The sequence below is a fragment of the Cyanistes caeruleus genome, chromosome 1 (genome assembly GCF_971803275.1).
Source record: "Cyanistes caeruleus chromosome 1, bCyaCae1.hap1.1, whole genome shotgun sequence".
Taxonomy (NCBI): Eukaryota; Metazoa; Chordata; class Aves; order Passeriformes; family Paridae; genus Cyanistes; species Cyanistes caeruleus.
This window is the reverse complement of record NC_141701.1, coordinates 106,214,285-106,282,241: the sequence shown is the minus strand read 5'-3', so window position 1 is coordinate 106,282,241 and position 67,957 is coordinate 106,214,285. Positions and strand designations below refer to the sequence as shown.

The following is a 67,957-nucleotide window of genomic DNA, read 5'->3' as shown; positions in this document are numbered from 1 at the left end:
GCAAGGAAACTGTGGCCCACTAGTAATCCTGGGTTTTGCTGAAGAAATACTTCATGGGAAGGATGCTTTTAAAATTGCCACTTAATGGAAGGAGAAGAGGATTCCAAAGAGCAGAATGCAGAATGACTGTCAGAAAAACATGATGAAGTTTTAAAAGGTATTTTCTCTTTAGAGAAAACTGTCCAACCTCTTGAGGTGGTACTTGGAAAAATTCTACCTGCCTTTCAAACAGAAAGAACTTCAATGCCCACTAACAACTCACAAACTGCCTGTACCAGGTTTAAAGTAGTTTCATGTTAGCACACAATTCCTTTTTGCAGGCAGCATGGAACTTCCACATTCCACATTTCAGCTGTCATTATAAGCCTTATTATTCATTAATGCTAGCATTATTGCTAGCATTGTTAGAAAAACTGCAGAAAAAGTAATGCAAAATAAATTATGACCGTCTTACTTTCCAGTCATCTGTTAACTGTGGTTAGCACTGGGGAGATCTCAGCTAAAGGAATGTGTCCAATAGTGAACCCTGCACTTCAGGAAACATGTAGACCCACTGAAAGACAGGGACTTTTCCTAATCTCCTTTATCCCTTGATGTCATCCTTATTTTACATCAGCCATGGTATTTGCAAACCAGATTTCCCCCTCCATCAAGCACATACACACAGCAAAAAAACACCCTTGAAGTCTTCACAAGGAAGATGTAAAAAGTATCCTGGAGAAGAGTAATCAAAGGGAATGTAGTATCAGTTTTCAAATGGGCAAAAGGTTGCTACAAGAAGTGACAGAAGCACTGGATAAGGAGAGAAGGGCTAAAATTTCCGTCTGGGTCAGGTTAGATATTAGGGCCAATTTCTAAAGAAAGAATAGTTAAGCAACAGAATCTTTAAAGGACCTCTGGAGTCTCCATTGTTGGAGCCTCTTAAAAACAAATAAGATAAACATCTTCCAGAGGTGTTTTAATTATAAACTGATCTTGGCTTAAGTCAAGGGGATGATCTCTGAAGACCCCTTCCTGCCTTACCCATTATAATTATTATGTACCAGCAAATCCTTCAGTGAGTATTTATGAAAAAAATTCATCCCAAGTATCCCCTGACCCAGCTTTGAGCTGGAGACCACCCAGCTCCTAATATACTGAGGAAAATGCTACTTTTATCCTGAGATGCCATGCTGTTTATCATAAAGGCTCTGTAACTTGCAGATTATGAGTCTTCAACAATGAGCTGCATTGGCAACACCTTCAAATTTTGCCAATATCTGAAAAAGAAAGAAGGAAAAAAACCAAGGAAAGAGAAGGAACTCTGGAAGGAGAAGAGCAGAGACAAACCTGTAATATTTGCTTGGACCTTTCTTTCGAGCTGGGAGAGCAGAAGAGGAAAAGAAGGAAGAGGTAACACTGAGTTTGCAGTTGAAAATTAGCTCGGGTCTTAAAGAGGCACAGAAATTTCACTACTGAGTCTGCCATGAATTTACTTTTTGAGTACAGTGGATGCTCTAAAATGAGGTGATACCAAGGAAGGAAGAGAGCTGTGACAATAATTGATTAGCAGGATTGAGAATAGGTGATGTGCATGCAGAATGAGAATGAAGAGGAGCAGGCAATAAATGAGGAAGAAAAGTCAGAGGACAAAGAAGGAAAGAGGAAAGAAAAGTCATATTGGAAACTAACTTTAAATATGCAAGTGCAACAGAGGCCTAACTCCAACAAAAATTCTGTGCTTTTCAGTGTTTCATATGTTTTTAAAGGAGTGCTACAGGTTGGAAAAAAAAAAAAAAAATATTTAAGTGCTGTAGTGAATCTTGGCCCTGGAACCTGGATCCCCTAACCTGCTGTAGGTCAGAGACCCCAAAACCTCACACTCCCAAGGACATGTAAAAGCCAGTCAGCCATGGTTAAATTTCTCGTGTAATTCAAAAGATTGAGAAGGGATCTTTGTATGTACCTTATCTACCCCAGGATACAAGAAGTTGTTTTCTCTTGGAATCATATCCACTCTATTGCCCACGTTCAAGAGTGGGTCTGTCTGTCTCTTATGTGATGGATTTTTGCTGTTGTCTTCTTTTCAACTGACCCAAGGTTTCTTCTTCCTCAGGATTTCCACAAATAAGTCCCAAAGGTCTTGTGAAGAGCCTGGTTCTGGTCCTCATTGTCACTACTACCTGAATTAGAATTGTACAATGATAGAAAATGCTATGTTAGAAGGGCCCCATCAGGATCAATGAGTCCAATTCCCTGCCCTGCACAGGGCACCCCAAGAATCACACCATGTGCCTGAGAGCACTATCCAAACACTTCTTGAAATCAGACAAGGCTTGGTGCTGTGACCACTTCCCTGGGTTCCAGTGCCCAACTACCCTCTGAGTGCACAGCCTTTTCCTGATATCCAATCTAAATCTCTGACTCAGCTTCATGATGTTTCCTCAAGCCCTGTCCTGAGCATGAGGAGATGAGTGTCTCTCCCTCCTCTTCCTCTCACAAGGGAGTCGTAACTGCAGTGAGGTCTCCCCTCAGTCTCTGCCAGACTGAACGGACCAAGTGACCTCAGCCACTTCCCATACGGCTTCCCCTGAAGGCACTTCACCATCCTCATTGCCCTCCTTTGGATGGTCTTTAACAGTTTAATGTATTTTTTATATTATTGTGCACAAAACTGCACATAGTACTCAAGGTGTGTCCCTTTCCCAGCTGATGATGCTGTCCCTGATGCCCCCCAGGACAGGGCTGGCCCTCCTGGCTGCCAGGGCTCTGCTGACTCATGTTCAGCTTTCTGCAGCACTGTTCTCCAGCCTCTCATTCCCTGTGCACACAACCACAGTAGCCAAGGTGCAGAATTTGGCACTTTCCCTTGTCAAATTTCATAGAAGAACAACTGCACCCCTTATGCAAGAAGAAAAGGAAAGCCAAAGAAATTCGCACCCACCTTGCAAAAAGAAAGATTGCAACTGCACCTTCAAGTTTTTCTTACACTTCTCCTATCACTGCTCTACTCTTGGAGTTGCCCTATCCTTGTCCTTAAGTCCCTGTAATTTTAGCACTAAAGGATTTGGATTTTTTTTTTCTTGGGTTTAGCCCTCCTGTTTCTAAAAATCTCTCCAAATATGGCCTGAAAGAAGAAAGAGGAATTCAAACACAAGACCAGTCATATGTCTTTACTCCTCAGAGGTGGCAGGGCGATGGCAGACACATGCTTTGGACTTCAGCATTTCCATTAAAAGAGAATTATTCCCATTTCACTTGGGAATTCAGCTGACACAACCTGATCCTTTTGCAGAGACTGTATTCATCCTTTTCAGTGTGTGATTCCATTTCTTTTATTGTGTCCACTTAAATACAAAATCCAAAAATCAGGAAGATTAAAGAGGAAATTAAGTCCTTATGCTCATGATTTTTAGTCAGTTTCCTACCAAAAATATGTTTGGATATGCATATATGAATTTGTCTAATTATAGGAAATTATTTTTTACTATATAGCGAGTTTTAACTTAATGCAACATTATACTTTGAAATGGTGGGGTGTGGCTGTGTAATTCGATGGCTTCTGTATTAATGACAGTTAAATCAACACAATCAGTGGAAGGAAAAGGGAACAAAATGCTGAGACCATCATCATGCTTTCTCAGACCTGAAGGGCTGCAAATGTATGAAAATGACTGCCACAAAAGAAAACACATGCATCTTTATGCAAAACATGCAATCTACATAGCTTTGCCCTGAGTAAGGTGTTAGGTGTGGCATGCTTACCCGGTTCAGCAGCAGCAAGTCCCGAGCAGCTATTCAGTTACACAACTCTGGTGTGGAAAGAAAGCTCTAAGTGGGTGCAGACATCTGCTTTAATCTTTGCAAGGCTTCCTGAGCTTTATAAATTGGCTTTTGTGTAAATGAAAATCAGGCCGTGTATTTTCTGCCTGGTACTGTGTTGAGTGCATGTTCCAAAAGTATTTAAAGATTACTTCTTTGTTAAGATACAGAGCAAAATACTTTTGTTGTCTACCTGGAAGAAGTTAGAGGTAGTGCATGCGGATACAAGCTAATTCTTTTCTCTTGTTCAGGCTCATTTATTGCAGACAACAGTAATACTTGCTGAAAATTAGGGAGTAAAAAAATTTATATATTACTATTCATAATCCAAAAAGACATTTATGACTTGCCTGGATGCCATCCAACCAAACAAACAAAACCACTGAGATAAAAACAAATCAGGGAAAAGCTTAATCAACTTAAGAAGCATAAATTGATATCCGATGCAGGCCAGCACGCTTTCACTCACCATGTGGATTTTGCACCTGAGGACCCTGTAGAAAATCTGGGGAAACGTACCCGAGGCAGGCTGTGTTACATATTGGGTATGGGGGGAAAAAAAAGGGATATCGCTGCCTGAAAAACGTCGGAGGCATTTCAGTGAAATTGTGCAGCAGAGGCAGAAGAGGTTCCTGGGCAGAGAGCTGAGTTACAGGGGCTGGAGGTCAGACGAGAGGCGGCAGCGGGAAATCAGACAACACCAGAGGTGTCATGCGGGGCGCATGGAAAATACTAGGTTGACAAATCCCTCTTTTTCTTACTTCTATTTTTCCCTCTCAGTTTCCTCTCCCTCCCGGAGGTGCCGCCGGCAGAGGGCACAGGGCGCCCGCGGGACTGCGCTCCCCTCGGCGGACAGGACACAGGGCTGCTCGGCCAGGTCACCCCTGCCTCAGGGGGGTTAACCCAAAAACCAGTCGTTTCCGATGAGCAACAAACGGGCAGGAACATTCCTGTGTCTGTGTACCTTCAGAGTGTTAGGGCACGGGTGAGAAAGTCACCGATGCCTTTTTATTTTTAATTTTTTTTGTCCTTATCTAACAATAAAAGCAATGATGGAGCGGCAGTATATAATAAAGATTAGACATTCTCGTGAAGGAGTGTCTTAGGACCCCACATGGCCAAGAAGCTCAGTGATAAGTGCATTTGTCAGAAGAAAGATCTGGTTCCTGGAAGAGGAAATGAGTTTCTAATTCAGACCAAATGATTTTCAGCTGGAAATAAAAAGAGGAAACGATATCAGAAGTTGAAAATAAAAAGTTGGTTGATAGGTGATAAAGTATTTTAGTATTTCAGTTGAAATTGATGTAAATTTGTAAGTTAACGAAGAGTCATGGTTCGTTTGAGGACACAGTAAACAATTTTCAGTGAACACGACATTGCGCATTTACACAAACAAAATGTGTGGGTCATCTTGTTCTTCATTTAAATCAATCCTTTATATTCCTCCAAATTTGATTTTTGTATTTTCGTTTAATTCTGAATTCATTTTCCCCTATTTTTTCCAGTTCATCAGCCAACCAAAAACCACCAGCCTTTTTTTTAAGAGTCCTAAAGGCTGTGTGAAGAGTGACAGTGAAAAGCCACTTTGCCATTGCTGTTTATTTTGGTTATGTAACTGGAATAAATTATATTGCAAGTAAATTTATTTTTTATTTGACATAGCAACAACATCAAAAGTTATTCTATTTCCAGTCCCAAATATCAAAAAAAAAAAAAAAAGAAAAGGTATCCAAACAAGAATTATAAGCTGGTTCATTTATTAGTATCCTGAATTTTGAAACATTTTTTCCAACTTAGTTTCCTCCTGCCTTTTTTCTTTTTAATGGAAGGTGGGATTCTCATGAAATTCTCTTTCTCATGTTCATGCATTTAATAACAAAACAAGATAAAACAACACAAAATTCACAGTAAAATTACAAAGGAAAAATCAGAGGATGCCTTGGAGAGGAAAAGGTTGGTTTTCCGAATGCTGAATTGAAATGTTTTAGTCATAAAATTAGATTATGGGGAACAACCATTCCATATTAAAATTTAAAAGTAGTCTCATACCTTATAGCTCTACGTGTGGATATCCGATACATGCGGATCTGGGTGAAGCAAGAAGAACAACTAGTTTATAATGTCTTGTGTATATAAATAAAGAAATCCAGTAAAAACAGCTGAAACCACACTTGTGTAAAATGAATGAGCTCCCTGCTATGGTCCTTTCCATCACAGAGATGGAAAGAGTACCTACAGGATCAGATTTATGCCTGAACTTTTTCATGTTTAGGAATCACTGTTTTCTTTACTAGCCAAAGTGCAGACCATCACGTAATATCTTTGCAAAGGCTTGCTTTTTTTTTTAACTTGTGATTTCCTCACTAGCTTGAAATGTTTCTTTCAAAAGCTAATTTTCAAAGTGACTTCACATGGAGAAATCTATTTTAAGGCATTGGTTAATTCAACATCAGTGAAGTGTGGAGAGAAACAAAAATGAAGTCATTGTTAATTTTAAAATTATTTATGTCATATTCAATGGTAGGGGAAACTTTGCAGACCTCTCTTTCTTTTCTCAATTTTATTCCAACAGATTGGTGCACTTATTAATTCTTATGGCCTTCATTAGTTAAACAAAGATGATACACAGTTCTCTGTTTCCTTTTCTGGGGTCTTTTTTGTCTTCTCTAAATAATTTCCCCATCTGGATGCATGTTCAGCACTTGCCATGAATCCCAGATAAAGCAGAAATCCATTATTGCCGTCTCATTTGTTGTCTTTGTGTGTTTGGATAACTGGTTTAAGCCATAGTCGAGCAACTTATTTTATGTGGACATACTCCAGAACCAAAGCAGTAAACAGGGAATTAGCAGTGTATTCTAACTCAGAAATTAGAATAAGCTACATAACATATTTCCTGTGTTTAGGTATTCTTACACTGGTGCTTTTGAAATTTTTTTTTTCAGTTAGAATCTGGCATAGCTGAAATTTGGATGTATGATCTGGTTTTCCTTCAGGTTACGTGCTATGGAAACCTTCTTTCTAAGCTACAGTTGTCTTTAACCATACTGCAGTTTTGTTTACAGTCGCATTGCATGTGTGACTTTTAGTATTCTTTTTTGTGGTTTGCAATTTCTCATGTGATTTTAGGTTTTAAAATGTCTGCCCTATTCTCATGTTATCATGCAGTGCATAGTCAGTGCAAAGTTTTGTGCTTGGCACATGGGGCAATTCACCTCAAAATTACATGTTATTTGCTTAATTTGGTATTTCTATTTACACTAACTCTAAATACCTACTTGGATCTTATGATCAGCTTCCAATTTATTTCTACTGTTGCATCCGGACAATTGCTATTTATGTATTTCTGGATTTTCCAGTGTATCCATTCTGGTGAAAATGTCCACCTCATGGCAGCTGCACTGCGGATTCACATTTCCAGAATAATACCATTGTTAAAAATATTCTAAGCCATAAGTTTTTTGCGTGTGTGAAAGAGAGACTTGCACATTGCAGATCTTAGGTTCTAGGCTCTTAGATCACTCGGGGAATCCACAGCCTTGAGCGGCTCTAGGCACAAGCTGACACGGCGCTTCCTCAGCATCAATACTCTGCATGTTTATATGTTTGTGGGCAAGGTGGGGACAAACCAGTCCCAAACCTGATGCCTGCCTTGCTGCCTATACCAAAGCCCTGTAGAGGAAAACATTTTGCTTTTGCTGCTGGGGAAATTTTGCATGCAGAATGGCAGCAGCTGCTCAGGAGCAGGGTGGGAGTTCTTGGCAGCGGTAAAAGTGTGCTGATGCATCTTCATGTCATTTTAAATTCTGATTTCTTTTATGTCAGCTCGAGCCCATCCCTCAAATTTTGGACAGCAAAATTCAGTTTTGCATATATTGTTGTGATGGCAACTCTGCCTTTGAGACAGATATATAGACTATACTTCTATAAACAAGGCAAAAAAGAACTAAGCTCTGAAGAATAGGATCCACAACAAAACCACCTCCAAAACTCCACAAAGAAAGAAAAAAGTAAATTAACCTCTTCAGCTCATATGCATTCTCTTATTATTGAGTTAGCAAATGAAAAGGAAGTATCCATGTGTTCTCTAACAGTTTGGACAAGGTTGAAAGAACAGAAGAACAAAGGCATGATATTATGGCATGGAGCAAAAGAGGCTTTAAAATAATTCAGGAACAAATGTTAAAATGTTTAGGCTGGTCTCTGAAAAAAAACATAAACCTTTTAAAATAACAAACACTATAGCAAAGACTTTCTGAACAGGACTCAGAAAAGAGTTGCTAAAATTACTGTGAGCTGTACATCTACCTTTGTAATGACTTTGAAAGCTCAGCCTATAATATTCCTTGTTAGTCTTTTCCTTCATCAGGCTTTTCATAGAAAGGAAAACATTTTCTGTGACTGAAAACACAAGTAGTTGTCTGTCCAGAACCACTGGAAACCTTGCCAAGTTGTCTTAAGTGCTAGATAGGCTCTACAACACATACTAATTCATTTAAGAACAACTTGGAAGTGTTTAAAGCCTTGTAAAGGAAATTATGGGGGCACAAGAGTTAGGCTTTTATATATTCAGTCAAAAATGTACAAGATTCCTAGTGCATTGTAAAATGAAAGAGCAAGGAAGGCCAAAGTCTTTAACCATCCAAAACAATCTAATCATCCTCTGGAAATTCACTGTTTGAGGTGACTATATTAACTGAAAATGGAGAGATTAAATGAAGTCAGGCTGATAAATCCCCCGAGTGCTACTAACTTCTTTGTAATATCATTGGAGATGAGTAGTATGACTGGTGTCTCAAGTCTGAAAGCTATGACATTCAGAGGGAAGGTAATTGAAGCCTGCCACTCCAAAGCCCTCAGTACATGTTCAGATATAATCAATGCAAATCTTACAGCTAACAATTTGCATCAAGATAAAAAGTAATCCCTCCTTTGGCTGCCTTAGATCAATCAATAAGAGAGCACAGGAAGAAATAATAATTGATTTGTGATGATGTATCAACCATGTCTTTAAGATAAAAAGAAACTTCTCTCGCCCACACTCGACTTTTACACCGGAATGAAGACCAGTGAAGACCACAGAGTTCTTGTTTCAGAAAATCATGTGGAATTTTCAATAAAAAAACCCCTCATTGAAAGCAATCCAATTTAAGTGAACCCTATTAAGCACAGATACCTGTTTAAGCTTAGCAATTTACTCCACCTCTGTGAGAACTCAAAGAGAGGGTGGTTTCTGACGACACCAAATACCTATCTGATTTAGTATTTATACTTAAAATTATGTATGCATTGTCCCTAGAAACTGACTGCAAGACAGTGCATACTAGAAGCAAAGACATCATGAAGTTTACCATTTTAATGTAATTCCTTTCACATCATTTAAGATGCCTTAAGACAGATATCCAGGTAAAAAGCACAAAAATCATTCTAGTTTGAGGTGACAAAGCCATATTAATGAATCACCTTTTACAGTACAGATAACAGACTTCTGACACAGGTGACAGACACAGACTCTTTGGTATGTACTTTGTTTCTTCTATGACTCTCTCAGAACAGCTGACCAAAGTTAAGCATCTAAATAGAGAAGAGACACAGCTGTTCAAGGAACTGCTATCACCTCAGCCTTTTGAGGGATTATTTGTTCTAAATGTCATCAATTACAGATTCAGTTGCAAGCATTTTCCCTTTTTTAATTCATCTTACTCTTTGGGCTATTCTGATATTGTTGGTAATTTAAACAGACAAAGAGCAAGCTGAGTGCCCCTTGCATAGCTGAAGGACAACCATTCAGCCCACAACCATTTCTGCAACTACCCTTCTCCAAACACAGGGGAACACACACCTTTGAAGGGGGTACTCATGGAGTTTGTGAAAATATGACTCAAACTCTCTAGGAGTTCTCTAGGACACAGCACCCTAAAACAACTCAAAATTACTGCATATATTCCTGCTAGGAAATAAAAAACAATTCAAAATCAACCAAGAGGCAAAAATTATTGCTTGAGAGTGGTTGCTTGATTTTAATATACCAAATTAGTTAGTCAGTGCAGTTCATGCAATAGATCTATTTTCCATCCTAAAAAGCCTCAAAAATACTGGATTTTGATGGGTCTGTCTGTCAAATTATATTTTATATTAACAGAGCTAAAAATGCTACAGTGGTGATTATATCTAATAATCTCTGCATTGGGAGAAGTTATTATCCTGCTCTTCAAAAAAAACTCTCAGTCCAACTTTCCTGGAAGGCATTCCTATAGGTTTTTCTTGGTCCCTCTGGTTATTACTCTGGAGAACAGGGACCAGCTTCAGTACTGCCTGCAAAGGTCCCTATAGAGCCTCACTGACCAACCCTGATATCAATGACTAACTTTAATAAAGATCTTGAACGTTAGACCACTGGCAGCTTAATTTTTAGAGTTATTCTTAGTGATTGTTGTTAGTTTTTATATATTGAACTGTTAGTGTATAATCTAAATATTTTATGTGTATTTGAAATGATCTTGATTCAAAATATTATTACTCTGTTTTTGAAGCATACCATTAAATCATGCATTCATTGTGCTTCTGCACAGGAAGTTTAGAAAATAGCATCCTCCAAAGAATTTTTTTCCTGCACTGCTTATCTCCAATATGAATAATTTGGATAGAAATCTGTTTTCTAAATGTGATACACAAGGCAGCCTACATGACTATTCATCAGTCTCTTCGAAGTAACCCTACTGGGAGACAGTTCAGAACCTTCATTTTGTTTAATTCCCCAGTTTCTCTTTGTAAAATAGCAAATAAAAGCTCCAGTTACAGAGGTGTTTGTTGCACAGCCAACTTGCTCCCAAAGGTCTTGATTCTGCAAAGCACGAGGAGTTTTGCTGTTGCAGAGCCACTGCAACGCTTAAGCACTGATTTAACTTCACACAAGCAAGGCTGCCGATTTCAATTGGACCATTGGCATAACTGTGTCTTAAACCAGTGCACAGCCAATAGTTCTGATTCAGGAAAGTGCCAATGCACGTGCTTGGTGATACTTGTAATAAAGAAAGCCCCCTTAGCCTGAGGTTAAGCAAAAGACTTTCACAGCATTGAATATCCATGAGAGAATGCAGGTGTTTTGCTACCAAGATGCTGTAGAATCTAATACAGAGACAAAAGGCATCATACAGAGTTACCAACTCAGCAATCCATCCTAATTTTCATACATTCCAAACATTAATGAGATACATTAAAGCATGGTTGCAATTTAGCATAGGTAAAGGTAGATTTGAATTACCTGAGGCTGCTATCTCCTTGCTTACATTCGCAAACCAAGATGATGCTGCTGCTACTGTCCCTTGGAACCTCACAGCTCTTCCATCCCACTGAGCTTCTTTGCAAACCAGGGATCTTGTGACCTAGTTGCAAAAGACCCAGCAGCTGATCTCAATTTGGGGACAAGATAAACTCTGGGTTCACAACAAAAACTTTTGGAGCAACATGAGAATTTTGTCAGAAGCTGCTCTTGTAGGAAGCTTGGAAGCACCTCAAGAGATCATTTGATTGTCCTAAGGCAAGATTAGCTTTAATCACATCATTCCTGAGTAGTGCATGTTCAACCTGTTCTAGAGGACTTTGAATGATGGGTATTGCTCCTTGTACTCTCTAGGTAATCCTTTACTGTGTGTCACTATCTTTCCTTTTTGAATACCTTAGATAGAGTCTCAGGTAACTCTCTCTTGCTTTAATATATGCTATTATAATTGAAATAAAACCATTTTTATTTTTTTAAATAAAAAGCCTGCAGCATTTATAGAGAGGAATTTACTCCTCACTTCTTTACATTCTTCACTACTCCTGACTTAAGAGACCTAATTCTACTCTCTTCTTATACTGTGTTTCCGAGGTCTGTATTTACTATCCTGGGGACCCTGAGAATCCCATATTTCAGCCTTTCATTTGCCTTCTGCTGGCAAACCCAGGAATTTTTATGAATATGATTGCAAAGCATTTTGGAAAAGAAATAATTTGTGTAACTCCATGCAAACTACAATTGTATTTAACTACAGAACAACTATCACTTCATATGAATCCAAGACTTAGACCACCTTTTGTAGATGAGCAGCCCTAACAAATTTTGTGTGCTCTCAGAAACATCTGTGACTGGTTCCATTGCCTTCAGCAACTTGGTTAGAGAAAAAAATAAACAGAAGCAGAAAGATTTGGCTAAATAATAATGATATATCAAAACACCCAATATTTTAATGAAAGAAACTGAATATCCACACATTTGCACTTCTGTACAGTTTTTGTGATATATATATAATTTTAAGCTGTTTACAAATAACATTTAATGCTTCAAATATTACATAATGTTGATATTATATTTCTAGCAGAAATAAATATATTGCACTTAAAAAGAAACTTTTCATTAGATGTTGCTTCATAGTTTATGTTCACAACTTTTTTTTTTTTTTTCCATAAAAAGATTTCCCTCTACCCCCACCCCATACACACAAACACACACTTCGGTACATGGTGAATGTGCTCACGCAATGCATTATAAACAACAAAGTCAACACAGCAAACAGAAGAACTGTGGTACATTCTGTTAAAGAGGCTACATCCAGGTTTTTTACCTTCCTTATTTTTAAACCAAATCCTTCCTCATGTTTCTGAAGGTAAAGTTAAAAAAAAAAGAAAAAAAGAAAAGAAAAAAAAAAGAGAAGATTGTTTAAATGTGCTAAAGGTAAAATACAGCAAACTGTATTTTTTGTCCCTAAACTATCAAAAAAAGTTACTTCAGAGCTTATTTAATTCACTGCTTAGTTTTCTCTTAAAAAGATAAAATAAAGAAAAAGGAGTTGTCATTTGATAATCTAGAGATTATATGCAAGGACGTTTGATTATAAAGTAATACATAAATCCTCTGGCCAGCAAGTAGGTGGTTAGTAAAGAAACCACAGCTGCAGCAGAAAATGCTTTATAAAGAACAGTGAGAATAAAATCTCACTAAAACCAAAATTAATCTTGCAGTGAGTGTCATCCCCCTGCAGATGAGTATATCCACTGTGGCCACAACTTCCTCAAGACAAGAAGCCATAAGTGTTACACTGATCTCACTGTTGCTTTTACCCTTATCTAGGAGTAAATTACCACAATTTATATTGACTTACACTTTTGGAAATTATTCCAAGATTTTTTCAAAAATTTTCATTGATATTTCTGTTTGTGTGTAGTACACACATATAAAGAGGAGATATTACATAATCAGCTTGCAGCCAAAATGCTTTTCAGTTAAAAAAGGTTCCTTTTCAAGTGCCAGTTAGTGTTTGCTGGATGTTGGAAATGGCATGTTGATGCAGTGTCCCGGCCTTCATGGGTAAAACTAACTGTGAGAACTTCTGCAATTGCATTCTGAAGATTGTGGTACCAAGCATGTTAGCTACCATACAACTTACCATCCTCAGACTCATGAAGAAGCATTTCCACTAGGAACTCTATCTACCTGGTCTATGCTTGTTATTCAGTTTACACCCAGAAAAGTATGACTGAAACCCAGTGGCATTGATTTGCTATCTTTGACAGTGCCTCAGGCCATATAGAGCAATACTACAAACCAAAGAGATAAATTTAAAATGGGAGGTTTTATGTTTAGATTCCCAGGGCTCCAAAAGTAGAAGAAATAAAATTCAGACAAATACATCCAAATAAGTTTTGTTAATGTATGGGGCACTTTTGTTGGATTAAAGACTGCAGGGTGTTGACAATCTATGGATAAAATAGTAATCCAGGAAAAACACAAAAGTACTTGGAACACTTCCAAGGAAATCTTACCATTTTCTTTAAAAAGTATATTCATGCATGTTCTCTACACTCTTTATAAAAAAAGGCAAACAGCTCTCCCCCCCCAAAAAAAAACCCCAAACAAAATCAACATAAACCAGCTCCATTTTTCTGAGCCTAGATAAAAGCTCATAAAGGTGAAGAGCACTTCTCATGGGATATAAAATGTGAAATGTATTTGGAAAATAAATTCTAGATTATACTTGGCATTCCTAGCCCATCTACCAACAACAGATGTTCTGTCCTGAAAGTGATACAATTTTGACAGCATTACAGCAAATCCTTAAATAAATTACTGGGTTATTGTCAAAGTGATGGAGATAATTTAATATTTTCTATTTTATTGGATTTTTTTTTTGCAAAAGTGATTTCACTCATTAACCTAATAATTACAAATTTGCACTCATTTTCTTCCAGTTGTGGGTTCAGTGCTAAAGCTCATTTTTACTTGGGTTTTAATCTTTTCAGTACTGTTCTTGTATTTTTGCTGTTATTTAAGTCACTGTTCTAACTGTCGGACTTTATTTTTAGATGACAAAGTGGAATGAAATCCTGCCCCTGTTACAGTCAATAAATTTCCATTTGACTTCAGCTGGGCAGGAATTTTATTCCTGGAATCACTCCCATGCTTCCCTGGGCCCGTAGGAAGAGGAGAGGGACATGGAGCAGAAACCTTGTGAGGTGGCAAGACCTCTTTGGATGTCCTGTGGCCTCTGTGAACTTAATCCCTTTAACCTCAGCTCTATGCAACTAGTTTTTTAGGTAGACCTGTGAGGGCAAAGAAGAGGAAGTGAGGAATGGACAGACCAACTGATCTCATTCTGGGGGAAATCTCTCACAAGCTGCTTTCATTCCCTTGCTTGGGGCCTGCCTGTGATTCTGCATTAGTGGGGAGCCCAATGGGTTTCTGCTGCGAAGGAATTAAACCATCAGAGAGCATCACAAGGAAGGATGAGCCCACTGAGACAGACTTGGTGTAACTGGAAAAATCAAGCTGTGGATTTTGGCAGATAATTTTGCATCATCTGTAATACAAAATTCATTGGAGAGAATTTGGATGAGGAGTTTGCTTTTTCATGTTTCAATATCGAGACAGCCTACTGCCATGTTATTTCAGCTATGAATCACACTTCACTTGTAGTGGAAAGCACTTTTCTTTCATTTAATATTTTTTATAAATGAAGTTGTCAAAATCCAGTTTCAGTCTCCAGAAAGAGCCTGGAGAATTTTCTCTGAAACAGTATCAGGGGCATTTCTGCATGCCAAATGTTGGTGTTCCCAGAGCAGGGACTGGGACAGGGCTAAAAGATTGTTTATTTCTCTGAATTTGCTTCATGAAGGAAGGTCATGTATGAGCAGCCTTTATGTCACATATTGACCATGCCTAAATCAGCCCACCTGTTCCAAACTTGTTTCCAGAGTCATGTGAAAGTTGCCTACTCACTTGACTCTGATGGAAGTACCAGCAGCAAAACTACTGGCTTGAATTCTGAACCTAAACACATTCCCTGCAACTTCAGGTAAGTTAATGAATCTGCAGAAGGCGACAGATAAAAGAAATAGAATTTCCCCACAGGTTTTAGTGCTTGTCATCCTAGGGTCTTCATACTGCTTTAACAGAAGTCAAACAACTGAAGAGAAATCTTTCTTCCAAACCCTTTCTGTAATTACTGTCTCTGTATAGTCATGTGCACTTGAAGAATTACATTCTTGTAGGGTCAGTAGCACCTAATTTCATGAAAAATAGGGGGAGTTTATATCAAAACCAGTTATAAGTAGGCACAATCTTGCAACATGCACTTTTCCTGTGAATATGATAGCCTACAGCAAAATCTAATATTTGGGTACAGCAAGACAAATTCAGGGTCTGATTCTGAGCCATTTAAATATTGCAGAGCTTGCCCTGTTGTATTAATTTATGGAACTCCTTGTAGCAGGTCTGTATTATAAATAAATTTTAATTTTTATTTACATACAGAACACAGGAGCTGCAAATTGGCCCAGGTCATTTTTCATCAGCAGGTCCAACAGTGATTAATGGGGAATTAGGGTGATATTGCAGATAACTTGGTTGAAAAGGTGATTGAAATGGCCAACTTGAGAAGATTTTGAATTCAGCTGCTAGAAAATACGTAATGATGTTCTTTTTCTGTGGGACACAAGTGCCTTGCCTTGCACTTTGCAGGTATGGGAGTAGGTGACTCAGTGTACTGCACTGTGCTTTTTACCATATGACACCAACACAGAATGGTCAAAAGTAGAGGACAGTAGCAGGAAATAAGTCTGTTTTGTGTTCCAGCTCTACAGAGATCTGTAATATATGAGATTATATATGCTAGTTCTTTTTTGTCAGTAGATGTGTTATCATCTATAGCTTGGATGCAACTCGACACAGAAACTGTGTCAATTTATTATTTACAGCGGAATCCCAGCTCTTGCCACACAGAAAACCAACATCACACTGGTACTGTTTCTAGCAGTACAAAAGATTCATGCTAGCTCTCTACAGATAAGGTCATTATTTTCTTATGCCTCTATAGCTCCTCATTGCATCAGAGACAGCATATTAGAAAAACAGGACAGTACTTTGAACGAGAGCCCCAAATACTAACTGAAAAAATGTCAGACATTAATTTAAAAAAACAAATTTCATGTGAAATTCTGCACTGATATTTTCCCAAGGAAACACCAGTAGGACATGAAAAAGCTGGTAGTGCAACCCTCATTTTCCTGGCCAAGGAACTTGTACAGTAGCAGCCATGACCAAACCAAACAAAATTGGAACAAGTGGAAAGATACTCCAATGCTACTCATACCAGTCCACTAATTATAGTTCGATCCAGAGAGTCTATAGACTGATCTAGTCTGAAACTGTGTTAACTTGGTTAACACGTGCACTGGTGGAAACAAGCCTTCAGTGGCATGCACAGTAGCTAACAAGCACTGCTTTAAAATTTGAAATCTTGGGTTTCTAAGTTTAAGTAACAGATTTTTCCAAATCAAAATTTTTCTTCATTATACCTTAACCAACAGTTAAATTCCTCCTCCTCAGATATAGAACAAACTTCCTTTTAGGCTGAAGGACAGAATACATGATTACTACCACAGTCCTGTAACACAGTTCTTTTTTTTGGAACCGATAAGTGTTTTGTGAAAGTAACAAAGAAAGAAAGAAATACTTGTTAATAACGTTCTCTTTGTGATTATAGTAGCAACTAAGAAATACTGGTTTTGGTGAATATATGCCAGTCTTAAAAAGGACAGTGGTCTTCTCCACTTTGTCCTGTTTTCAGCAAATGTATGCTGAGATAGCCTAAAACATGCTCAAAGTTATAGCAATACATTTTTTCTGTTTAGATGCTCATCAGTCACAAGAAGAGATGAAGATGAGTAAGAGTATTGCCTTTTTTAGAATTCATCTAGCATATGAAAAAAGACCTATAGACAAATAGTTTGTACATTGCTGCTTAAAGATAATCTCTTTCCACCAGGTATAATGCACCTTTGGAACAAGCTGCACGCGACCAAAGATCCTGGGAACTTTGGGATCCATTTTGGCTGTGTTACACATAGATCTGTGAGCAGCTCCAAGCTGCATGCTCTCTTCTTGTGATCCCTCAAAAGAGGAATCAATATCCACAATGCATTTTCTTAGCTGGTTTGTTATGAGTTCAGCACTCCTGCCACAGACCTTTCGGGAAGGTCCCACGTATTTTTCATAGCAAACTTGCACATGTAAAATCTCGTGTTCCTCTTGTCTTACGTCACTCATACAAACGGTGTCATCACTGCGGAAGAGTGACGCAGTCCTTGGATGGCTGCATAAGGACCCTGCTGAAAATAATGGTGGTACCTGGGCATGTGGAAGGATGGGAAAGTGGGGCCGCTGCCCTGCATGGAGCTGGCTATAGCAGAGGGTGTAAGAGGCATTCCCAGGCGGCTGTACGGAGGCAGAGATCCTTGGATCGGATGAGGAATGGGTGTAGCTATGGATGCAGTGCTGGTACCCAGGGCGCTCAAAGACTGTGGATGCTGAAATCCTGGGAAACTGGTTGAAGAGGAAACCCAGGAACTGAGGGACAGGTTATCAGATGTTGTAAAGGCTGACCCTGCAAGCAAAGAGAAAGAATACCTAACATTGGCACTGCGACACACAAAGCTGGTAAAGTAGCAAAAAGGAAGAAAATGAGTCTCTCACAATGGTTTCAATGACCAGTTGTCATTGGAAATAATTCCCAAATACATCCATCTTTAAAATGTTATATTCTGTTTGCTGTCCTTTATGACTACATCTTAGACAAATTTTGATTTTCAGAAGCTGGTTGCAGTGGTTTCAACAGTAAAATCAGCTTTCCACATTAAACATTTTAGTTATTAAACACTGAAGCACCTTGTAATGCTGCCACTAAACACTGAAATATCTACTCTGACATGGAAGCTCACTGTATTACATCCGTATTTTGAAGAAATACTTGTAGATTTTTACTTTAGATCCTTAGAAGAACTGTTGTTTCAGGTTTTTTTCTAAAATTTTGGTGTGGCAAAAATGCAGAAAAATATAATTTGCGCTACAAGTTTTCCTTTTTTTTATCCCAGTGAAACCTGTCAACACTACATCTTTCCAGTCAACCTGATTCTTTCCATAATAAAGAACTAAAAATTCTAAAAACATATATGTCAAAGTATTTGTTGTTTTTCTAACTGTGTATAATACTCTAATAAACAACACCAGTGCTAATTCATAGTAGGAGGTGCAGAACTTGCTCTGAAGATAATTATCTACTTTTGATCAAATGAAAGTGTTCTTTTTGTCATTTTGTTTTGGGTTTGTTTAATCTGAAAAGTTTCAAAAACTATTTCCACAAATCTTCCAACTCTTTAAAATACCTTTCTTTCCTGAAGATTGAAGAATCATAAGAAAAAAAAGAAAAAAGAAAAATTGTTTCTTAAAATTAAAACTAATTCCTCTTCCTCTTTAAACAATAATTTAACTCTTGTCACTTATGTATATTCTTACTTGACCAACTCTCTTACTTTAGAAAATAAATCTGTTGGCAAGAGTATTTGATGTAATATTATTTAAATTCAGTATTTCAAAACATTCTGAGACAACAAATTTTGTAACAGGTACTAGTTTCATAAATCTTATTCAAGAAGGAAGGCTCATCCAAACTGTAGAATGAAAACATATGAAGACTTCTATCCATCAGTGAAAACTTATTAGAATTAAGTAAAGTAACCAATCATAGTCACATACTCAAACCAAAACTATTAGCAAAAAACAATAGAAATAAAAAGTGCATATTGGTGTTTTTGGGTTTTTTTTAAATCATAAATCTCTTATGGGATATATTCTCAAATCATGAAGTATTTTCCCTCTGTTTAATGAAACAAGTAAAACAGCCCAGTAACAGGAAAAAGAAATTGTGCCAATTTAGTAGTGGAAATTAACCAAATCCTGGTCCTACCACTGAACCAAATCCTAACTGCTGAGAAATTAAGATCCAAAGCCAAACTCTAAGGATGATGCATTACTCACAGACCAGAAAACCCTTGACAAATCAGAGGGTATCTGAACATTACTGCACTACAGGGAAAGCAGGGTACAAATCTGGATTTGCAGGAGGTTTGCATTTGACTCTGGTAGCTACTATGAATGTGTGTGGATGTAGGCACAGAGAAATTATGCAATAAAGAGTTTCCATTGAATTTATATATTTCCAATATGTCAATTCCTTTGGAATTAGACATCTTGTACTGTAGGTTGGCTGCTTCCATCTTTAGATGGCTGAAATTGGCTGAGCAGAGAGTGCTCTGAGAGGGTGCTGAAGTAATTACCAACTCTGTTGCTGCTATCTATTTCTTTGTTTTATGCAGAATAAGGTATGCCATTCTTTCTCATGAATGACTGTGAAATGATTGTACAGCTGGAACACTTCTCCTCTAAGAAAAGGCTTAGAAAATTTGGGATGTGGAGTCTTGAGAAGAGCAGACTTTTGGGACACCTAATTGCAGCCTGTCAGTGCTTAAAGTGGGCCTATGAGAAAGCCAGAAGCAAATTTTTTAGCATGGTCTGTCACAACAGGAGTACGGGCTTTAAAGTAAAAGTGGATAGATTTAGACTAGATAGAAGGAAGACATTTTTTACTATGAGGGTGTTGAAACATTGGCACAGGCTGCCCAGAGAGGGGCCAGATGTCCCATCCCAGGAAATATGCAAGGTCAAGTTGGATTGGGCTCTAAGCATCCTCATTGAAGATGTCCCTTCTCATTGAAGGGGGTTTGCCCTACATAACCTTTAAAGGTCCCTTCCAACACTTATTATTCAATGATTTTAATGAGGAACTTCCTCAAGCATCCTTTCCTGCTCCAACTGATTTGGTCTCTAATTGCAACTTAGTACTCCAAAAAGTCTCACATACCACTTTTGCCAGGTAATTAGTAGTTCTGAGGCAATCAAAGTCTCAAAGAGCTTATAACACACACCACCCAGCAATGTATATGTATTTGGCTCTCAACTCATGTTTTTAGGGGGGAAGAGCTATCAGGTTTGCATGCAAAGTAATTTTAAAATTAATTGGCAGAAATTAAAATATACACGGAATTTCAATAAGAACTTCATTTCATTCCTTGTATCTTGGAGTACTTTTGCTTATTTAAGGACACTAGCCCTAAAGAGAGAGCAAATGCAGTACCAGTTACTCACGTGTAAGAGCAGTGTGATTTACCCTCTATGCATGTCTCTGGTTGCCCAGAGTGCTCACATCCCATGTAGCATATGGCTCCCAGATTAGAAAAAAGTTCTTTGCCATGATTCACAATTTTCCTCACTTACTCATTTGCCATATTGCAAGCAAATGCAGAACTGTACCCTTTTATTGCACATAAAGTTAATTGTCATAAAGTAGTATATCCCCCATGACACCTTTCTAAGGACTCTCTTCTCAAGAGATTTAACAGCCAGCTCTCATACTGAGGTTCACCTGGTTTGTTTTGTCACTCCCAAGGGAGGGCATCATACTAGGGAGAAATTCAATTCTAGAAGAGAAGGTGCTTCACTCTGAGCACTTCCAGCAATGGAAAATTTAATACTGTCTTCAACAATATCTGGCCCAGGATCTAAGTTGACATGAAGCAAGGTAATTCCCCAGAACTATGTGAAAGGATGGCATCATACCAGGTGAAAAGTTGCTTCAGAAACTCCATAATCTAAGGACCTGCTCTTAGAATAGATGTGTAAAAGCAAGCCCACCTAATCACATTTTGCTGAAGAGCAACCCATGGTTAAAAATAAGTGTGTTTTCCCTGTACAAGTCCAAAGAGCTCATGACCAGAAATAATGCTCTTATCTTAGCAGCACTGTATGAAGTTAGAGGACAAGACAAGGGCACTGCTAGTCGAAGACAGACAGAACTGCTTTTCCTCAAGTGGCTGTGGCATATCAGGCAGGTCACAAAGTCAACATGCAAAGTGTAATGCAACACAAGTTTATGCTAGTCAGCAATCCTACAGGAAGGGTCTGAGATCTATTTCCAGTGGTACATTATGACAGAGGCAATTTCTCCAGTAAATATCCCCACAAAGAACAAGTCAGTCTTGCTACTACTTTTGCTGCTACTAACGCAGACAAATTGTTTGCTAAAGCATTTGGGGCTAATTGCTTCAGCAGGAACAGCACCAAATACAAAAACAGATAACAATTAAACATCAGTTTTTCTGGGACCTAGCAAATTTTCTTCCTGAGGAGGCAAAGTGGGTTAACCACAGGCTGGCTGAAGATGATTAGAACTAAGTCCTCTGTTCACAGGAGGCTGGAGGGGCAACAAGAAGCACATCAGCATGGCACTTTACATGTGGTGTAGAGCCCAGTTAGTAAATCCTGCCAAGAGATGGGGAGTGTTAACTTGTTCTCAGCACCACAGTAATGAAGTTTCCTGGTTTGCAGACATCTTGAAGAGGATGCAGAACTAATTCTCTTCTGATGACAATGATTACGTGGCTGTCCCTAGAACTGCCTCCCGAATTGAACCACCCACGCCAGTGCCATGGGCATATCAGATGTCCCAAAGAGCCAAAAGGTAACAAGTATTCTTCTTCATTATATGACTTCCTGGCAGAGAGACACACCAGAGAAATCCTTTAGAGTACCACAGTACTGCCTGTGGTCCTGCTTTTCTCAAGCATAAATGAGTCACCACAGTTTACATCAGGAGCATGTTTTCCTACCTCTGCTTTGTGTTGCCTGGCTGTCATCTCCAAGCTCATCTTCTCCTCCATAGGTCCGAATGGGTGATCGGGCATAGGAATGCTTTTGGATAAGGCTCTCCACACTTTCTCTGTGAAAGGAAACAACCTAATGTATCAATACCATCCTAAACAGCATCCTAATTTGTTAAGGTAAACACAGTGCCTTTTCCTGTCCAGATCACAGCCTTCTCACACAGGCTCTGCAAAAGACTTGCTTCATAGCATGACATTGGAAATGTCAGATTTGGCCTGTGTTTTTTTAATATTGCAGATCACTGCTTACCAGCTTCTTCAGCAGAGTGAACTTCCTATTGTGTTTCCTGGATGTGGTCTCAGACAGTGAATATCAGACCAGCACTCTTCATAAATTTGAAAATGCAAATTCTGCAGTTATTTGTGCTGAGTGATGAGTCTGGGTTCAAAGAGACACCTGTGGTCCAGCTCCTTTCAAATAAGCTTTTGCATCGCACATGACCACCTCATTTGCTGCTCTCTCCTTTTCCTGAAAGCAGGGGCAAAGATAGGTGTGTCCAGAGACAGCTCAGCTCTGACTTTGCTCTCTCAGCATCAGAGTTGGGGGCAGTTCATAGCAGGAAGTCTGCAGACACTACCGATCTCGTGCCACGTCTATTCCGGGAGGTTAGACGTGTCTGCCAGGCCCCTGCCTCTCTGGTAGCACAAAGCACTGAAGTCACCCAAACCATTTTTAAATAGAAGGAAGGCATATCTGCATGATAAGCCTTAGTAGTTTGTAAGGAAGATCCAACCTTACACATTCCAAGTGGATTTCCATGTAAGTAGGTAGCATTATACCAAAGATGAAAATGACCTAGGCACATTTCAAAATGGCTTTGACCTTCTCTTCCTGTTTAAGAAAAGTATCCATAATTGTTTAAATCTACTACTTGATGAAGGTTTTGTCTGAATTTACCATTTGTCCATTCATACTTGCTAATGCCCTTGGCTAAGTGAGTGTGCCTGTTCCAGAAATTCCAAGGAAAAATATTTTTCAAGTAACATGATAAATCACAATGGCACATGTTTTCCTTTCCTACAGAAAGTCCATTATGGTCATTTTGTCCTTGGTCTATCACTGGCATCATTACTTATGCTAGTCTCCTTAGAAAAAAATAAATAAAAAGAGGATCTTATCAAAGTGATTTACTTGTGTCAGGATTGGAAGTGGACTGAAAGCAATGGCAGTTCCTACATAGAGTATGATATAATTGGATTACTGCCTTTTAAGTGATTGAAAACAGTAGGCATATCAGGGCTATCTGGAAGAAGATTTTCCAAAGAAAAAGACAGATGGCATTGTTTACATTATGTGCTGAATGCCTTTTGAAACATTAGGCTTTCTTCTGAAGCAGAATGTGACATGCAAAGAATTTTACTTGCCCAAAATGACTATTTCATATGAGTACAGCATAACAGAATAACAAATTAGGCCAGTGTTTTCTGAGTGATTTAGAAACTGGTATATAAACATATTCATAATTAAAGAATTACTAGTCTATCAAGGTCTGAAAAATAAATTTAATACAGGTGATTGTCTGTATTTATTTCTAGTAAGGGTCTGCTTATAATGGCAGAGATTACAGCATGTAATAATATCCTGATGCAACAGAAACAATGCAGGCTTTAGTTGTAGTGCAGTGGGCCAATTTCACCTCTAAAACATTGGATCCAATGGCAGCTTGGGGATAAACTCACCCCAATAAATTTACATTTGAATTACCTACAGGGATTTAAAGCTAAATCAAATGCCCACAATTATTGCAGACTAAATTCTTTCCAGATGGGTTTGTATGCTAGACAGAGAACTCTATTATTCTATATGGTTGTCTTCTCTTAAAGGAAAAAGAGAGATGACTTCTTAGTGAACCCTGAATCTGCAAAGTTTGAAACCAGGGAACTATGTGGTAGGTTTATTTATTTATTTTATGATGTAGTGTTGCAGATAGTATGCAAAAGGTTTTGGAAGATAAATCTCATTCATCAGCACAAGAGGCAAAGGTTTTTATGGCAGAGGGAATGTGGAAACTTGCATCAGGGGAAAGCAACTAATCTCAAACAGTTTTGTGCAGTGGAGATTAAATATTCAGATCTGTATGAGCTTATCTTGACTAACCACGCTGGTTGTTTATGCTATAATCACAAAACACCTACTGAATTTTCATTTTAGAGGTTGAGGCTGTGACTCTCATCATGAGTGCAAAGCACTGAGACTCACACCAGAATTTAGGCACCTGCCCCCACAGGCTTCAGGTGGCCCCTCTTCTTTCCACATACTACACAAGCTGCATAGAAACCTCCAAATAGACCTACAAAACACAAAAGGCTGGGCACACCTAAGTGTGCAAAAGGAAACAGGAAAAAAAAAATGAAGTGGTGTGTTTTCTCCACTCATAAAGCATATCTCTGAGTTATCCTCCAAGCACTGTTTCTTCCACTTAGAAAAACAAGAGCAGAAGTCTGCACTTAGGTTTCTTTCCTTCCCCTCATGTTTCAAAGGAAAGGGTGTGGTGGCCTCTGCACCATGCTGCAATATTCCATCCTCAGAGAACCTCACTTGGAGTCTGGATAGAGAAGACAGCAGTTGCAACTCATTTAATCTATGAAAACTTTTGAAGTTTCCTACACAAGTTGGAAAGAGGAGACTATCCTCCTCCACCCCTTAAAGACAGAAGTGCCTTAGGACTTTCTCCAATGCAGATACATAGGAGGAAGCAAAGCCTTACCAACAAGACTTAAGTGCCTGTGAAATCTAGTTCAAAATGCAGGAACAAAGCTGCAAATCTGGAATACAGATTCCTTCTTATGTCCTTGTTTCCACTGGACACAAAAGGACTTAAAATCTTTCTGAAAATTCTCTTTATGGAACCATGAACCCTTTAAGTTATCACAAACATGGTGCTCTGGAGAGTGGATTAATAAAATACATTTTTTCAAGTCTCAAAATATTACTAAAAGGGAAATACAGTATTACCCCTGGCTTTAGAGTTATGTATGCAACATCAGATATTTCAATGTGGTCCAACGGATTGATGGAAATAATTGATCAAGTACTAAATGATAAGTTAATATTTGCCACTTTATGATTCTATGCTCATAATTTCAAAAAATTAGCAAGTGAAGACTGTGGTAGAGGTTTTTTTAAAGCTGTCTTTGCATATTTTTCAGCACTGGTCCACAGTAAACAGTCTGGAAAACAGAGTGACTTCCAGTTACTCAACTTCTGTCCTTCTGTTTCTTTCTTTGTGATCAGAAACTTGTTATCTAATACTGGGACCCAACAATTTTTACCTTTTAATGTGTCTTAGAGCTCCACAATTTCTTCTATTAACAAGAAATTAGCATTAAACTTTGTTCTGAGAGAGATCACAAGCTGCCAGTTGAATAAAGGAAAGATATCTGCTCTCTGTCAAATATTTTTGTGTGGTCTACCAACAAGTTTCAGTCTTCCACACTGTTCTTCAACTCACAGATGTCTTGGAAATACCCAGAGGAGGGGGAAAAGCATGCACATACACACAACATATTACTATGATTAAGCTGTGCAATGTGTAGAACTGGATAATAGTAGGAGATGCAGATTAGAGAAGAGCAAGTTAGGGACTGAAGCCGCTTGAGAAGAAGGATCCATGTGCCAAATGGAAAGGAAAAATCTAAGCTTGTATTGGCAAGCACACCCACAGAGAAGATGCTGAGGAAGGACAAATTTGAAGAGAGATAATAGGAAAAGGAGCTTGAGTTGATCCCAATAATCTGCATTCCAACAGAAGCACACTTTGAGCCCAGCCCTGTCAATAAACCTTATTATGAATGAAGCACTTGTCTCCTTCGTCTAAAAAATTAAACAGCAAAATTTGAACCTGAAATCAAAGTATGTGAAAGGCTGAGAGAATTAATCAATTATAGAAAGGGTTTAGGGTGCACAGGAAACATCTTGGTATTCTGCAGGTTCTAACCTCTTGTTTAAACATTTCACTCTTGTTTCTGCTGGCAACCAATTCCAAAACTAAACTTCTGGCTAGGGATGCTTTATGTCATGCAGTTCCAAGCTGAGTCTTTGGCCTTGTTTAACTGACAGTGCCCTGTATGTAGAGTAGCCTTATATGAGCAATAAGAAGATGGGAAAATCCTGATGTACCTGACAAATGATTCACTATCCAAGATTTGCCATGGATCTGAACTAGGAGATGGCAGAAAACAGAGTTGGCTTCGTAAGTAGCTGAGGCTCTGTGTGAGGGCGCTCACTTCTTTTGCTGTCAACACAGATTATAGAAATTCTCTCAGGAGATGATAAAGTCCCAGATTACCCTGAGCAGGATCTTTAATCAAGATGGAAGAACAGGGCTTCTTTGTAGGTGGAGGCAGGCATCTCTGATGTCATTTTTTCTGCTCCTTTTGCAATTACTCTACTTCAGCTTTGCATGCACAGCAGCCTGGTGATCACCACGACCCTGATTCTGAATTTGGCAGAAAGGAGATGAAGATGGGAAGCCTACCTTCTCCCTTTGAGACAAGAATGCTGAAGACATATTTAGTGTTGGTGAAGGTGTCAGAAAAGCTGATTCAGAAGTAGCTTTCTGGAACCAAGGCATACCTATCTTAAATCTATACCATGGCTACAAAGAAGATGAAGTTTGATGTAAGGAGCAGCTGTCCCTTCCAAGTGGGAGCCAGGTTCAATCTTCTTTGAAGACAATGCGCTAAAGTCAACGGGCTGTGAGAAAGAGCTAGTGGCTGAGCCAGGCATTCTGAACTAGTGTCTTCTGCACAAGTTTCTATTTCAGGAATGGCTACAAGAGGTACAAATTTCAGAGCAGGGCTATTAACCTCTATTTTTTTTCACTCCTTGCTATCCAAGTGTTAGGTATGCAAAAAGGTAAGGATATTCCTAGAATCTGCTCCCTGCTCCTGGTGTTGTGGAATTTGCTTTTTTGACTTTTTCTTGCTCTTTGCAAGAAAAGGCAATAACAATTTAAAACAAAAAAAAAAAAAAAAAAAAGAAAAAGAAAGAAAATAATAAAATAGTAAAACTGACAATTGTGTTTTGCTTGGCCATTCAGTCCAACAGAAAGAAAAATAAAGAACAGGATATAAAGTGTATGAATTATCAGTTTGCAGCCTGAATGACTTCTTTAGTTCTGCATTTCAAAGGTTTCCTTTTTTTGTAGCTGCCAGTCAGTATGTTTGGAAGAAAGCCCAGATAACAGAAGACGTCAGAAGTGAGGTGAGGTGAAGACAGATGGAATAAATGGACTGAGAAGGCACAAAAATAAACTTGTCGGAAGTCGCACTGTAGTAGAACTCTTTTTTAAGGGAAAAGATGACTAATTTGTCCAAGACACAAGTGCTAAAAACAAGTCTATAAAAAAAAACAAACAAAAAAACCCAATTAACAAAAAAAACTCCCCCCAAAAATCCAACAATAAAACCACTCACGTCCCAAAAAACCAAAACAACACAGCAGGAAGAACACATACATTTCTTTAATAGCACCTATGAGTGAACAGCTTTTGCTGTCAGATATCATTCAGCCTTTATGTTCCTGTGGCTTTTGCTATTTTACATGTGCACAAACATATAGACATATTAATTTTTCTACATATACTTGGTCTTACTGGTTGATGAATATTAGAGGCTGACCACAGGAACATAGTTCAGGCTGTGGAAGGTCCACAGTACAGACCAAATCCTTGAGCAGAACCAGAGCAGTGTAGTAGTTCTGCTCCACTGCTTAGATTAAAACTGAACCAACCAGGGACAAAACAAGACCTACAGGCTACAGTGGCTCGTGTGATCTGGCCCAAAATCTAATCCACAGTCCCAAAACACTTTCACACAAAGTCAAGACTGCTGGGCAAGTGTTGGATGGATGCATTACTGCAAGAATATATACAAGAAAGAAGGAAAATGAGTCTTAAATTATGAAAAATCTAGGATTTGATGACTGTAGAAGAACAAATGTGCTGCCACAATGATGTTTACAGTCACACTCTCAGTAAAAATCCAGCACCTGTAGACGAGCTGTAGCATGCATGGATGTGGCAAAGCCTAGCTGTGAAGCCATGGCATGGGAAAAGTAATGTCATCTATGAAGAAGTGGGATGAAGTTTTCCATGTACTCATTCATCTTTTCTCAATTGCAAATAAAAATGAGAAAACTGTCTTACAGATCTAGCCCTATGGAGCTCCACTTCACCCAGTGGAGCAACCACTTCTTTCTGACTGTAACCAAGTGATGAGAGGTGAGTACAGAGAAGTCCTGTGAAATTGTAGGGGGAAGTCCCTGGAAAATTTTCTCTGGGGTGGAAACCATAGGTCTAATTTGACCCCACCTGGCACTGAATCCCCACCTGTTACGCACACACTACATCTGCATGAGGTGAATGGAAACAACTAGAAAAATATTTTTATACTATTTTGCACAAGTAAGAAGATAGATAACAGAAAACCTAAGTGGAAAATGATCCAGAGTATAAGTCCTTAAAAACTTGGGAACTAGAGAGGATTTAGGTAGCACAGGGGGCTTTCTGCAGGGTGAAGAGTTGCCTGGCTAACAACAAGCAGAGTCAGATGAACCAGATTTGAAGGGAATAATTTAAACATAGGTGTTCAAACATAGGCAGGTAGTGCTTTCAAGTTTTGCCAAGGCATCCAAGCCATCTGCGGTGTTCTGGAAGGGATGATGCAGAAATACCGACAATCCACCCACCCATCTGGAGCAGCAGCTGAAGGCTGGAATAACCTCAGCAATATCTGGAATGGCACTAGATACCAGCCATTTAGATGCCAGAGTCCTTGGTATTGCTCCCTAAATTCAGGACTTGTTCCCCTTTTCCTCTCTGAGCCTAAACATTAGAGATGATATCTCATGGCTGGTTGCTGACATTCACAGACTGACAACTAGCTGAGAATAAAAGATCAGCTGGAATTTTGACTTCCTGGAGAACTATGACAAAGCCGTACTTAACCATGGATGTAGGGGTAGGTCATAGAGCATGTATATATTTCTGGCTGTTGGTAGGTGTCTTTCAAGACTCTAAGAAATTCTTCTAGACCAGCAGTAGGCAATAGGAATGGGAAGGAAGGCAGCTCTGTGGGGTGAGCAGGAGAAGGGGATGGGAGAGAGGATGGCTGTGCTCAGCCCATCACTGAGCACGTGGCTTTGACTGATCCTTCAGCAGGGAAGTGCCCCTATCTAGGCATTAGCATGAACTTTGCTTACAGCCTTGTAAGCCAGCATGATGCATTTCCACATCTCAGAGATGAAGATCCTCAGGGGAAAATCTGGAATTTTATTACCATGCAAATCCAGTTGGGATGCTGCTCTCTAACTTCTCCATCCCCCATCCTTCCCTTCACTGGTTAAAAATTACTTGGATGTGCAACCATACTTTTCCATATTTCCTCTTAAGTATCCCAGAAGACACATGTCTGTATTGGACATGTGCAGATGGGTATACTCATTTAACTCTCTCTTTAATAGTTAAAAATCCATACCCTGAACTTGCCTATCGCATACTTGGCTCCTGCTCTTGAAATTATTACCTTTTTCACTAGATTTTTGAAATGGTAAGTAATTATGATTGTTTTATTTGTCTATTTATTTTTAACAAGCTAATTCTTCACAACAACTCGAAAGATAAATTCAGACTCAAGACAAAAAAAAAAATGCATATTGGGTTCTGCCTCTACATCCTTCATGCCTCTGGCAGTTTTTCTTCAGCAGAAATGCCTCATTACTTGATTTGGCATCCCATAGTCAACACCACAGTATGCTAAACTCCACATTCCGGTAATTGCTGCTAAACGTTCAATTTTTTTGTTCACAACCACTGTGGGAGCCTTTTTATAGTAGAGGAGATGTAAATACCACGTAAAAAGATCAAAAGGTGAGTCAGAAACTTATCTAAATCACAGTAGCTCCAGATAAAGTCTGCCCCATTGCTATAAATAGATTACCACAAGTAATGTAGGGAAAGGGTTGATTGTGAAAGGAGCCTTGCATCCTACAAAAAAAATCAGTATATACCAAACTCACCAAAGATTTTTTTCAATAGTTAAAAGGCCTGCATATAGCTATGAGTAAAAGGAAACCATTCTATGATATTTAGACAGGAACAAAAGAAAACACAGGGCATTTCAAAAGTTTTGCTGTTGCCTACCTCCTCTACTGCTGTGCAAATTTCACCGTCTTTACATACATTATTTCAACTCCAACACATTCAATGCCCACAGATTTAATCCTAAAGGTATTTGCAGCTTGAATTTCTTACATAAGGATCGTAAATCTAGAATGGGAAGCCTGAAATCGTTAAAATCACATATTTATAAAATCATATTCAATTAGGTTAAAAAAGTGCAATTTCTGTCATCATGTCATAAAAAGATGTGTTTTTCTCTCAGATCTACTATAAAGAAAAGCTCCCTATATTGTTACAGATAGAGGCTGTTTTCAATCAGTTACAAGAAGCAATCCAATTACTGGATGGTTTAGTGCAGTAACTGACTCCAGACTAATTTGATTTCTTTAGGTCTCTAAAGATCAATTGATCTGATTTGTTTCCCTCCCCAAAGGCTGTTTAGGAAAAAGCAGGCTTAAATACTTGGAAATGAAATACAAAGCTCTGTGCGCTTTCACACTACTTAGGTCATTTGGAAAAGCTGGGACTCAGGATAAATGAGTGCTGTCTTGGCCCCAGCATCATGGGATGCTTTACGGGAGCCCATTAGGATCACCACGCCACACCGCTGATTGCACACTGCTCGTGCTGAGTGCACGCCTGCCGAGGGAGCAGTGCAGGCAAAGCATTTTCACAGCTTCTAGACAACTATTCCATTTTCAAGAGCTGTGCAAGTGTGCTTTGGCCTTCGCAGTCTTTTCCCTGGAAAATGAGTGTTTTTCTCCAGCAGTGATCTTATAGTTTCCAATTAGACTGAGCAAGAGTCATGCTGTACTATTTGAGATTCAATTAATATTGCAATGGACATCAAATAATAAATTCTTCCTGTTGTCATATCTCACTTTGCTATTTCCTTTGCTGTGTTTCAGATTTCTTTAAGCAATTTTGCTGGTGCTAAGATGAAATCTGTAGAACCTGTGGGCACTTAGAGAATGACGTCCTGATCAGCCTGAGTATTTTAATGGCAGAACTGAATAAACCCTTTGATATTTCTGTACCATTTTTATAACTTAGGCAATTCTCAAATCTGTTTCCAGCCCACTTGCATGTTACACTTTTATTATCTCATGACTTGATGTATTGTGCAGCAGGTTTTATATTTTTAAATACTATTGTAATAGTAATCAGGGCTAAGCTTTCTAATTTAAGTACAAATCAGTACATCAGTACCTGCCCCAAACTTGGGCTCTCAAATCCAGAGTTTTAATGTAGGTTTAACACTTTACACGTTCTGTTTCTTGTATTTGTTGTAGGCTTCCCATTTGTCTGCCTTATCTTTCATGGCAACATTTGTGCCTGGGCTCGGCTGCCTGTCTCAGGCTCTATTCTTACACTTATCAATAAACAAAAGGGCACTGCAGCTTATGCTCAGCATTTCTGACTCCATGCCATGTGCTGTTATAATAAGCTGTCCTCTGGAAAAATTCCCTTCATATCCAGCACCACGATAGTCAGTTCATCTGCACAGAGGCAACTAAGTTTTTCTCCCAGCTTATCTGTTCAGACTCTTTCCGCCCTTGCAAAGCTGCGTCGTTAGATGTCTCCTGTCTGTAAAACAAGGAAACTTCTTCTGACAGGTGCTTCCTTGGCTATTTATTGCATACTAACCTGAGCTTTGGATGTTGTTTACCTCAGTATTCTGTCAATACAGCAGACCATGCTATTTTATTAAATTTGCCTCTTTTCTTTGGTTTGTTTCCATTTTTAATGAAGGCTTTCACTTAAGAGATTTTGCAAGTGTGCACTGCAGCCTACAAGCTTTCTCTCCCCAAAGTCCTGATCTTTTACCCATTTACTCAACAGATCACTTATGATCCAGTCATTAGTAAGGTGTAAAGGGTACCACTATTTCCCATCCATGGGCCTGCTTAGATAGATGTACTTTTGAACTGCTGTAAAGACTTTCTCTAGCTCTGTGGCTATGACTTCATTGAGCAGTTTGTCCCCTGTATGCACCTGTGAAAAAATGATTCACAGATACATCTGGATGTCTCCACATAGGAGCCTGGAGGGTTTTGACCTCTCCAAACTTTCTTTCATGACTGTGTGCTCATAGGAAAAATTGGACGTGCTATATCCATCTCCATCGAGTTCTCTTCCAGCTTAAAGGACACAAGCAGCTTAATTTGCTTCATTTGCCAAGTTATATGACATGATATCATAAAAATGTGACGTGCTGGAAAGCTACCAAGAGATTGAAGTTTATTTCCTAACTCAGCTGTGGGTTAATGCTTCTGTCCCTATGGCAGCAGTTGCTTGTAATGAGCTGTACACATACAAAACAGTTTCCAGATAAAGCTTTCCCCTGGTGAAGCTTGTAATACAACTTTGGTGAAACGAAAATGGCATCTTTGTTGTCAGAGTGGGAGTTATGGGAGCCATCCTGATGGCAGTAATTGCCAATTTGGTGTCTGGGACTGCTGAAGTGAATTTTGGGAGCTCTCCACTCTCTTTTCCACTATGTTGAGCAGTGGGGAGCTGTAAAGATGTTTTTCACAGGACCACTGCCCTTGTTTCCTATTGACCCAATTCACAGCTCTCAACAGGATTAAATGGCATGATAAGAAAAAAGCTTTCCATTCTGAAGTTGTAAAACTGACCCTCTTCTTCCTTCAAGAAGCCCCCTGAGGAAGACTAATATATTGGCCCCAACTGGAACAGATGTCAAAACTCAGAACAGCTCTTTCTTCATAAAGTTTATAAGCATTTTTAAAGGATGTGGAGGAGTCTTACTGTATGCAGCAAGATAACGTTAAAATGCACAGGTTCTCAGGAGTTGAAAGGATGCTTTTCCTACATACCCTCTCTTCTCTTTATCTTATCTGCATGGAAAGTAAACAGAAAGTCCCCATTACCTCTCGATATCAGTGAGTCTGGAAGAGTCACGGAATCCTTTAGCAAAAGGGTTGCTGTCAATTTTCAACTTGGTTATCTGGGAACACAGAAAAGAGCAACATTACACGAATACAGTGTTAGGGTACTGCAGCGTACAAAGTGTTAACCAATCCATCCCCTGTGACTTCACTGCTAATTTTATCCGCGTGCCCTGTGCGTGTGCGCCGCTCCAGAGACTTTGCAAAGCTGAGGAGGCAAACCAGGGTGCACTGCACATATGACAGTGGAAAGGCTTAAAGGGCATGGCAGGCTCAGCCTTCCTGTTGCCTGGAGCATGAAAAACCCACCCATGTACCTCAGTACAGCTTCCAAATACTTTCCCAGCATCAATCAGGTTTTCTTTACCACAAGCAGCACAAATCACCCTGCTCACAGCTGAGCCTGCTTGGTGGAGCTGCACATCAACCAATTCAACAAGCCCAAGCAGCCTGAAGCCATGGCTTCACTACACTAGCACCTTTATTTTTTACTGGGGTGGAAATGTTCTCAGCCAGGCCTACCAGTGACCACACAGGGGCAGTTTAACTGGCTTTATATGAAAAGAGGCTAAGGAAGGGAAGAAAAAATGTGGCGAGAACTCAGATTTAAAGTGACAGAGCGTGGATTGAAGGAGTAACCCCATTGAAACTATCAGTCTTGAAAAACCACAGATCATGAGTAAAAACTATCCTCCCTTCTTCAAAGGTAGCTATAAACCTGCCCAGTCATTCAGTCAGCCTTTCCATTTTGACTGAGCAACTCATTGACCAGGAATCCCTCCTGCCCCAAAACATCTGAGCTCCTCTTTGTGGTGAAACTTCTTCAGGCGAATGGCGGTGGTTTTCAATATGTTTCTTGAGGACCAGGAAAAAAAATGCTCCATTGTTCTTGTGAAATTTTCTATATATACAACCAATTTGGATTTGGTGAATAAAACCTGAGACATCATTGTAATATATGGATTTTCCAGCCATACCTCTTCCTAGAGCTAAAACTAAAATTGTAAGTGAGTGTTAGAGCGTGATAAAAGAAAACATCGGACCCATCCTGCAGCGCAGTGAATGCCACCAACTCTAGCTTAAGGCCATGAAAATCATTTCATATTAAGGGGCTTTGTCAGCCTGACTTCTCTCAAAAAAAGTCTGTATCAAAGAGGCTACAATCTCATTTTTAATAATTGGGCCTCAAGACTCAGGAAAAAAAGAAATGGGATCTTTTCCAAATCCTCAAACAATGAAACACTCTCATCAAACAAATATATTTCAAAATGGGGTGGCTTCTCCCCCAATATAAAAAAATAATAAAGAGGACAAATATGTATTTATATAAAATATTAAAAAAAAATATAAAGGAGACAACTGGACCCAACTTTTAATTCTGAGAAAGAGGTCTTCTGAGGAAAACACAGAGAGGAAGGGACATGCTGATGAAGGGAAATTCTGACTTTTTAATTAATGGCCTGCCAGTTAATTAAAACTCATGGACCTGAGTGCTGGTGGAGGGTTTGAGGCTGTCTCATCGCTCAGGTACAACTGGTGGGAACAACCTTGAAGCCTTGTCACAAGAACCTCAAAATGGCTCAAAAAATTTAGCTATTGGCTCATTCTCCTTCCAAGGCATCCATAAGCCCTCAGCTCATGGTGATGTTGCAGAGTAGCAAGTTAGTGCCTCACATCCAGTGAAGATTTTTATGGCAGCATTTTGAAAACCACCTTGAAAAAAGACAAGCTCTAACTAGTTCCATTGACTGAGATCACCGACACACCAAGCCAACTGCACTACAGAACAATAAGGATGTCTATTCATCTCTTGAGCATATTTTCACCAATCAAACTTCCATCTTCCTGATATTAAAGTTTTGGTATGACATCACAGGAGAAACTTTTTGTATCCACCAAAGCCAGATGAGACTCACAATCATTTATGACCATATTTTTCCTGAGAGACTGTCTCACAAACAATCAGAGAACATCTGCTAGAAAGCATTTTAAAATGAAATCTGACCTACAATTCAACTCTGTGGCAGTGGTTTGACTGTTTAAATAAATGCATGCCCTTTAAATCTTAAATTATGAGATAGTTTGTTGAAAGTGTAATGTATTTAGCTTTTATCTAATAACCTCCAGAAATGTAATCAATCCCTCCTTAAAACAGTTCTGAAAGAAATGGCAAAAATGAAAAAAGGCTCCATTTTCATTAGTCATAAATAAAATGACAACATCAACCTCTAGGGGTTCCGGAGATGTTCCATTGAGAAATTTTCCAGGACTCAATGTATGTGCTTTGGGAAGGTTAGTTTAGAAACATCTCTAGTGTAAATATCATTGTAGACACAAATCCATCCTACAGAAATAAATTCTGGGTTTAGCTGGTTTTGTGCCTGTTAGTATTTTGCTGGTTTCTAAAGAAAGTTACATGGAAAAATCTAGCTGCCTGTCCAAACGTTATTTTCTTGAGATTGCCAGGTTCTGAGTGTGTTTTCTACAGCATTCAGATACAAATCTAAGTCTAAATCAATACATTAAAGCCTTAAAACAGGATGTGGGGTCTGTCATAAGGACTGACTTAATATTACTAATATTATCTTCAGAGCTTCCTTGGCACCCTATGATTTAGTTTCATTTTATTCATAGCATTTCAAAATTTATTTGCTTCATATTAGAAAATGCCTACTTTAAACAATCCAGCAGGTACATTAACTCTGTGATGCTGCCTACCCACATATTTGGACAGTGCCTGTATTTTTCTTAACTTGAGGGAACTAAGGAGCAAAATAGGTGGGTTTTTTTGAATTACCATAGTCAGTAAGCCCTTCAAACATGCTCTGAATGACACAGAAGGCAAGAATGTACTTCCACTGACTTTAATATTAAAGCCCAATCCACCATCAAGCAGAGCCTCTGTTCTCTGATTGTTTATAGACTTCCTAAAATTACTCATTAGCAATCCATTGTTATGATCTCCTCCATTTTGTATATATTATTATTCACTGGCATGCAAATTGAAATTCAAACATCTGGATGTAATCTGGGCAGCCTCTGAAAAGCATATCTCTGAGTGATTTTCCTTACGTTTGAGCCTTACAGCTTAATTAGTCAACTTTTTCAGCCCGTGAAATCATCATGTGCAAACCAGAATCTCTCTCAGCTTCATAGCTTGTGGCATGAAATATCACTGCAAATAAGAACAGTTCTTTAATGAGCTATAATTAGAAAATGACTAAATGTTAATATGCAAGCAGCTTTGTATAGACAGAGGGGAAGACAAAAGAAAGCCTCCTACTTGCCATTTTTACTCTCATGAGTAGTCCTTACCGCTCTTTGAAGTCTGTACTACTACTGTATATTCAGGAATTATTTGTGAATGTGAATAAGATTGGCATGGAAAGGTAGGTAATGGCAGAAATTTTCCTAGTTTAGATTGGGCAGAAGGGAGTTTTCAGCAGGGTGGGATCTAGTTACATCTGTAGAAATTAGCAACTCTACTCACCAATTGATTCTGGTAGGCAGTAACAGCAGTAAAAACTGTCTCTGGAAAGATGAATGTTCTGAACTCTTCTGATTTCAGATTTAGCAAAGAAGCTGTGTGATCCTTCTTCTTAATGATGTGGACCCTTGGCTGGTACTTGTGCATGGAGTTCAAAATGATCTGCAAGGAAGAATGACAGAGCACCGTCCTGAGAGGAAGGTTGACAGGGCCCTCAAAGGCTATTAAACCATGGCGGGGGGTGGCTGGGGGAGGGAAGATCTAATTAACACTGCAGGGGAAGCATCTGAAATCTAACCAGCCAGGGGCTGACTTTCAGAGCAAACTCTCCAGCTCCTTTGGGCAGTTCCAGGAAATGAAGGTGGAAAAGCAGGCATTCCAGGAGCTAGTCTCCTCTCACTCCTACGCCACTGGTGAGCATGCATTTCCTGCGGTGTAAATACCTGTTCCTACAGGTGAGGTGTTTTACATACAGAATTAGTCACTGCCAGAGTGTGCCCTGGTTGGCAGGTGTGAATATGTAACTCCTGAAAGGTAATGGCCAAGAGTCCCCACTTGCAAAAATGCGCAGGTGCAGAATGAAATAGTCACAAATCCCTCATAAAAAAAAAAAAAAAAAAAAAAAAAAAAAAAGACGGAAAAAATTAGACCCATCCAAAAACCTACCAGCAGCAGCACAAACCGTCTGACCAAAAGTAAAACTCCACGTAGCCTTTCACTGTGGCAAACCTTTAAAACAAACTCCTTCGGAACTGCTCCTCACCGCAGACTACCAAAAATGCGAGCAAGGAGGGAAACCAGTATGGAACCCCCAAATGACTGGGTTTTGCTATTCTATCCTCATTAATAGTTGTTTACGAGCTCCCAAAACAATTCTAAACCTAAGCACCAACCAACCAATTTCAACGTTCACTGGAGTCAAACCAAGAGTCCCCCCTTGCTTCAGTTACCACTGGCTGGAGGCCTGTTTGGCGGCCTCTAACCACAGTATTACAATATAAGAATTAAATACAGAGCTCAGCTCACACCAGCCCTTGTTTTGGATATAATCACAGTCACAAGACAAAATTGGCAATGGTGTGGGTGGTTCTATTTTGCAGGGGCCATAACGACATTACAGTCAGCTCCGTACATCTGGAATAGCTAATGTGCATTCCTCAGGAAGCGTTAACTTCAGCTGAAATATAGCAGGAGCGGTGCAGTATTTCATGCTAAGTCAATGAGGAAGGTTGCACATGGCATTGCAGTGGAGAGCACAGAGACAGCTCTATCATGGCTACAATATCCATCAGTTTTTTTCTTTGCTGCTCCTTTGGGGCCAAATATTGCCAAGATTCACACTGTGACATTGAGGGGAGGCACACAGCAACAAGAAAGACATTAAAATGACAGTGAACCATCATCCTGAAAGTGTTGCATGTTTGCTTTAACCAGCTCAGGTCCTTTTTCAAAGTACTTTACCATTTTATATAGGAACAAACACAATGGCCACGGACCTTGCCTTTAATATCCTTAGCGCTTTTCCTTCTCTTTGTAAAATTTTGTCTTGCCATCCTAGTTACTTGGAGTGCTCTAAGCAGACGGAAAAGACATTTTAAAGCAGGGTGTGTGGATGGTGAAGAGCTTACTGAGAGGTTAGCCCACAGACTTTGGTGCTTTCCATTGCCTTCCATGGCCATGATGTCCACACCAAGGCATTACATCTGAGCAGCACTCAGGTGGAAGGAAGAAAAAAAAATGTTGAGAGCAGCTCCCACACATGCCCTTTCCTTTCACTCCTCTCTGAATGCTAATTTTGATAAAGGAACTACATTTCTCAAACAAAACTGTGTAATCCCTTATGAAAATTTTCCAAAAAATAGAATGCACATACCCTTGCTGTGGTACTCTGCATTTCCCACTCCCACCAGAGGCAAGTCTGGTCGTTCATGTACAAAACAAGTACCGAATGCAGCCAGGAGGTCACAAAAGACCCATGACCAAGGTAAATGTGAACATTTCCTTCATGTGAGGGTCTGTATGTGTAGTTTTCCACCTGTACCTCCACACAAGCTGCTGATGATATACAAAGACTCTCCTTAATACCTGTGCAACTTCTTGAGTTAGGACCATATAAAAATAGCCCAAAGGAGTTAGATCCATAGGGTGCTCCTCACAGAGTAGTCTCCAAGAGTGGCCTCAAAGTCCAAGCAGTCCACTCCTGCATGATGTAGCTATCAGAAAATCCCTTATGCCAACTCAGTGACAATCCTGCTGGCATGTCCCAAGAGATACATCAGGTGCCCATATATTCATGGCAACCCCCCTGCACACAGTTGCTGGCAGCCAGAGGCCCCCAGCTACCCCATCTACCTTTGTGCTGACAGCCTGAGGCAGGGGAGATGACCAGGATACCTTCTTACTGGATCCTGATTGCTGTAAGGTCAGGCAGGTTTGTAGGCATCTGGCTCACACTGGCTACAGACCAGTCACCAGAGGCAATCTGGATGCCAGCTGCAAAATTCCAAGGTGGTTTTGAATTCAGGAACTGTGCTGTGAATGAAGCTTCCATATTCACCAAATAATAGCATTACCATGTAAAGTTTTCTTTCTGAAAGCATGGGGTTCCTAACTTCTATCTGGTTGACTAAAAAAAAACTTGGGCATAACTCCTTGGAGTGTGTGGAGTGGATATTCCACACACCCTGCTTTCACAGTTATTTATTAAACATGTTCACAGCTTTGAGTTTGCTTTTGCATAGATTCATGTGTTTGAGTAAATGCCAAAAAAACAATTACAATAATGTGTACACTCATGGTTCACCTCACCATAAATCAAAAATGATGGCACTCCAATGAAGGGCAATGAAACGTCCTAAAGAAAGCACTCGATATGAAAAATATCACTAAAAACTAGGGGGAAAATGTCGCATTCATAAATATTTCGCAGTCAGGAAAATGGCAATTACTTGCTTGGCTGTAAAAATCTAAAGATAGGAGTCATTTCCTTTCTCTGGTAAGGATATCTGAAAGTTTTTCCATGGAGTGAGCTGTATGCCGTGCACACAGAGATAAGACTTGTGCCTGAGGCTTGGGGAGAATATGTGCATAACTCTGGGGTTACACATGCTGCTGGAGGTACACATCAGAAATGCTTGCCAACTCCAAAAGTCTCGGAACACGAGAAAACAAACATATGGTAGAACAAACAAATGCCTCTCCTCTCTACAGATTCCTTTTCAGGAAGTGAACCACCCTGCAAATAAACCACAATTACCTTAACACCCCAAACTGTCTTCTGGATGGTGAAGAAAGCAAGCAACTAGAACAAACTGGAATTAGGTTGGATTCATTTTCCATACCTGTAACTGGTATTTAAAGGCGTCATCCAAACTTCCTCAGGAACCAACACACCTTATCGAATATAATTAAAAAGTGAAGACTGGCTCTTTCAAACTGAAGGGAGAGATTTTAGGAGGAGTTTCAGCTCTCTTCTTCTCTTCATTCACAGGAGATTGGAAATGCCATGGACCATAGCACAGTGAATCCTCCTTAAAGGCTCCAGAGGACTGATTCCATCCTTAATTCTACTGATGGCAATGATGGCATTTGCATAGCTTCAGTAAGGCAGCACGTAAAACCTGACGGCCTCATTTGGAACATAAACCCCCACAAAATATTTAAAAGAGAGTGCTCTGTGAAGGGGTAACACCTGTCACTCAAATCTCAACACAGGATCAAGACTTCAGGGCTTAACTGAACACACAAAAGTTTCCATTGTCCTTGGCTGTCCAGAGCCTTTGTGTAAAGAACGGGATCGACCTCTGCGTCTCTGGAAATTAATGGGAAGGCGCATCTCAAACACTACGGATCATTTTCTCCTGCTGCCTCTATTTGAGACGATTACATCTTCTTGCTCTGCCACATGTCTCTATTCCCGACAGCTCCTCAGACCTACTTCTTCTTCCTACTCCTCTGGGCTTCTGGGAACTGCAGCTCTCCTAACTAGCTTGCAATATACTGCTGCGAGCCCTTTATTAGAGGCACACATGGCCCCTGTTATGATGAAAAATGCTTCTTTTTAAGTGCTCACGTATACTGCTCTATCATCACTCGGTGATAGAGCCCACAAATCTTCAGCTTTGCCCTTCTACAGATTATGAAATAAAAGAGAGGAAAAAAGCAAAACCATTCTCCGCTAGTCCTGAAGGGAACAACGGTTGGAGCTGGGTTCAAGAACAATATACCCACATATGGATCTCTACAAAAGAACAACACAGAGGCATCTATCTGGGCTTTCCTTTGTTTATTTGTTTGGGGTATTCAGCTATTTTTGATGCTGTTATTTCCAGGATGTATTTTAAATGAGCATGGCTGTGGTTCAATTCTCAGTTTGTGAAATGAGTGAAAATTCTCTTTTGGATGAGAAACATTTGTACAGAGCATAGCTGAGACAAATAGCCACTGTATCCCACTGTCCAGGCAATAAATACCACACTAGGGACTTCTGATACATCGTATTCTGCAATTATTCAGCTGAACGAATTCATTACCCCTACCCATGCTTTAGAATTCAAAATCATTCCTCTCTTCCCAACACCTCATTTACTAACACTGTCTTTATGCTTGTTCTTCTGAACTGCCCTGTTCTCTGCCAACAATCCTTTCAAATCCATCCCCTTGCTCCTTCTGCCTTCCCTAAGAGACTCACCACGCCCAGAAGCAACTATTTTAGCTCTTTCTTTGAAATATGGAAGCTCTATCTAGACATTCCTGTACTTTATAGGTACTTTTATGGAGAGGACAGGACAGACAATACCTATTCTTACCACCTACCACTGGGTAGTCAGGTAACTAAAGGAGTTGTCCCCACTGATGGAGCATAGCAGGAGCCCATGGCAAGCACCTCTCAATCCTATTTACCATCATCCAGCCTCAGGACTTGTGACAACGAACTGGCACCAATCTGGGACCTGTCTCCTTCAGAGGCCCAAGACCACCCTGTGGCACCTTGACTTGCAGTTAGCCTACAGTAATTTCAAGGGCAATTGAGGTACATTTATGTTTTATAATTCAATAGACCCTGCTTTGGTGTCAGGTCAGTATTTGCTTCTGACTCTGAGCCCATGCTGCCACGAGTCTGGAAGTAAAAGAGCTGTTATTGACAGACCCAACCCTAACAGGTGGCCTGAAGTGACCTGTAGGGAGTTTCCAAGCACGTGGGTTTGCTGGCCACAGCATGTGGCAGAGCATACTGACAAGTCACAGCAAAATGCAAGCAGAAGCACAACAAAAGGCTCACCTACCTTCCTTCTACCCCTTGCTCTGACGCTCAGCTCCACCCTGAACTTGCCCCTGATGGATGTTTTTCCTCTAATGGAAGTAGAAGGATGATTTGAAACACTGATCCAGGTTCTACCTTATGAAATATTACAGAAAATCCTGACTTGAAAGCTGCCTGTTCCTCAGCAACAAAGGAATACAAAAGTACCCTTAAATGTGTTAAACCAAATACATTCAAGCTTCACGCAACATCTTCCACCACTGTGGTATGAAGGGCCGGCTAAAAGAGGTGTACCATGGGGGCCATGGCAGCCTTTCTCCGTGGCAGTCTCTCTCCCGTTTAGCCCTGTGGCACAAGCAAGCAATTCCTTGGTTTATTTCTTTTCCCTTTCCCCCCCATAGAGCTACTCACATGGCCATGCTGATCCAGCTCATTGTTGGTGAGTTTGACTTTTTCAAAGGACACCATCTGCTTCAGCAGTTGCTCTCCTGTGAACGGGGAATCAGGGTGCACATACAACCTAAAAAACACAGGGAAAATGCCTGCTCAAAATAAAATCTCTCCTCTGGGCTGGTGTGCTTGTGGGCACCAATTCTGTATGAAGTTAAAATGCACATATCATTTTGCTTTCAGGATATGCAGTGTTTTCACGGGCATGGACTTCTGGAGAGCTTAGGGTAATACAAATCTGCTGCTAGAACATGACACCATCTCCCCCCAAATAAATGAATTCCTGAAATAAAGTTATTCATGAAGGACAGTAAAGCAGTAAAGTATTATTTAATTCACTGAAACATAATTGAGAATCCTGTGTCTGAGTGCTAGACTGCTCCTTAACCATACTTATTTTTTTATCCCACTATCTAAAATGGAGACTTTAACATTCCCTGTTGTGTCTTTTCCCAAATGAAAAATTGATCACGTCTTTCCCCACAGCTGTACTAACAAGCACTTAAAATAACAATGACTACAACTCCAAGAGAAAAAACATGGTGTCATTACAGAGATAATGGGGGAATGCAGATAAAAATGCATTTTTCTTTATATGTAACATTAAGCCGTGATAATGATTTTAACCTGCACTCGATCACACATTCGCTGTGGTGACGTCTGTTTATAAGAGGTTGAAGGCTGCAGTCCAACACAGTGGTCTGACATGAAAAATCAGTTGCAGCTCTGCTATTAACAGTCCTACACTTGGGAAATTAAGCAGAAGAAAAGGAAGGAAGAAGACATGCAGATACAGTGATATATATATCACAACTACACTAATTACAAGTGCCATACTATTTAAGAGCAATGATTTTATAGGAATAATGTATTGCCGGAAATTATGAACTCAACTCTTCTTTTGTGATGGCAAATTAAGAGCTGGACTAGACCTTCAGCTAGTGCAAGCCAGCCCTGTTTTGCTGCTGTCTGCATTGGTTATCACTCACTGAGGGCCTGACTCTCATTTTGGGTGATGTCTTTAGCCACACAAATGACTTTCTTCCATTAGGTGGGTGGGGCAGAACTGAGCTGCTAGGTTAGGAAGATAAACATTTGTCCTTGTTGTTGAGCTACGATTTTAGAATGGAAAAACCACTAAATGGTGGGGCGTAACTCTCCAGTAGAGCATGCTGATCCCTAATCAAGGAATGCCCATAGCAAAGACACTGGGGAGAATAGCCCTGTTGCTCAAAGAGGAAGGAGATTTGATCCTGTATTCTGTTTTTGCCAGCAGAATCCCCAAGACACAGTGAAACCAAAGTTTTACCAGCACAGCTCGCCTCAGATGTGCAGGATGTTTTCCTTACATTGATCCAAAGCACAGCTTGGCTGCTCTAGCTATGTCCATGGGAGGGATGCTGAGCCAGGATTCCTGTCACAATAAAATATTCCTAGCATGCAGGCGTCCTCACTGCTATCAACTCTACTGCTTGCATTGCAAAGCTCTCGAAAAATGGGGATGTATCTGAAATACCAAGACCTAGAATCATGTTATGTCAAAAGAATCTTAGCTATCATGAAAATTAGCTTTGTCTTCCTCTAAAAACTGTGAAAATGTCAATATTTAGAACCCCGAATTAGAGAAGGCAAAACAAAAAGTTCCAAAGATGCCCTGCAACTTTTCAGCCAGCCTCTTGTGACTTTTTTTTTTCTTTTTTTGAGCCTGACTCCTAATTTTGAATGTCTGGATAGCTAATAATGTTTACTGTGAGCACAGCATCAGACTCAGCAAGGTTTGGCTAATTGGGACCAAGAAGCCAAAGTATTTCAAATATGTGCAGGGAATGAGTAAAGACCTCCCTGTGCTGAAAAGCTGAGTACAATTGTTTTACACCATCAGCATTGTTAATGCTGGGCACTGCTTTAAAACTACCAAGTGCCTGTAAGCAGAGTGCTAAGAGGAAGGTCACTGAAGGATGGGCACCAGAATGTCAATTACTGAAAAGCAGTAACAGACCTTACTTTTCTTTACCCATTCGCTACACCCCAACAATCCCACTGCAACCCGGGGTTCCATCTGGTGACCTAAACTTATTTCCCACACTTCTCCCACAGCCAGAGCTTGCACACCTCGGGGAAGAGTGTTGAACACTTGACAGAGTGGTTTCTGAAGCAGAAGTTGGCAAGACCAGGAGTGAGCACGAGCAAACAGGCCAGCGAGATAAATGCGCACATTCCAGCGCGGCACACGAGGCTCTCCCAGAAGTTTGTCTGGTATCTGCTGCCTAAGGCCAGCCAGATGTGAGGGGCTCCTCGCTTCGATTCACAAAGGATTTAGGAGCCATATTTGGATGTGCATTTGCTCTGCAGTATATAATGTTTCACGATATAAGGGTACTGCTTCTTTCTTGTGTATTTTGGAATGCAACACCGCACTCCCTCTATTTAGTTTAACAGCTGGTCTGGTCCCACAAGCCCCATGCATGCTACTTTTATTTACCATAATGTCTCAAATAATTTTCAAAATATAATACCTTTTAAAGGTTTCCTGCCTAGAGTTCTCCATATGTCTGTAAACATTAAGTTCATTAAACAAATTATAGAGACAAATACAGTTTAAAAAAAAAATAGTAACAAACTTTTGAGTGAAAGAAATGAGGCAATAATGGAAGAAGATCAAATAAAGGTACATGCTGAAACTTACTGAACTGATGTTTCACACAGTCTTAACAATGTGGAAGGCAAACACAAAATATCACATAGGAACTCTATCCCCAGATACCACTTTAGAAGATTTACAAAAGACTTTCTGAAAAGTATTTTTATTTAAGTGTTCATTGCAACATAAACTTGTTCATTGCAACATAAACTTGTCTTCAACATTGACAGCAGGAAGACAAGGATAAAACTGGTTTTAATAGAAAGTTCCCTGAAGGGCTAATCTTTCAAACAGAATCACAGAATACTTATTAATTTAAAAAAAAAAACAAAAACAAACAAAAAAAAAACAACCCTACAAAACTGTCGTGATGTTGAAAGTTATTTTTATAATGGAAAGAGTAAAACCATCGAACTGGTTCAGTCCTGCAAAGTCTTACACCCAGACACAATGCAACTCATGAATTATACTGTGCCTGGGCAGAGGCAGGCAGTGATGTGTGTGGGGAGCAAGTACCTCATTACCAGTGCCCAGACACTAAACACACACACACCTCTCTGACGTTCCTCAAGCAGGGAGAGCTAAAACCCTGCCTTTGGAGGACAAGAAATCATAACTTTTTTAAAGGTTTCTGTTACTGGAGCAGGACCAAACTTGTTTCAAGATGGAAGGAGAACTACTTTTAATCTGTTCAAGCAAGACTGAGGCCTCCCACCTGAAAAGATGCATTAACACTCTAGGAGAAGCACTGGTACTGCAAACACTGGCACGTTGAACTTCTTGGCACCCTTTTCCTCATCAAAGTGTAAGGAGGAAAAAGTGCATGAATGATCAGAGATCAATAGTCTGTGTAACTAAGCATCCTGCAATTGAGGCAGGAAAGATGTACATTCACACACAGGAGCAAAGCATCCTGAAAATGGAACAGCAGACACATGCATTTGCACATAGGAACACTGATCTGCTGGGGGCTCACAAAGTTACCACAGTACAATAAAAATGACTATTAAACTTCAAGAAGGTTTTTTCCAATACTCAGTAAGGCAATTGCTAATTATTCCAGTCTCTTGTCTTACGTTCTAGTTATTTCCTTGTTGAGCGAGTCTATGCCAGAAAGAATGCCAATTAGAAATCTATTTAAAGGTATCCCAAAAGGGGCGTGAACAGAAAAATAAGAAGGGGGAAACCCTGCCTTAAAACTATTTCTGTTCTTCTGTTATTTCTTCTTTTGATGCTGACTCCTTTGGAGCAGGATCAGTGTTTTCTCTTTGGGTTTTGATCAGTGCCCATTACAATACGTCAAACGAAGCCCTCAGACGTTAACCGCACTGCAAGAAGGAGTTTTTGGCCATGAAAACAAAGCAGACATAACTCCTAGGTTGCTGTCTTTAATCACAGCTTCTCAGCTTGCGCTTTTTGTTTGTTTACTTCCCTGAACAGCCTTCCAGAGATCACCAGAGTCACCAAGATTTCAATTCAATGATTTATATAAGGAAATCATGCAGAATTTGGTGCCTATACTCACACATCAAAAAAAAATTGTTTCCATTTCTTGTGTTTCACTTATAATTTCTGCCCCTGTAATAAGCAAGTTCTTAACCCTGGGCTAAGCCACCTGGAGCAGATCTGTGTTCCTGTGTGGAGCCCTCTGCAAGAAGGTTCTTTGAAGCCAGAGAGGCATCCGCGTTATTTCCATATCTCCAGCTCTGACTCAGCAAAGCCTTTCGACATGTGCTGCAGTCTTACTGGACTTGGGGACTGAAGTAGGTACAGAAGTGCTGGCCTGAACACGATGAAGTGTGGGTCTCCTCTGAAGTGCCCTCCCACTGTACAGCCCAGCCCTGCAGCCTCAGTTGCCCAGCGCTTAAAGGAATCAGTCATTAATTACATTAATGGAATGACTTTAGAAATAAAATTTCTGAAGCATGTTTCTGTAAAGAAAAGGGAATTTATTTTACAGAGGGCTTTTTTCCTAATGTCTCATAATATTTCATGATTTCTTAATGAAAAGAAAAGTAACTGTGCCGAGAAACTGTTCTGTACTTTGCCTGCTGCCCAATAGATGATTAAAATCAAGAATAAAATCATTGGTTAGCAAATGCTAACCTATAAATGCTGGATATGTTACAGAAATAATATAATTTCAAGCATAAACAGCAATGAGCTGCAATTTATTTCTACTTTGGCTTGGCTGGTAGTGCCTGGATTGCTTTGAATTACGAGGTCAAATATTGGGGAGGCAAATCCAAGAGACAAATCAGTTCTATTTCTTTTTAAAGTTTTCTTATCTGAATCATGACAAACTCCATTTAACACAAACAAACAAACAAACAAACAATAGATATAAAAGAACTCTTAACCAAATTCTGCATATCTTGGAATATTCAGCAGAAATCAAACCTCAAGCAGAGATTTGAGGCCAGATTCTGCAACACAAAAATTGCAATCAGAGTTTTGTAACCAACTTTGTTGAACATGGACTCAAAATCTCAGAGTACTGTTTGTAAACAGAATGAAAAGATAATGCAAGATATTTTTGGGGAAAAAAAAAAAAAAAGATAAATAAAAGACCAGCAATAAATCTACAAACCTTGCAGGGAGAGGAGGGTCAGCTTTTCCAGCCACTAACCAGGAAGACCTGTGGTAGGCATATCTATATCTTTTATTGTCCACAGGAACGATATCCATTAACACAATATATTTCGCCTCAGGATCCACTCCCGAGAAAGAAACCCTGATCGTAGGAAACATTCTCCTGAAAAAAAAGGGCAAATCAGAAAATAAATATTTGGGCAAAATCAGAAATAAGAGAGCATTTGAAAAGCTGTTAAAAGTAAGAATTATATTTAAATCCCCTGAAAATCTTAGGGCATCTATTGATTTTGCTTTAACATAATGGGAGTTAAATCTTGTGTCTCTCTAATAAAGAGAAAAAAAGCAGCTTGAAATCGAAATGATATTTGGAAGCAAAAAGAAAAATATGGTAAAGGTGAAAAAGTAAAGGAGAAATATACTATTTCCTGTTAAAAGTACACAACGATGTCAGCAAATAGTTGTAGCTAAAGTACAGATACTTAGAAACTTGAATTTTCTTTTCATTATTTATTTTTTACAAGATCCATACTACTGTAAGGGAAATATTCCAGAAATTATTTCCGTGGTTATTCTCACATATTTCACATGAGTGTTTTCTTAAGCCTGCTCCCAATGTTTTTGAACGGAATTTTCAAAACTAAAACATTTATCTTCTGTATGAAACTTTCAAGAAAACACAGTTTTAAAATGTAAGGTTTTCGCATAGACCAGAAATAAAGAATTAAACAAACAAACAAATAAATAATTTTTTAAAAATAAAGATATAAATTATTTTTGACGGTTTAAAATTTTGAGCTTTAAATTGCATGTTTTATACCTATTCAAAAAAACCCCAAACATATACCTATAGAGCCCACCAGTTAGGAAAAAAAACAAAGCAATTTCAGGCAACTCCGTTAATAAAAAGTAACTTTGGGGATTAAAAAAACTCGAAAAGATATTTGGCTCCTCCGGACTGTGTTTGACTGATCCAAACCCCACAAGCTTTACTGAAGAAAACGGCATAGCTCGATGTAAGAAGAAAGCCTGGAATTCTTTTGCGTCTTTTTGCAAGAGAGAAAAGAACAAACTAAAGCGAGCTCTGACAGAATCGAGACCCCGCGTTTCCCTCGCTCTGCACCGACCCAGCGCCTCGAAATCACCGCGGGATTTTAGTCACAGACCTGATTATTAGGGAAGCGCCACTTCTTCCCTGCAGCCAGGCTGGCCGGGATGGATTTGAGCCTGCCCGCACCTCGCTGCCGGCCCCGGCCGCCTCTCCCTGTGCCCCGCGGGGCTCCGCGCTCCGCACCCCCAGCGCCGGGCTGGGCAAAACGGGGCTTCACCTTCCTCCTCCTCCTCCTCGCCTTAACCCAGCCCTGCCCTTCTGCCCGTACAAAAGAACTGCGGGGACTCGCTAACTTTGACGTTTTTATCCCCGTCCAAAGCCGCTTTTCGAAAGATGCCCAGAGGGAAACCCCGGGGCTGCCCAGCCTTACCTCCCGGATTTGGTGATGATCATCTCGGTACCCAGCTCATGAAACTTGTCCCAGAGCTCTTTGGTCTCCAGGCTGCAGGAGATTTTGGCCATCTCCTCGCTGGGGATGATGGGGGTGGTGGGGATGAGGGGCTCGGTGCACAGGGAAGAAGGGCTGCTGCTAAAATCCCCGTGAGGATCCAGGCTGGATAAATCACTCAAAGGCTGGGCGCAGGAGGATTTCTCAACGAATTGTTCTGCAGGGTTTGAAGAAATAGAGAGAGAAAGAGAAAGAGAGAGAGAGAGATGATTCAGCCAGGACAACGCGACCACCAAGACAAGCTATTTTAAATACACACACACACACACACACATATATATATATATATATATATATATATAGGAACCACGGGAGGCTGCTCCTGGATTGCGCCGCTGTCAGAGAGCGCAAGGCGAAAGGAGCCCGAGCGCGGCCGCGCAGCCTCCGCGCTTCCTTCACGGGGAAGCGAAGCCCAAACACTAATTGAACAGCGGCCACGGGCTCACCCTCGCGGAAAACTGGGTCTGCCTTTCTCACAGCCGGTTTGCTGACACTGAAGCCGCTCCTTTGGAGAAGCGGGCTCCGGGGGAGCTGCGTGCGGCCGCGCACCGTGCGCGGGTGCCGTGGCCGCCGCCGCCGCCTCCCGCCCACCCCCGCAGGCCCCGGGAGGCTCCGGGCGCTTCAGCGGCTCCGCTGGCAGCTTCGGCCGGAGGCGAGGCCAGCAGGCAGAGGGGCTGCGAAGGCTCTGCCCGGCCCCAGATGCGGCACCGGGACGCGGCGACGGATCCGCCGCCCGGCGCCAAAGAACGGGAGGAGCACGAACGCGCCCTGGCCCTCCAGGGAAAGGTTTTGCCTAAAGCTCCAGTTAATAAAAACCGAGTCACAGGCAGTCGTTCTGATTTTTGGTTGAACGACGTGAGGGAAGGGCTTAAAAAAAAAATTCAAAAGTTAAATTAGAGTTTTCAGAAAAAAAACACAAAACAAAACCAAAACCAACAAAACAACAATCCCCACTAAGTTCAACACAAGCCCATGTAAATACGCCTACCGGGAATAATACAACATTCCCGGCCTACATTAGCGCCCAGACTTAAAACTGAAGTTCACAATGAATCCCTAAACTATGTGAAATCTTCTGAGACAGTTGATTAGGTGCAGCAGACACTGAGGAGCTGCCTTTTCTAAATTCTTTTAAGATTGAGTGTAATCCTGTTCATTGGCGCCCTGAAAGCTTAACACATATTTTGTAGTTTTCTGCGAACTCCTGGATACACGCAAGGATGACAAACCCCAGAATCTTGGAGAGGGGGAGGAAGGGAAGATGTTAATGGTTTTTAAAAGCTTTTCAGGATTCTGAATCGAGGCAACCAAATAGAAGCGGAATCGCTTACCCGAAAATCCCAAGCGCTTACAAAAAACTCCCGGTCTGTGTAGAGCAAAACAGCCCATATGAGCCTACATCGAGCAACTGTGGAGTGAAGGGATTTTCAGTTCTACACACAAGTTTTTCTACCCCTTGTAAGTCTACGTACTACGACGGAAAGTCTCTAATTTGACTTCAGAACCCGGGTGGATTTGCAATAAATATTTAAGAGATTAATTTCATGTCAGCGATGAGAAATTGAGCTACCTTAGAGAGCGGGATTATTCTACAAATGGCGAAGCTGAATGAATAAGAGGCATAACTGAAACTGGAGGAATTTAGGAAACTCTTTACGCTATAAAGAGCCGCGCCCAAAAATGACCGTGGGTGATGAAGGCACTCAACCTTCAAGCTTAGGTGGTGCTGCTTTTCCCTCTGCAGGGGAAACCTTCGGGCAGGGGGGACGAGCCGCTGCCCGTCCCGGCTGCCGGAGCGCTGGAAGAGCGAGCCAGGGCGGACAGGGACAGACGGACGGACGGGAGCTCCGCACCCCACGGACACCGGCGGTCACCCGGGTCCCCACTCACCCAGAGGCTTGATGGTGCTCTCGGGAGACTCCTTGTCCTTGGAGCTGCCGCTCGACATGAGGGCTGCGATGGAGAAGGCGTTGGCCCGGGAGGAGAGCTGCGGCTTGGGGGGCGGCGTGTACTCCATGGCCGCTGTGCGGGGACTCGCTGCGGCGCTGCCCGGACGGGGCGGGCGGGAGGAGCGGCCGGGGATGGCGGAGCCGGGATACCGGGAGCGCTCTGCTCCCGCCGCCGCGCGCTCCCCCGCCTTAACGCGGGGCCGCGGAGATCCTATCGGCCGGCGGCCAATCGGCGCCGGGACACGTCAAGGGCCCCGGCCCGGCCCGGCCCGGCCGCGGGGGAGGGGGCGGAGGCGGGCGGCAGCAGCAGCAGGAGGAGGAGGGACGGGCGGACGGACGGAGGGAGGGAGGGAGAGAGGGGAGGCAGGGAGAGAAGGGGAGGGCTCTGGCCGCCCGCAGGGTGGGGAGGGGGCGGCCGGCCCTCGGGACGGCTCCCCGCAGCCGCTCCCCTTTAGGGCACCCCAACCCCGCTCCCCGCAGGGGCCCCGGCTGCGGTTCGGGGAGCGCCCTCCGCTCCTCTGAGCCCCGGGGGCGGGAGGGGGAGGGCAGGGCAGGCCGAGCGGCGGGGATGCTCCCGAGAAGGTCCCTAGGCTATTCGCTTTGCCTAGGCGAGGAACGGCGGAGAAGCGCTTGAAAGGATGAAATGTAATTGTGGATTTTTCTGGTGCGTGTGTGTGAGTGTCGATTCTCTCTTTTACATTCAAATATTAAAAGACCACAGCTTTCAAAGCAGCTGTTTTCGTCGTTGCGTGCTTTCTGTTGGGACAGAATGTTCCTTAAGGCTGATCGTGCCCTCGGTTTTCCTGCAGCGGATCCCAAATGTTGTCATCCCGGTGAGAGGTACTCGCCCCCACCGGCTCCAGGTGAGACCCTTGCCGCATTCCCTTCTAAGCCAAACCAGTGCGTGGGCCGCTGATCGCACAGCTTTCCTCAAATCCGTTCCAGCGGCTGCACCGAAATAGATGGAATACCATCAATCACGTAAGACAGAGAAAGTCGGGACGGGCTGATGGTACCAACGAGGAGCTTTTTCCAAGGCGGTGATTTAAATAAGCTGATCACCGGTACTCTTTCACACATCAAATGTAAACATACTCTCATGAATAAATTAAATAAAGCAAAGCGGTGCGTTTGATTAAATTCCTTTAAATAAAAATAACACTGAAAATATTTACTCGCTAGAACGACTCACAAGAGGACGTGCAAGCTTGTCACTGAAGTTCCACCTTTTAAACCTAGAACACAATCCAAGGACTCTTATTATGCAGGCTCTTGCCAAGAGCCGTACCCGGCGTCACCCTCGCTTCTACTACTCTTAATTAATTATTATGGAGAAAGAATGATTTGGGTCACCCTCCCCAGCCGGCGGAGTGGGGAAGACGAAACAGTGCTTCATCACCTTGAGATCGGCGAGAACCAACTGCAGCTTGCCCTTTTGTTACCCGAATTTCCTAACAGACAGAATATCTATCGCAAACGGGACGTGAATATTTAGAAGCGCCTAAAGAGTCTGGCTGAGGATTTCGGCGTGGCCCACAGCGCTCCGGGGCCCCGGTCTCACCTCAGGCATTAGTGGGAGGAGAGGGGCGAAGGGGGAAAGCCCAGCCTGTCCCGCGGCCGGCGAGCTGCGAGGGTCAGCTCACCAAGCATCGCCTCTTGCTTGACACAGGGAAACACAGACGAGAAGTTCTGCCGACATCAGTCTTATAAAAACAAACAAAAAGTCCCCCCAACACTGTACCGCTTTATCCCGAGGGACATCCCAGCAATTACGGGTCGGGTTCCCTGCCCGACAGCCCCGCTCCTGGGACCCCTCCCGGCGTGCGAGGGGAGGTGGGACCGGGGTCCCGGCCCTGCGCTCCCTTGGCCCTACCTGAAAAGCAGGGTCCGGCCTGCCTGAAAAGAAAGGCGAGAGAAGGTACAAGGAGCCGGGGAAGTTATCCTCTTCACCTTTCCTCTCGTGGTAACAGGGATGCCCAAGTCTCTTTTGGTTTCCTACCTACTGTATGCGCCGCGCAAGTAAGGAGGATAAGAAAACCCACAGGTTAAAACCCGTCAAAGTAACAGCGCAGATCCTAAAAAAAACCCCAACAAACTAAAAAACCCACAACGACAAAAACCCCACAAGAAAGCAAACAAAAAAAAAAACCCAAAACAAACCCAACTAAAAAAAGCAACCAACCCAAAACCCCCAAAACAACCTCTCTTTTTCCTTTTCTTATTTCCCCTAGCAGTGGGGTCGTAACATACCTGTCCCTAGCAGGGGCTCCCCTCTCCATCGGGGCTGGGGGGAGAGGGGCGGTGGGGCTGTGGATATTTCTGTGCGTCCGTCTGGGAAACACCGGCAGCTGAGGCAGCTCCGGACGGATTTCTGCTTTCCCTCTCCGCGGGATTTCCAGTCCCGCAGGGTCACTGCCCTGGCCCGGGGGAGGACTCGGCCGCGGCGGGGGAAGCGCTGCGCGGTGAGCGGGGCACGGCGCACCCGGGCGCGGAGGGGAGCGGAGCGGCGGGCGAGGAGGAACCGAGGCCGTGGAGCTGGGACGGGGCTGCCGGTCACCCCCGAGAGGACGTTTCACCCCGGGGAGAGGAACTGGCTTTGGGGACCTGTGGGTGTCTGCTCGTACCTTGGAGGTAAAATAAAAACGGGATGGAAAGAAACGAGGAGCTTCGTTTTATTTTATTTTTAACGGGTCCGTCCACACGGGATGGCTTTTCTTTTGCTTGGTTAAGCCATGCAATTTTTCGCTCTACCCCATGAAAATCTTTATTTTTTAAAGTTTTTTTTTCCCCCTCGCTCCGCCTCCGATAAGGAAATGAGCCTTGTCTAGACGCCCAGAGCACCCCCTTCTCTCCCGTGGGCAGGGAATGGGTCTCAACTCCGGCCGCCTAATCCTCGCTACGTCTCCCTCCCCCGCCGGGGCCGAGCTGGGGAGACACAGGGATCAGGCAACACGAGTATGGAAAGTGTGAGCACCCGGCTTCCCTGGGCTGCTTTGCCGTCCCTGCCCTTAGCCCTCTCCGGCGACGGGCCGGCTCCCAGAGACCAGGGGGTGGCAGGGGAACCCAAGGCTCTGGATGCCTCTCTGCTTTCCCAGCCGAGTGGATGTATTTAAAAACGTGCGCGCCCTTCCCAGGGGATGCGAACCGGAGCTGCCAGTCCCCGCCGCACCCAGGCAGAGCGGCTGTGACCACTGTACCGACCCCTCCCGAGAGCAGAGTCACCAACCCTGCTGCTCCCCAACAGGGCAGTTGCCTCGTTTGAACCCGTTTCAATTAAATCCTTCCTTATTGTTTATCCGAATATGAAGAACACGCAATGTACACCGCAGTTTGTTTTTAATCTAGCAAATCCATGTGTTTATCGCTGTTGTCAGCCTGCTGTGGCAGAGACATTTCATTAGGTTTCATTATTCTTTAAAAATACTTTTTTCCCACCGCCTTTCTTTACCTAAAACGCTCCTTACTCTCTTGTGCACCACGAAAAACAGCGTGCGGTAATCGCTGCACACCTCATCGCGCTCCTTCGCTTCCCAGCTTTAATCAGGATTAGGTCTCAGTTTCGCCTTCAGGTTTCAAACTGCTCCCCTTGCAGCCTGCCTCCAAAACCCCTCTCTGATCCCTGAAAAGCCAAGGAGAAAACTCCATCCGGAGAAAGCCATGAGCACCGCATCTTCCCGGCCCTTTCCTCACCTAGACAGAATCACGAAGGGAACGAGCCACGAGAGACAGAAAACCCGCAGAAACCCGCCGAGCAATCTGGGCTGCAGAGGTGGTTTCAGGTGCGCCTTCTCTGGTGCGACAAGAGCTCCGACGCTGCGGCCGGGGTGTGCGGGGAGAGGCGCACACCGGCCGAGGAACCGTGCTCAGGTTTTAAGCAAATCTTTCGCATAGGGGGTGAGGGGCCCTTGCCCTTTTACTTTTTTTTTTGTTGTTTTTTTGTTCCCGTAAAATCCCCCACGCCGCAGAGACAGATCTGTGCTGCGGCAGCCGCATCGAGCCGAGCTGACACCCGCTCTTCTCCCGGCTGTCCCTTGGGATAACCCGGCATGTGCATCCCATCCCTCCTCCTCCGGTACTTTCCCGTCTCCCCTCCGGATCCGCAGCCTGTGCGGAGGGCAGGGACCACATTTCCATTTAATTAGGAGCCCGGGGGTGCGGGGTGCCGCTGCCGAGACCCTCCCTGCCGCCGTCCCACCCTGAGCGCTCCGGTGCTGCCCGCAGTGCGAGTCTGACCCTCCAGCCCGCACCCCTCTCCAAGGTAACCTACTGCACCGCCTAGGGATTGAATTTCCTCCTGCCTCGGGAAGGAAGAATTAAAGTCTTTTGCTCTTTCTTATTTTTCACCGCTGTAGATGAAAACAATTTGTCCAGCATAAAGAATGATGTTTATTCTCTCGGGCAGGGTCTCCGGCTCGCCCGTTCGTGCCTTGCGAGCGCGCCGCTACTTTGTAGTAGCGCACCCCGGCTCTGGCTCTGCTGCCCTGCGACCTCACAAGATTATCAACTCCGCTTTCAGGAGCTTTTTTTTTGTCCTCCGCTGCACGTAAATTGCTCTGTCGGCCGGATTCCCCCTCTCTTTGCGCTCCCCGATTTCGGGGCAGAGCCCGCTCCCAGGGCTCTTGCTGCGGAGGGGAATCGCTCCCCTGCCTCCGCTCCACGCTCTTCACGGAAAGAGCCGCGCCAGCAAGGTACCCGAGATCCAATTTCACAACAAAAACATCTCAATGTCACCTACAGCGAGAAGGTGGCTGGCTTATTGGAGCAAAATGCGAGGCATTTTAAACCTATTAGGCATCTCCCAGATGCAAATCCAATGGTGGAAAGAGAAAGGCTCTATTAAGACCCGAGGGCTGACAATTAGATTATAGTCCAATTGCCAGTGGATAATGTGCTAAAAGCTTTCCCATTTAGTGTAACTCCTCGCTGAAAATTATTCACACTTTGCCGGCTGCCGCGCTCCTGAAGGCGAGACGTCTTTGTCCGCGGAGAGCGCGAACAGCCGGGTACAACTCAACACAGACGCACGGACACACGGACACACGGACACGCAGGAGGTCTCGCAGCCAGCAGGATCATTAAACACATCCTTCCCGACCCAGAGCCGTGTGGCAAATCTGTTTGCGGTCCAAGGCGGGGAGCGCACGCAGAGCCGGGATAAGCGCATCCATAGCGCCCATTCCAAAGCGCCGCACTGTGTGTGTACAGCGCGGTTCGGGTACAGCAGAGCTTGGGACATCATCTAGCTCTCACACATCGCCGCATCAGCTGGACGCAATTAGATTTTAATGTCCCTTCACGTGCAGAAAATACACTCTTTTCTGTATAAACCTAAAGTTTATATTTAATGACAGCGATGACATTTTTATTAAAAATAAATATCTCACTTTGGGTACTCCACAGATTTTTTTTTTTTCGGTTTAAAACTGTCACTGGAAGCTGACGAAATTTTCACTACGGGCTTGAACTCCTAACGCTCTGTAGCTATAATTTGAAGCACCACCAAGCAATATACGACTTTCGGATGTGACCATTTAATTCCAATATTGCAAAATCTTTGCCATGAGGTGAGCGGGTTGGCAGCCGCCTGTCCCGGGGGACGTGGGGACTGTGAGCCTCCATCCCCGCGGCGGGGACTGGCTCTTGCAGCCCCGGGAAGACGATGCTCCACGGCGGCCGGCCGGCACCACTTCCTGCCCCACGACAGTCTGTCCTGGACCAGAGGGCGGTGGAGGGCAAGGCTGGGCTCCCCATAGCGGGATGGGCTAGGCAGAGGCGGCAGGGCCTTCCTGGCTCTGTTCATTGAGGGAACTTCTGCCTCCTTTCATGTCGCACGTACCAAAAATCATGTGTCTTTGTGGTTTTTTAAAGGCTTTTTAAAGGTATATACATATAAATCATTAACACACAAGATTGTCTTGCTTGTCTTTCCCAACATCACTTAATTGAAAACTAAAGCAAAACGACTCATCCCCCCCAAACACCCAGAACTGCCAGGACCTATGCAATGCAGACCAGGCTTGAAGGGACCAAGCACCAGCTTTGGATTTTGGGGCTTAAATCACACAGAAGTGTGATGAAAAGCCACATCGTTAACGCTCTATTTTATACAACCATTTTACGCTCAGTTCCAAATCAAAGTCCTTAGGAGCCCGTCCACCTGTTTTGCAGAGTTAGAGGAAATATTAATTAAGTGGCAGAATGAAGCAGAAGGGCTGGCATGTTAGAAAGACAAGTTTAGAAAAGCTCCTTCACAGGTCTTAGACAACAGAGGACAAAGAATTGTCTGTCCAACTTCTTCATTGGGGAGAACTACATTTCAATGGCTTGGAACAGAAATTGTTTGTCTGGTTTCTTTACACAAAAAGTATTATTAATTTCTTTACTCACAAAGGGTTTTAGAACATTTCAAAATTTTATAAATCATAAAATGTGACTTGTTTACTTAGCAGATGGGAATATTACTCAAGATGAACAAAATGTGCCTGTGTGTACACTTTTGTATACACATACATACATCTGCAGTACCATACACTTAAACTTGCCCAGTGCTTTTCTTAGTTGTCTTCCATGAAACAATACAAGGAAGCCACGGTCTGCCACAGCACAAGATTTACTGTAAGCTGAAACCACTGCTTTGGACCAAAATTTTAGTGGAAAACAAACCTTCTTTATTTCAGTTCTCATTTTAAAGACATAAAAATTCATGCCAATGATATGGAAGCAGTTTGCTGGAGCTTCGGAAAAATCTCTTCTAGTTCCTGACTTTTGAAAAGTTACTGGGGTTAAGATATTGTGACAGGCACATGTATGTCTGCCTATTTGTCTGCCCTTGAGATAGGATGGAGCTTCTTGACTCTCACCTTGATGATGGAAGTCAAGATGCAGCTCCTGGCAGACTGCAGGGATATGATGGCTCCCTCTCCTTTGATCAGGTACAGTGGTCCACCTGAAATTTTGGGCTTGTAGTCTTCAGGAAAGCTGCCACTCACATTGTTTGTTGGTTAAAGTAAATCTCTGGCTAGTGTGTGACTTGCTTGTGAAGTTGAACACCTTGGAAAATGTTCCTCAAGCTCCTGAAACAATGTTTCTTTTTTTTCTTGCACCTCTGACAAATATTTTAATTGAACCTCTTTTATTTTCATTTTCTTTCAGGCCTTTTTGTCTTTTTCCTTATTTCATATTTAATTTTAATTAAAAAGTAATAAATCAGAACTTTCGAGCTTTATTAAGCAAGTGAGATTTAAATAGCTAATCTATTTGCTGTTTGTTGGAAATTGCCTGTTTAAGGAATACTAATAAACAATAAATTGTCAATTTAGAACAATTTCAGCTAAATAAAAAAAATCTCAAGGAGCATTTTTTGGTTAAAAAAGTCATGAGACTTTAGATAGTACTAAAGATGATCATGTGAACATTAATGAGAAAGGGCAAATTTCTCTCTTTGCATCCCTTGGATTGGTAGGAGAGTTTCAGAGCTGCCTGTAATGGCAACATGAAAATAGGAATAGTGGGAAATGCTGTGAAGAATAGAAAGCTCAACAAGTAAGAGAAAAAAATTCTGGCAAATGTTAAAACTCTGTTTTTTTTTTAAATAGAAGTGTCCAGTTTGGGCTCACCAGTTCGAGATGTCTTGGGTGTTATTTACTTCATCTAGATTTATAGTTCCTTGCAATTTTTTTTTTTTTGTGTCTAAAGTTCTGTCCCAAAATATCCAAAGCTAAGGACCTAAAATTAGAGACTGCCTTTGAAACTGCTGATCTCTGCATATTTTCCCTCTGTGAACATACAGCAGTAGAATACGCCCAAAGACAACGAGTAAAGAAAATGAGTTTTGCTTTGAGGGCCAGAGGTAGAAAGCATTAAAAGAAGGCTATCAGCCACTTCCCAAAAACTTCAGTGGTGGTGATTTTTCCATTTTTGCTCAGTGATGTATCTGTAATTTGTGTTCGCCTCTCCTGGTAGGTGTAAAGAAAAATGGTACTTAAAAAAAAAAAAAGGGAAAAAATGGAAATTAAAAGATAGAAAACAAGGAGGAGAAAGGTGAACATAGAAAAAAAGAAGGTTTCATTTCTGGCCTGGTGAGCTTGGAAAGTGAGAAGAAGCACTGTGGTTTACAACTCTCCCAGCTCATGCAGAGCTTGTAACAGAGCGTGTGATACGGTCTGGGAGCAGCGCTGCTGTCACTGAAGAGCTGCTCCAGCAGCCTTCTGCTGCCTGAAGTCTCACAGCCATGATCACAGAAACACAGAGGGTGAAGAGAGGATCCTGCTGCTGGACTCCTGAGGCACTGCAAACGCCAGATATTTCTGGCTTATTTCCACAAGGTAAGGATGCGGGGAGAAGCATTCCCACACCATGGCACGGTGAAAGGCATAGCTTTTGCTTATTTTAACAGAATGGGGAACAGGACTGGGGGTGTTCTGGCATAAAAAGGATATTTTTTTTTCTTTAAGCCTGCAGTTTTGAAAGCATTCGGGATTAGGGTTTGAAAAACATATTTCAGTACCCATAACATACCGCTGATTTATCTGGCAACAGCTAAGCTCGCAGAGGGAAACTAAGCTTATTTGAAATAATGTGGTCGTAAATAACACGGGGGGAAAACAGTTCACAGGTTTGTGTAACTCCCAGCACACACTTTGCTGGAAGGCTGACACCGAGAGGGTTTTCATTTCAGCAGCGTGAAGACAACCCTACGAGGTAAGCACTTCCTGCCCTGCCTGCACAGGATTGCAGGAGAAGCCAGCTTGCTTCCATTAGTTATATCAAAGCGAGGAAACCAATCAACCTGGAATTTGCACCATAAAAAGTGGCTACAAGCCAAGTAGGTTGCCATCAGCTTTCAGGTGATCAGAGGTGAAATTATGGCCCCTTTAAAGTTAACAGTTCATTTAGCATGGATCAGAGAAGAGCTTGACCAATATTTCAGTTCAGCCTTACCAGGAATTTTTGGCTGGTTTTGGAGCTTAACTTATTGTTGACCATAGTACAGAATTCATGGTTGATCTTAAAACCTTCACCAACAAAGAGTGCAGTAATGAAAATACAAATCAATTAGGCTTCTGGGTGATACAGAAACTAGCATTGCCCTATGACAGACATGAAATTATATGAGTTTATAGGAGATTATAACAGTTTACATTTAATATAGGTTAATGGGTAGTTTTTGTTAGCAAAGAACCTCTATAGTCTTGTAGTGCTCAAATCTGGTTGTTTAAAATATAGCTAGACAAGAGTAAGTCATGTGTTAGCCCCAAGCGTTCTTGCAAGATACAAAGTTGGGCTGGAATTTTCAAGATACATGAAAGGTTAGCAAAATTAGACAGAATTGTTACTGCTGTTACTATGAAACACAAATGAAACTTAACTAATCAGATAATACTTTGCTGCTTGTGCTGAAGAAATAACCAAGAAATACCGTCATAAATATAGGTCTTAAATGGGTTTAAGTCATGTACATTGGATATCTCGGGGATAAAAACAAGGGGAATTAAAAAAGTGTGAGAAGAGATCATTTCCAACAAAAAGGAAACACTTACTATCATGCATCTTATTTTTTTCCATAGCAGAAAAATAAGTTTTCCTGGTCTTTTATTGAGATTATCTTTGGTTACAGAAGGAGTGAACTACATTTGCATTCCAGTGTGCTCTTTTAGCCCAGCATTAGGGATGTAAATGGGGAATTTTTTTTTTTTTAAAAATAGAATCATTTAGGTTGGAAAAGACCTCCAAAATCATCAGGTCCAACCTCTGACTGATCACTACCTTGTCAACTAAACCATAGCACTATGTCCCATTTCCAGTCATTTCTTAAACAATTTCAGGAATGGTGACTCTACTACCTTGCAGTCCATTCCAACGCTTGACAAACCCTTCCATGAAAAACAATTCTTCCTGATGCCCAAACTGAACCTCTTCTGGTGCAGCTTGACACTGTGTCCTCTTGTCCTGTCACTGGCTACCTGGGAGAAGAGGCTGACCCCCACCCTTGCTACAGCCTCCTGTCACACAGCTGTAGAAAGTGATAAAGTCACCCCTGAGCCTCCACTTCTCTTTGATTTACTTTTGTAGGCTCTGCACCAGCTTTGTTGCCCTTCTCTGGACATGCTCCAGCACCTCAATGTTTTTCTTGTAGTGAGGAGCCCAGAACTGGACACAATACTCAAAGTGTGGCCTCACCAGTGCTGAATACGGAGGGAAAATCACTTCTCTGGTCCTGAAGGTCACACAGTTTTTTTATGCAAGCCAGGATAACTGGGCACTCTGCTGGTTCATGTTCAGCTGGCTGTTGACCAGCACCCCCAGTTCCTTTTCTGCTGGGCAGCTTTCCAGCCACTCCTCCCAGGTTTGTAGTGCTGCATGGGTTCCTGTTGTGAAATAAGTGCAGGGCCCAGAACTTTGCACTATTGAGCCTCAGCCCACTGATCCAATCTGTTTAGATCCCTCTGCAGAACCTTCCTACCCTCCAGCACATCAGCACTCTCAACACTCCTGCCCAACTTAGCGTAGTCTGCAATCTTACTGAGAGAGCACTCCACCCCCTTGTCCAGACCATCAACAGAGATATTAAACATGACCATGACTGGCCCCAATACTGGGCCTTAGGGAACCCCACCAGTGACTGCTGGACAGGAGAGATTCCCCTTTCCCCTTGTGCAAGCTGACCATCAGCAGGAAAAGACAGCTCATTCCTTCTCCATTCATCACTGCCCCAAGCCTGCCTGCAAGGGCTTAGGAGCAGGATTTGGCCATTCTCTCTATCCATAGTTACCCAATGCACCCAAATCCTGCCACATCATAGCTGATGATCAGTAGCCAAGGCAGCCCTGTGTTACGCTAGAGATGGATTAGCCTCCTTGTCTTCCCCCATAACCACTGCTGAGGACTGGTGGAAGCTGATTTTTCCTCCGTGGTAGTCCCTTAAATTTAAGGTTAAGCATTTTGTCATTTTCTCTTTAAAATATATTTTTGTGATGAAAATCAGCCTGAAGTCATAGGCTTTAATTCCATCTGTAAATGGATTTCAAAGTAAAAAAGAAAGATATTTATCAAATAAAAAAAATACATTTCATTAACTGAAAAAATTTTCCAATAATGGAATTATTTTAAATAGGTTAAAATAGTATATTTCAAGTTAAGAAATATATTTTACATTGTCACTTTTTGACAAATTAAGGATTTAGTCAAGAGTTTAAGTCTCACACAAGCTGAAATGAGTGGGTTCTCTTTAAGAGTCTGTGGTGTTCTCATATACTTGGGTTCACATCCCTCTTTCTGTTACAGAAACTCTAGAGCAAGTATGGAGTACAGAAACCTGTCATGCATCTTTCAATTTCAAAGACAGCAACCAAAGTACTGTACAAGAATTTTAATATTTTTTTCTAACACCAGGAATGCTTTGAGTGCCAGTGCCAAGACAAACCTTGTCTCTCAGGTTTGAAACACTTGGATGTAAGTGATCATGTGTAAAGTGATATTCACCTCTATACAGTGTACAAAATATTAGAACTATTAACTGTGATTAGCATGGATTCCCTAAAGAGGCCTAGAATAAATTATGTGGATTTACTAAGCAGATAGTAAAACCAAGGCTGGCACCATAAAAGAAAGATAATGGTGTACAGTAAGGCTATAGGAGGGATAAGAGAGGGAAAGTTGGAACATAATTTAGTGGGTACTTTAAAACAGGTGTTTCATGTCAAAAGGAGAAACCCATGGTTAATTCTGGCAAAATAAACAGACATGTAGACATACCAGATATTTGGTACTGGAAAAAAAACTAAGACCAAAGTTATAAGAGTGAGAGAAAAAATAATTTAGTGCTAAGTTCCAGGGATGGAAGTGCTAGGAAAAGCCCAGTTAAACTTTTACAGCTTTGTAATGACAGCTTTGTAGCTCAGGTGATGTCTCCACCCTTCCTTGGCCGTACCACAATTGATCTTGATCAGTACAATGTGGTAACTAGAACACAAGGTCAGAATTGACTGGTCTTGACTCCAGCCCACAGCTGCAACTGCTCTACGTTCCTGTTTTGCCTTGCCCAAGCCCAAGTGGAGTGATACCAACCTGCTGCAGAAAAGGCACCAGAGACTGCTGATTAAAAGCACCACCTAGAGAGATGGTGTCAGTACTGCCTATAAAACAGGGCACTTGGGAAGGCACCTTCATTTGTAGACTCTCTCTGGGCTTTCACAAAGAAAATAGGTCAGGTTTAAAAATAGACTCTTTCTACCCACCAACAGCTAATGACACAATCATATTCAATTAGGTCAATTTTCAGAGAGGTTTTAAAATATTTTTGTTAGCAAAGAACCAACACTTGAACTCTATTTTCTCAGTCTGGTTTCAAAGGGTCGTGTGCCTTTTGCACTGATGTGTTCCTGGGGATTGGGAAGAGCACTTCTGTGTTTAACATGCACTCACATTTCCAGAGAAAGAAAGACTGCACGAAATCTGTCACTTAATATCTGAAACCTGCATGGCTTCCTTTTCTTCCGTTTGACAGGGGAGATTATGCCCACAAATAAACATTCCCAATAGTATATTTGGGCTCTTACCACTTGGCATCTGTCAAACAACTTGCCATCAGCTTTCTAAAATTGACAGTTTCAGTAGATTTCTGCTAAATGTTGAAAAATAGTTCTGCTGACCTCTTCTTTGTTGAAGATTCAGACACCAGCTGAGGCAGCTGTCCAGTCTGCAGTATGATATAAGAGAAGAGGAATTAACCCAACAGCAATTGAATTTGGAAATGTCTTTAGAGAAACTACCGACTGCTGCAGAAAAAGGAGTATTACTTAGTTCTGCTGTCACTAAAATGGATGACATCTGCTAATCTACAGTGACTGATCCTTCTCTAATGTGTGACCTGAGCACTGGAGAACTGAATGTGTGCAGACCCATCACAAGAACAACACAATGGTCACCATCACTTTGCTGGTCTTCTCCACTAAAAACTGAGTATATACAGTTTTGAATAACATTTTAACCTTGTTATTTCTTATCTATTTCTGGACCTTGCTCTTTTGCCTTAAAATCTGTGTCTGTTGTGCTTTCCATGGTGGTGATGGTGGAATTACAGGAGGAGCATGCACTTGTCCTGCCAGCAGTGGTGTAGATGGCAGCAATGGTGGGACTGGAGATGCAGCCACTTGGCAGAGAGTGGGATCTCAAATGCATCTGTGTCACTTATCCTGGTTCTGTTCTGTTAACACAAATGTGCATTCTTAAAGATGCACCATGTTGAAATCCAGAGAATCAACTGTCACAGAAATGAGAGGGCTTTCGTGGAAAATAGAGAACAAAAAGAACCAACTTTTGAGCACATCTGAAACACGCAAGAGAGAGATGCATGGGCTGCAGAGGTAGAGAAGGAAGGTTGTGCATTAGAGAAAGAGGAAGTGAAAACCATCTTTTCTTTTTCCTGCCCTTTTTTTCAACAAAAGAATTTTCAGTTTATTCACACACTGCCTAAGTCATCTGAATGCTATCTCATGTCATCACTGGCAGCCTACAGTCTTTGACATCTGTAATTCACTTTGGTTCTCATTTTACTTTTATTTTTTTTTTTTTATTTTAAAGAAAAGCAGTTTCTGCTGTGAAATGCCAGATCTTTTTCAGAGCACATAAATGTTGATGTAAAGCTGAAACATTGTCACATTCAGCCCCAGACGCAGAGGACTTAATAAACAGTGATCATTCTGCAGTGTTCTTCCTGTGGTGCTTCACTGTTATACATTCCTAAGGCACTGCTTAGATGGATCTTTGCTAACACACAGTTGCTAGTGAGCTTAGCCCAGCTATCCACAGGAAACATGCCATGCACCATCTAGTAAAGACAGAGTAATTTGATCAGCTAACCATATTCCTGAACTTAGTTCTTGATATCTTAAAATAACCTCCCCTCAAAGCCATAAATCAGGGGGGAAGGATTGCAAAAAACTTTTGCAGCCAAATTCAGCATGAATGATATTAATAGGCTGTTTATGATGTTTATGACCTGGTCATGTCATTTTTGTTGACTCATGCAACTGCCACCAGAAGTTGCAGTTCTTTGCTGGGCTCTTCACCTTGGTCCTTCAATGTGCCATTTTATTAGCAGGTAGTGGGGACATGAAACCTACTTATCACCATCTGTCTTTAGTAAAGATGATGCAGGCCTGACCAAAGCACTGGTACTTTGAATCTCCTGGGGGGAAGGAAGGGACATGAGAGGCATAACAGAGCTGATGAAACTTTGAGGACACTGGTGCAGGCTTTTCCTGTGAAAGGAAAGACTTCATAGCTGGCTCTGCATATGGAACCCAGATTTTACAAAAGCTGGGTTCCCTTCTTAAAGAAGAAAGACAGAAAACAGATTTACTATCTGTTCAGCAGATTTGATATTAATGTGCCCCACTGATACTAAATAGCTTAAGACATGTCTAGGTGAGGTCCTTTTTGAAGGCTTACAGTGAAGCTCCTAACAAGCTTGTTTAGTCATCCACACGCTAGGGACTGGAAAAGGTATAAACTATTATATATGAGATAGTAGCACATGCAAAACAACTAAAGTTAATTTTGCCTCCTCTGGTATAATTTGAATTTACCAATTATTTCTGTTTGGTTGGTTTGGGATTTTGTGGTTGGTTTGTTTTTATTAACAGGAGCTTATAAGAAATGAGACCTGTGTAATCAAAACAAGGAAGAGCATGTCAAGAGCTCACAAAACTTCATGTGTTGGGAAACTAGACCAGTTGCTGAGGCTCAAGGAACAAGACTGCTGGTACATCTACCCCATGCTCAGTTTGTTTGGAACCAGGCTATTCCTCTGTGATACAGTGGAGCAGCAGTATGTGCAAATTTAGGTATAGCTTCTCTGCTGCATGTATTGAAGGGGACAAAAAGAATTATTTCAATTAGTAGTAGAAAGTAGTAGAACCTGTGAAGGCTGGTCACCCATGAATTTATGTCTTGTGATAAAGTATGCTATGTCAATAATTTTTCTAATTAGAGAATCATACCATGCTGTAATTCTTCCATGAATGGAAGTATGAAGATAATTCTGGCCTCATATATTAGTCTGTCTATAGTCAAAAAACAAGTAGACATTGAAATTTGTTGACATCCTGTCCTTGTTTCCAAATTAAACTGAAATTACTCAAGTAGTTCAGAAGTTTTGTTGGAGAAGGGGTGGGATAGGCAGAATTGTTTCAACCTTGTTTCCTTAAGGAGAAGCAGGCAACAAACAGAGCTCCCTCATAGTAATATCACAACAATGAATCATATCAGTTTTGTGTCACATAAACAAAGATATTCCTTTGGGGTCAAAAACTCTGTGAGAGACATTAAGATGTCTTGCAAATTGTCCGTGTCCTCTACCTTGAAGATGAAGATCTTGCAGGTGAATCATTAGATCTCCCTCAATTAAAAGAGAGTGACAATAAATTGCACAGCATCCACATCAGACGAGTATAGGAAGAAACAAAGAAGCAAAAGACCCATCAGACATGCCAAGGGGAAAAAGCCTGCCTGTTACCTCCCCATTGTTTCATATCCTACACTTCTGGGGAGCAGACCAGGCAGTGTTAAACACACAATACTTCAGGAACTTTCCCTGCTTTTGTAGCTTGACCCACATCTGGTTTAAAAAAAAAATATAAGAAGTAAAGGATGACAAAAACCGGTATATGTGGGAATATTTTGCCCTTGGCAGCAGTGAAGAAACCCATATAAATTATCTAATATGTCGGCAGATTGTTAGCAGCAGACGTGACCCCGGTTGGGTGGGTACTGCATCTATGCAGAAGTATAGTGGTATGGGGAGGAACATAACAAGAACCAGGCTGAGCTGCTGCATGGCTCACATGGAGAAGGGCTTTCTTTGCAGTCACTGTGATGTGTCAAGGAAGTGGAGCTTTTTGTGAGTCAGCAGCAGCAGAATCGCTAACGTTCCCTCAGAGGGACACCGCTGAAATGGCTAACAGACCTGAGCCAGAGCTCTAAAGGATGAAAAAGACACTATTATATCATCTGAAACCTTCCTATGTGAGCAGTGGGAAGCCTTTACTCACTCTCTGGTTTTAAGTGGAGCTTTAGAGCATTTGGGAGCCAAATCTGCTGTTTCTTTTCCTCCTCACAGAAGTCCTCAGAGCTTTGCAGAACAGCAAATGCCATAATACACTAAGTAAGGAGAGTGAGCAGATAAGCAAAGACTGCTTTGTACAACTATCCTGTTAATTAAAATACTACTTGCGGGGCTGGGGGAACTGCAGATAAAACACCAGGGAACTAGTTACCAGTTCATCATATGACAGTCATCTTTGATATGTAGCATACTACTGTCCCTCTGCTCTTTCCCCTCCCCCTCAGCTTTTGTCCACGACTAAATATATGAAACACTTGACAAGATGGCCATTTCTCTACTTTTGTGCTCTGATGGCAGTGGATTTTGGCAGAGTTCTTTACTGCTGGTTCATTAGTGGCCCCCACACCCAGGGCTGTGCTGTCCATTGTATGGCTGAAGTACCAGCTGCTAGAAGCAGCATGAAGGAAAGATGATCAGAGCTGTAAGTTCAACATTGGGTACTCCTTTACTTTTTCCACATTTCAACCAATATTTCACCAAGCACGGGAAGTCAACAATGCACCATGTAAAAATGTAAAATTTCAGGGCAATGTAGACACAATTCTTCTTTTAGTCATCCAGTAATGCATATTCACAGAGGGATGATACCTGTTAATCCAGGTATCCAGTTAACCAGTTCACACCACTGAACTCTGCTGGAAGCAAAAGTCAGCTTTATGGCTGAGCAATAGTATTAGGTAAGTATTTGTATAACAGGGACAGTAGGGTAAATATTTATGGACCACAAGTATTTTTACAAGGAAAAATCACAAAGCACTTCTTACTATTTGTACAAATAGCTTTCCTTTTTTAATACAGCAAGGTTCTTCCTTATGTGTGAGTGTAACAGAAACATGTAGCGCCAAGGCTAGCTAAAGTAAATATTGGTGATTTCTTGAGTATATGCAAATACTGAAGAGTACCCTCTAGAAAGCAGCAATGAAGAAGCAGGAAGGAATGCCCAGGAAATCCATGAGAGCAG

General features: G+C 41.6%; 1 protein-coding gene across 1 annotated transcript; it reads right to left on the bottom strand.

Moving 5' to 3' along the window:
• Positions 1–12,010: 12,010 nt before the first annotated feature.
• On the bottom strand, positions 12,011–51,042 carry TBX20 (T-box transcription factor 20). Its single transcript, XM_086847539.1, has 8 exons — positions 50,812–51,042; positions 48,844–49,078; positions 47,361–47,525; positions 42,091–42,199; positions 36,420–36,578; positions 32,912–32,988; positions 21,841–21,950; positions 12,011–17,723 (listed from the first exon to the last, which is right to left on the bottom strand). The coding sequence occupies exons 1-8, from the start codon at positions 50,936–50,938 to the stop codon at positions 17,383–17,385; spliced, it is 1,323 nt and encodes a 440-aa protein (XP_086703665.1). The 5' UTR covers positions 50,939–51,042; the 3' UTR covers positions 12,011–17,382.
• Positions 51,043–67,957: the final 16,915 nt, after the last annotated feature.

Excerpts from the sequence above, each read along its gene's own strand:
- TBX20 (XM_086847539.1), bottom strand. The coding sequence starts at position 50,938 with ATGGAGTACACGCCGCCCCCCAAGCCGCAGCTCTCCTCCCGGGCCAAC. Across the intron at positions 47,526-48,843 it reads ATCATCACCAAATCCGGGAG|GAGAATGTTTCCTACGATCA; the intron begins GTAAGGCTGGGC and ends CTTTTTTTTCAG. Across the intron at positions 17,724-21,840 it reads CCAGGCAACACAAAGCAGAG|GGTCAGCCTTTACAACATCT; the intron begins GTAGGAAAACAT and ends CTTTGCTTGCAG.